The sequence below is a fragment of the Eumetopias jubatus genome, unplaced genomic scaffold (assembly GCF_037043125.1).
Source record: "Eumetopias jubatus isolate StellerSeaLion01/CBP00866 unplaced genomic scaffold, mEumJub1_p1.0 scaffold_13, whole genome shotgun sequence".
Classification (NCBI taxonomy): domain Eukaryota; kingdom Metazoa; phylum Chordata; class Mammalia; order Carnivora; family Otariidae; genus Eumetopias; species Eumetopias jubatus.
This window is the reverse complement of record NW_028274819.1, coordinates 105703137-105775225: the sequence shown is the minus strand read 5'-3', so window position 1 is coordinate 105775225 and position 72089 is coordinate 105703137.

Below are 72089 nucleotides of genomic sequence, written 5' to 3'. Positions count from 1 at the left end.
GGCCAACATTTACATATTAAGAGATTCTACCCAAAAATCTGGATTTCTGGATTCTCATGAAAAACTTGATGTGGCTACATTGGGCCTACTTTTCCACATGGCAACAATTGGCTGGGGCTGAGCTGCAGCTGCTCTTTGAGACAGCGTATGTCCCATCTGGTTAGCATAATCTCTATCCAGCTTACTTCTCCTATTTATGTAACTTGCCTCGTCTCTCTGGCTGTTTGGATTTTCAACACTAGTTTATAATCAAAGATCAAGAGAACTTCAGTTATTTAAGCTTCTGGTTCTACCAAGGTGAGAAAAACTACAATAAGAAAAGATGGCCTGAGTGTTAGTCTGGGTTCCTTCAGAAGTAGATCTTGAGATTAGGATTCAAGTGTAATTTATTTGGGAGGTGATCCCAGGAAACGCTGGCAGGTTAGTGGGGAAGTGTGTTGGAGAAAGGAAGCCATCCAATAAATAATGCGTTATCAGTTAAGTGACTGTTATGGTCAACTGGAGCTTAACCCTACTGGGGAATTCTAGAAGGCAGCGTGAAGTATGAGCTTCAGAATTACCCCAACCAAGACACAAGAGAGCAGTTCTTCCCATCAGTTATTTACCGATGATTGCTCCCAGAAGCAGCGTATCCTCAACATTTCCAGAAGCCATTCCTATGGGCAGATCATTCCTGGAGGTCAGAGAAAACCCCCAGACAAAGAGAGGCAGAGGCCAAAAGTTGGAAATTAGTGCCTCGGACACTGAAATGTAAGGCCTGAGAGGATATGTGCAGGACACCAACATCCTCAGCCACACCATGCTTCTGTGACTAACTCGAAGAGAGGGGACGGCCAGGCTTCTGTCTCACAGAATAAAGGAGGCACTTGGTATTTGCTAACCAAGCCACATAAAGTTTCTCTCCCTCATGAGAAAACCAAGCTACTCATCCTTTGAACCAAGTTCAGAAGTTCCCCCAAATTGGCCTCCACTTCCTGTTGCACATTCTGAGCTGCTGGGTAAAGGTGGGATAAACTGAACCACCCAAAGCAAGAGAGTTGTGAGGACATCAGGCTAGAGTATCTTTTGAATTTGACATGGGCTTTGGTCCTCTCAGTGTATATTTCTTCCAAAGCAAGGGCACTGAAGCACTTTCTGGAGTTAGCCCATGATTAGAATCCAGATGTGAGTAGGCCAGATTCATGTTTTTACTGTTCACAGTGGTGAGTCATAGAAGAATTGGATGTGACTCAAGCACGAGCCTGGAGCACGTGAATGCTTTAGTAATATCGCTGTTTCCTTTAGTGAGAATCCTCGTAATGTCCAAGCGTCATAATTTGTTTATGGTGACTTTGAACTAGCATGGCACAAAATTATAAATTATGTAATTATTTACATTGAGTTCCAATCACTAATTGATCCAGTCCTGCTGGTATGACAGCTGGTGGCCATCAGTTACCCAGTGGAAACTGACTGTAATCTCCTAAATGAAAGGGACAACATCAGTAGCACTTGAGCAGAATCTGTCCCTACATAGTAGGTGTTTGCTGGGTCATACTAAGTGCTCACCAACTGTATGTTCTCTCCACCTTTTTATTCCTTCATCCCTCTCTTCTTCCCTTCCTTTTTCCCCTCCCTCTTAGCCTCAGTTCATCAGTTAGAAGTGGGATGGGGCTGATAAAAGAATATTCTAGAAATTATAAAATAGATGTATAGAAAGATAAAGTAGGGTAGGATAGAGCTAATTCCTTAAACATTAGGAAGATATTTTATCTAGGTCCAGTATGTTTTCCTGAGCCAGGAGCAGACTTTTAATGGTGACAAACCAGGTTGAACATAATTCTACTTCAAGCCCAGAGAAGCCTTAGTATAGGGTATTGACTCTTGGCTTCTGAAAGTTTTTGTCAAATTGATTTGCTCATTGGGGAATTTTCCCTAATGTGATTTTAGTGGATTTAAACTAGAAAGTACAGAAAATTATTAAATACATGTAATTACATTCAGATTCATTTACTCAACAGCAACTCTAAAAAGTCAATCCACGTTGATGACATTGTTGATTATTATTATCTTGGATAATTACTCAGGAAGAGTGCACACATTTAGAAAAAGACCATGTGAAACACCTAGAACAGCAGTTCTCAAGTGGGTATGGAAGATGAGGTGCCACTGTGTATGTATATAGGTGTGTGTGTATATATCTGTGGTTGTGGTGAGAGAACATATCAGAGTCACCAGGACACACACACATGCACACACGGACATTCATACACACGCCATCACTATTCCTTCTGCCTCTCTCTCTCTAGATAAACCCAGTATTAAATTATGTGTCTCTGGGTGAGTCATGTTTTTCTCTGAAATGCATGAGGCATAAAGTCCCTCTTGGACAGAAGCCCAGCTTATCTATCTTCCTGAGGGACGACTTGCAGCTCTCAGTGAAGGCTGCTGGGGAGACTGGTACAGACACCTGGCCCTTCATTTAGGCACCCAAACTGTGAGATCATTTGACAACTCCAAAATATCCAAACTTTACAGTAGGAGCAAATCCTATGGCTTTTTTGATCATTCTTATCTAAATGGTCATTATAATCTCCGAGGACTAGAGAGTATAGTTTTCTCACAACTTTCAAAATTCATAGTATGTGGCCTCCAGGCACACAGCTATCAAAACACCCAAACACAGTCCTCTGGGCTTTATGATGTGTGTGTGTGTGTGTGTGTGTGTGTGTGTGTGTGTGTGTGTGAGAGAGAGGCAGTGTGTGTATGAGAGATAGTGTGTGTGAGAGAGACTGTGTGTGTCTATGAGAGAGAAACAGTGTGTAGATGTGAGATGGTATGTATGTAAGAGACAGTGTGTGTGTGTATGAGAGAGACAGTGTGTATATGTGAGACAGTGTGTGTGTAAGAGACTGTGTGTGAGAGAGAAGCAGTGTGTGTGAGAAACAGTGTGGGTATGAGAGAGAGGCAGTGTGTGTGTGTGAGAGAGGGTGTGTGTGTATGAGAGACTGTGTGTAAGAGACTGTGAGTGAGACAGTGTATGTATGTGAGATAGTGTGTGTGTGAGAGAGAGACAATGTGTATGTATAAGAGAGAGACAGTGTGTGTGTGTGTGTGAGAGAGGCAGTGTGTGTGTGTGAGAGAGTGTGTGAATGAGAGAAATAGGGTGTGTGAGTGTGTGTGATTGTGTGTGTCAGAAAGAGAAACAGTGTATGTGAGAGAGACAGTGTGTGTGTGTGAGTGTGTATGAGAGAGAGAGTGTGGGGGGGTGAAAGAGAGAGACGGAGAGAGAGAGAGAGAACATGGCCCCCTGCTGTGATCAGACTCCAGGCAGGAAATTTAGGGTTAACATTCCTACTGTCAGCAGTCACATAGGAGACGGGGCCTCAGTCGCAGCATTCCTGGGTTGTCGTCAGTCTGCCCCACGATTTCAGTGTGCCTTGGTGTCTGTTTCGTATTTAACTCTGCCCCACATACAACACCACATGAGACCTGTCGCGGTTTTGCTAGTAGAGGATGGTTAATATCTGAGGAGGGCGGGTACCCTTCCCAAGCACCCCCAGGAGAGGTGTGGACCTGCAAAGATAATGGTCAGTTTTGTGGAGAAAACCACACAGGCACAAACCCCAGAAACTGATTTTTAAACCCCAGACCCATAAGAGACCCTACGTTTTCCCATTAGCTGGCCTAGTCTGTTTCCCCTCATCAGCAAACATATGTCCTCGGCGGAAGCAGCCAAGCCTGCCAGAACTGGTTGCTATTTCTGTAAGAAGGCGGAGGGGGAGGGGAAAGGCAAGAAGATTTTTGCATTGCAGTCCTGTGCGGGGCTGTAAATGTCCATGGAAAGCTGTGGGCCCTCGTTGGCAGGAATGATACCATAAAGACAGCAGTGCCTCTCTGAGCCCATGCGTCTCTCACTGTGCCTTCTGTGTGATGCTTAGGTGCTGGGGTGGGCTCTGGGAGCAGAGAGACGTGGATTTGAACCCCAGCTCTGCAACACAGTACTGTATGACCTTGAGAGACAGTTGACTTCCATGTTCCAACTTCAGCCATCCACTCTGACCATCATCTTCTATCCTTCCAATTCCCTGCCTTGACCAACTCCGTCAACACTCTGACCCCCATCAGGACCATTGGTCCACTGATCCACAAGCATAAGTCCCTCACCACATTCGAAGCCTTTGTTCACTCATACCCAAGTCAAAATTCCATTGTCATTCAGTAATTGCTCCCTTGCATATATCTTTAATTTCCGTGCCCTCCCTCGCTCTGGGCGTCCTTGTTTGGCGAAGCCAGAGACCCAGTTCTATCCACCTCTCCACCTGCTCCTCACCTGTACCTGCACAGTTGGATGTGGTTGGAGAAAAACACATAATCTTACAGACTGGCCTCATTAAATGTGTGATTACCATCTTCAGCCAGGCCCTCGCTGCCACGTGGCAGCCGTCCTGCTCTGCCCTGCCACATTCCCTGTCCACTTCCCTGCCTGTGCCATGCTTTTCTTACTCTAGCACACCTCCTTTCCCATCTTCCCTCACAGTTACCCACCTTGCTTCCTGCTCTCCTGAGAAAAACAGAGGCATCAAAAGAGAGAACTGCCACAGCCTCCCACCTTTACACCACACCCATCTTCATGCTACCTCATTTCTGTTACTGCAGACAAGCTCTCTGCTCTCAGCTAAGCCAAGCTTGCCACTTTTTCTCTCCAGCATCATCATTTCCCTCTCTCTCTGAACCATTCCCATCCCAGCATGCTGCAACCTCATTTTACTACAAGCCCCCTTCGACCTCCCGTTTTCCTCTGGAGCCACAAGCCCCCACTTCTTTTGCAGCAAAGCTCTGTGAAATAGTAGTCTCTACCACGGTCACTATCTCCAAATAATTTATTCCTATTCCTTCTTGAACCCACTCCAATCAGGTATTCCCTCCAGTGAAAGCACTCTTACTAAGACCACCAGTAACTTCCGTGTTGCTAAATGCACTCAGTAGAAATTTACTGGATGAATTAATGAAACATTCTAAACCTCATTCTCTTTGTATGTAAAATGAGACCATAATATCTACTTTGTTGTGAGGATCACTTGGTACAGGCACTTAGCAGAGTGAGTGCCAAATTATATATTGAGCAAAGGGATTTTGCTACATTTTAAGAGGAAATATCTACGTGTAAAACATATGCAGCCTTCCTCAATGCTGGCCTTAAAATAAAGGTCTCGGTCATATAAGGTAACTACCCCTTGCTCTTATGGAAAAGTTTCTTCCAGTTCCTGTAAAGAGGAGGAATTGCTTTTTCCTTAGTTGGATATTAAATATTTCTATTCACTGATGCACTGAAAGGTGAGAATTAATACCATTTGTTAACAAGAGTATAGGGCTTCTCTCCAGACAGTGCAAGTTAGGTATCTGAGTAGAAGAGATATCAGCACACTGAGTTTGTTTATGAAATAGACCCCAGAATATGTGTGAAACTGTCTGAAAATAATTGGAACCTGAGAGAAAGAGCAAGAGCAAGCAATGCAAAAAAAGTAGCCAGGAACTGAACACTGGGCCTAGTTGGTTGGAGATATTGAAGAGATGGGTGGGCCATGCCAATCTCACAGGCAAGACGGTGAGCCAGGGGAGGATTCTAGTGGACTCAGAGTTTCTCTGCAAGATGCCCATCACTACCTTGCTGGAAGGAATAGACATACCTGAAACCTTTGAGGGCAATTTGACAAGGTGTATTAAAAAGGTTTGAAACAAACACGTCCTTTGCTCTAGTCACTCCATTTCTAGGAACTCATCCTAAGGGAATAATGATGGATGTGCCCAGACACTAAGCCACAAGGCACTTTCCTACAGCGCAGTCCACTGTATGGTTAGAAAAAAAGTCTAAATATCCACCAATAAGGAATTGGTTAAATAAGTTATTCTGATAGTATCATTCAGTGGAGGCATTAAAGAATATGCTGGAAGTTATACTTCTTGATGTTGAAATATGTTCACAATTTATTAAGTAAAATGATAAGCTCCAAAACAGTATGTAGAGGAGGAATTACATTTTTGTAAATTTATAGGGACAAAAATTGAAAAAATAAATAAAATATTAATAGTTGTGGGATTACTAGTGATTTCCATTTTCTTGTTTTTACTCACTCATATTTTGTAACTTTTCTACAAGTGTGCATTATTTATGTAATAGTAGTTAAATCCACAAAGCAAAGGTATCTCATCAGTTAGTATAGGATTCATCATCCCTTTTTGTCTTTCTCATGGCCCCTAATGGCCATATGCAAATAAGATATGAATAAGGAAGTATATATAAATTAATAAGCATACAGCAGGAGGGGAGTGATTAGAGATATTTTAGAAGAATGTCCATCCATTCATTCACCACATATTTATAACTGTGAACCATGTTCTGGGCACTGTATAATTATCCAGCCAAGAATGAGACAGTGTGACCCATGCGTTCATGTAATTTTTCATCTAATGAGGAAATCAGATATCATGCAAGTAATTATATAAGTATGAGCATTGTTACGGAAGAAAAATTCAGGTGTCGTAGGAGCACATAAAAGGATATAACCCAGACTGAGAGGTGTAAAATGCTTCTCTGGGTGAGTAATGTTTAAGCTAAGACCAGAAGGATGAATAAAAGTTGGCCACACATAGAGGGAGGAAGAGAATTTTTTTTAAAGATTTTATTTATTTCTTAGAGAGAGAAAGCATGAGCAGGGGAAACAGCAGGGGGAGAGGGAGAAGCAGACTCCTCGCTGAGCAGGGAGCCCCATGTGGGGCTGGATCCCAGGACCCTGGGATCATGACCTGAGCCAAAGGCAGATGCTTAACTGACTGAGCCACCCAGCCACCCCGGAGGAAGAGAATTTAAGGCAGAGGGAAGGAACAAAGCAAGCCCTCAATGAGAGACCAGCATGAGTGAAGGCGCTGAGTGCACAATAAAACAGAGTCCATCTGAGGCAGTGAGAGGAAACCAGAGCATTGAGAACACACAGGTAGGTGTGAGAGACAGGTGTGTCTCTAGGCAGAGAGTGTGTGGGATTTCAGCATGAGTGCAAGAGTGTACAGTGAAAGCTCTGGCAGGCCCCCTTGGGAAGCACAGTAGGAACTCAAGAGAATAGATGAACCAAATTTAAACCAGAATACCCTTTGGTATTGCAGACTTCTTGGGGCTGTTGGTCCTGCAAAATATTCTTTTATGATTACAACTCAACTACAGAGCTGGGCACTTGCTATGCACTGCCCGTGCATTCTCACTTGACCCCGTCCTTCATACTATGAGGTGAGTGCTCTGATCTTCATTTTATATATGAGGAAACTAAGGCTTGGAGACATTGATCTTCCTAAGACCAAAGGCAAGCAAATAGCAGAGGAGGAGTTCAAATCCAAGAAAGTCCATGCTGGCCCCTGAATGAAGTGAATGACAGAAGGAAATTTAGGAATGAATGTGAAGGGTCAGGATACAGATGCAGACATGCAAGACAAATTCCATTTCTTCCAAATCAAGTTGAATTGCTAGTCTTTGTCCCCCTGTGCTGGTACGAAACTAGAACTCAGCCTTCTCAAGGTTTCCTTTCCTTTCTGGGGTTGTGCTGTGGTTGTGAGGTTTCCTGCAATGCCCTGGTGCTGGGACATCCCCTCTGTCTGGGGTGGCATACAGAGTAATACCACTGCATACACTTACATGATACCAGTGCACCTGGGAAACTCCAGCAGCACTTTTCAGGAAGAATAAAATGACTTTTAGACCATGGGAACTTGAAACGTTCTTCACTTTACTATGTGGAACAGGTCATATCTCTACAGCTCCTACTCACAAACTCCAGGCCCAACTTTGCAGATCTAAGTCCATTAACATGCACATCAGAATGAGAGGGTCTTTCATTGACAAGACCCCTCTTCCTGTGATTACTGCTGCATCAGTTAATAGCGATGGTTTACCTCTGTTATGGTGGGAAAGAAAGATTCAGTGTCAGGCTATATTGCAGGGCATTTGGTGGGTCCATTCATCTGTTGTTTGTGAACCCAAGAAGCCCTTCCTCTTTGTGTGAGTTCATTACACATAGTCCTGAATACAAAGAAGGTAACTCCATAGGTGAGAGGTTCTGGGAGATAAAGATAATTTGGCAAATGTTACTGTTGTCAAAGTAAATATGTCATCAGGGCCCTCCGGTGAAGGAAATCACAGCATCAGACATCCAGACAAGCCAGCCTCAGAGAAGAGTGACATTTGCTTGCTCATTTGTTTATGTGCCTTACAGTGTAAAGGTGCGAGGAGTGCTGTGCTAAGTGCTCATGCCCATTCAGCTGAGGCTCCAGACAGCCTGTGATGCTCAGCACACAGTATGTGCTCAATAAATATGAGAAAAGGAATGGAGAATGAAGAAATGCTTGGCCCTGCTCACTGAGTAAGTTCAGCCTCAGCAGGATGTTTTGATGATATATGGGCTCCAGTAGGAAAGCATAAAGGAAATGACTATTTCCTACAGCCCAGGTAGAGATGGGACCACGCAGGACGGTGCCAGGATGGATGGGACATTAGACACATTTGGCTTTAACACTTCCTCGGAAAGAAACGTATCTGGACAGGCACAGACATGAACAAGTGCACTCTAAATTTCTCTCCAATGGCTCAGACCAATGGCACTGGGCTGGGATTGATTTTCAAAAAGCATGATGAAAATCATATATGTACCTGAATCCAGAAGATAACAAAAATGTTGGGTGTTTTTTCTTCAGCTTGGAATGAGACATCTCTGTTTGGCAACATCTTTTGTTCCATTTTTCTCAGATTCTGAGCATTCAAATGAGAGAGAATCTGAATTCACCACTAATAGGGTGATCTTGAACTGGGTATTTGGTCCCTCTTAGCCTCCATGTCTTGAGCTCAGAAGTAGAGAGAATGTTACCCAGCTTATAGAATTATTGTAGTGATAAATACGAGGTGTATAAAAGTACCTAAGCAGAGCTCCGGTCACAAGAGGGGTTCCTGATAAGCAGTAGTTACTCTGCTGAACAAGTAATAAAGAAATTAATTATTGCATTTCAGTCTTTTGAGTTGCTGCACTAAGTCTACTTGTGCTACAGACACAAGAGAGCACACCTAAGTCTGCCTTAGGGGACAAGAAGGGCCTCAGATAGGAGGTGACAAGTGAGCAGAGGACTGATACGGGAGCAGAGGGTGTCAAGTGGGAAAAGGCAAAGGGCATTTGGGCAGAGGGAGCATCACACAGGAGAGCCAGGCAACTTGAAAGTACCTTACAGGAATAGAAGGAAGTTTCATATGGCTGAGAAAAGAAAGGTGGTGGTGGGTGGTGAGGTTGGGAAGGGAGGCAGGGACATCCTGGGATATGTGGACAGATTGTGAGCCAGCCAGATCCATGACTAGAGGGAAAACTGGCAGATTGCCAAGGAGGGACTGGAGTGGGGAGAGGCTGGGAGATTTATTATAGTTATTTGATTTGATCACTAATAGCAATACAACTACCTTTTTAAAAATATATATATATATTTATTTATTTTAGAGAGGCAGAGAGAGAGGGAGAGAGTGAGAGAGAGTAGGCAGGGGGAGGTGCAGAGGGAGAGAATCTCAAGCAGACTCCCCATTGACCGTGGAGCCCGATGTGGGGCTTGATCCCAAGACCCTGAGATCATGACCTAAACTGAAACCAAGAGTCAGGTGCTTAACCGAGTGAGCCACTAGGCGCCCCAACAACACAACTACCTTTTATGGAGCTCCTGTAATCTGTCAGACAGAGCATTTAAAGAGCTTTCATGTATTATTCCAGACCTCCAACAAGTCTATAAAAAAGATTTAATTATCCCCAATTTGCAGTTGAGAAAGCTGAGGTATAGAGAGGTTAAGGACCTTGCCAGGTCACATGGATAATGATTTCTGCAGCTGTGATTTGAGCCCAGGTATGTGTCTGACTCCCAAACCTGTGCCATCTTGCTGCTCCTGGTCAATGACCAAGTGGGAAAAGGAGTCCTACTGGAACCCTGGGCCGGTGCTGGGGCCTCTGCTGCCCTTTTCAGAGCTCTAGTGACAACTGCCTATTTGCCTCTTTCTCACACGCATTTTTGGCTAGGGGAATGGCATTGTCCCCTCACTCTCTACCCACCCCCTGCCCCCTCCCATACTATATTTTGAGCCCAAAGGCTGTTCTTACTTAAACTACATCCCAATCCTGCCTCACTTCTTGGGTACTGTGCTTTTGCTGAGTCTTTTCTCAGTGTCCACAGTTTAGACTGTCCCGTCTCTGGGGACCCAGATGCTTGTTTCTCTACTCTTCCTGTCTGACCATCCTGAAATAATACTCAGGCTATACCCATTCCAGGCCAAAGATACGATTATTGTGTATTTAGTTCACTTCAAGTGTTGCATAGAAGAAAGGTCACAAAACTGAGAGTTAAAATATCTGAGTGCAAACCCCGGTCCTGCCACTTCCCAGTAGCTTACTGTGGGAAGATTCCAGAAACCCCCATGAATGTATTAATTAGAATACCTGAGAGCAAGCAACAGAAACCTACTCTACATAAACAAAAGAGGAGAATCCATTGAAAGGACACAGATAGCTTGCAGAATCAAACAGTCAAACAACCTGCCTTAGGAGGGACAGGAAGCAAGACCCCTCTGGGTATATCAGTAGTGTGGTGACTTACAGACCATCTCTCCAAGGCTGGCCAGTAGTTCCCCTTTTCTGTTTTGTGGTGGCCATCTGGATCCTAATTTCCATGGGGTTTCTTGCCTTGTGTCATATGCCCATGTCCCTTGATGTCCGTATGACTGACATCACACCAAAACCACATGACATGAGGAAGGAACATTTTCCCCAAAGAAAAGCAGAACATTCCTACCAGTGTAAAAAGGAAGGGAATCCGGACAAGCATGAGCAACCATTGTCCTCTACTCCAAGACTCAGATGCCATGTAAAAAGATCACTATTTTGAAGATTATATCAAATGTGAGCAACTCTTCTAGCTGTAAGACAATATAAAATGCAAAAGTTGATTTTTTTTCATACTTTAAAAATCAGTGCTAGATTTTAAGGGATTTCTGCCTTAAAATGTTAAAGTGTTTACTCTCTTTTCCTCTCCGAAGTCAATTAAAAACTACAAAAAGAGTGAGAAGCAGAGAAGAAAACGTCATCTTCAACAAAACTACGGGGGGGAAAAAGTCATCCATAAGTTCCCAGACAAAAACTCTTAAGAAAAAACCTTCCCAGGAAAACCACATACCTTTACAAGTCATGTGGAGGATACAGAATTCTCAAACAGTAGTTGGTACACAAAGGTCCATCCAATGACTGAGGACACAGATTTTCAATGCCAGCGGGTGTGAGAGGACCCCAGGAGCATCACCAAATCCATTCCGTGTTCCAGGCCGGCAGCCAGAACAGGGAAGGATGCACTGCACAGATGAGCCACCTGTGAAGACTAGACGTATGGCAGGCAGCGGAGAGAGAGCAAGTGACAGCAGGTTTGCAGCTCTTGATCAAAGTCAGCTCAAGCAAGATAAATCGCTACAGAGAACACCTGTTACACAAAAGGCTTCGTTGTACAGCTTTCTTACCTTATTCTTTCCTTAAAGGAACGACACCAAAAGCTGAATAGCTGTATTTGTAGGCAGAGGAGGCTGCATACTGAGCAGGCTTTGGGAGGCAAGGCACCTGAATTCACGCTGCCCATCAGCCCACCCCACACCGTTCTCTGGTCAGCGGTTCTCCCAGGTGGACTGGCGCCCATTCCGTGGTGAGTGATCATCAGAAACAAACCAGCGTGAGATCAATACTTAGATAACGGCGGGAAGAAGAAAAAGGAGGAGAAGCAGCAGCAGCTGATCAAATACAAATAGAGATGAAGAAATAGAATTATCCAAATCTTCCAAATCGAATTATCCCATCAAATGGGAAAATTTCAGAAAAGTACGTTTCCATTGGCATCAACTAAATAAATATAAGCTCTTGGGAAAAAAAATGCTGAAGAAAGAGGTAAAAGAGAATAAGAGATTATAGGACGAGAGAACCAGCTGATAAAGGGTTCAGAGGAGAAGCTGAAGGAAATGAAGCTATCAAAGAAATGAAATTCAGGTTCAAAATAGCAAAATCCTGCAATAGACACCAACTGAAAAACATAAAGACACAGAAAACAGACTTGAAACAAAAACATTCAAGTCCAAAATATTAACAAATCATGAGTTGAAAGCAATTAGAAAGTAAATTACTGGGATGTCAGCGGAAGACGGACTAAATAAAGAGATCCAATTCTTGAATTGGTTTTAGAGAAAAATGAGACAATAACATTAGAAGAAAAAAATATTCAAACATACCTAAGAAGAAAGTTTTCCTGAAGTAAAAGAAATCTGGAATCCATACAGATTAAAATGGTATATTGCATCTCAGAAAAAAATTTTATACAGAACAACAAAGTCTAAGATATGTTCCAATGAAGTTATCAGATTTCAAGAATAAAGAAGACATTTAGTAAAATCTAGCACCCCTTACCTCCTCCAAGAAAATTTATCTACATGGGAAAAGCAGTGGGTCCTCAATACCCAGTATTAGAAAGTAAGGAGTGGTCCAGCTTTCTTTCAAATGGAAAAACAGCAGATAGACTTTTTCAAATATGCCAGATTTTTTGGAATAAGCACTCATGCTTTCTTCTTTGTAAACTAGGTGTAACAATGTGGTGACTCCAAAAATAATATAGAAGAGTCAAAGTATAAAATGACAAAAAATATAGAAGAAAATATCTCGCTCATAATTTCTATTAAAAAGAAAAATTACCAGTGCATCTGGGTGGCTCATTCAGTTAAGCCCCCGACTCTTGATTTCAGCTCAGTTCATGATCTCAGAGTCGTGAGATTGAGCCCCATGTCAGGCTCTGCACTGGGCATAGAGCCTGCTTAAGATTGTCTCTCCCTCTACCTCTCCCCCTGCTTGTGCTCTCTCTCAAAAAGAAAAAAGGCAAAATATCTAGAAATAAACAAATATGCAAGACATGCAAAGAAAACCTGTAAGAAGAAGTCTTTGTTGAAAATCAAAAGAAGCTTTAAATAAATAAGTCATATTTTCTATAGGAATGCTTAATATTTTAAGGACATAATGCCCTCCTAAAGTAATGTATAACTATAGTTTAATCACAAATCAGAATACTAACAGGAGGGGGTTTTTTGAAACCTGCAAACTGACGCTAACTTTCATAAAGAAAAACTTAGCATGGGGAAATAGCCAGAAAATTCATTAAAAAGCACAATAAATTTTGGAGGATGGCTTTAAATTACTGTAATCTAGAAAATATGACACTGCCACAAGTGTAGATAAACAGATCAATGGGTGGAATAGTCTAGAAATAGACACAAATGCGTTTGTAAAGGAAATGCATTAATGGTGTTGAGATGACTGGCTGGCTATTTGGAAGACCTAAAGCTGAATTCCTACCTCACTTCTTTCACCAAAAATAAGTTTCTGATTGGTCAAAGATTTAAGCTTAGAAAACAAAACTGAGAAATAACTGGGGAAAATATAGAGAATATTTTAAAAATAATCCTGAGTAGTAACATTCTCACATAAAAAACAGAATCTATAAATGTCACTTGATACAAATTTTACACTTTATATAACAAAACCTCACCAACAAACTCAGAAGACAAATGACAAATTAGGGGACTATTTACAACACATATCTCTGACAAAGGGTGAATTTTCTTAATATCCAGAGTTTGACAAGAAAATTGACTTAAGGATAGGAAGAAGCAGTGTATACATATAAAAAGTAGAACAACAGCCCCTTGGGGCACCTGGCTGGCTCAGTGGGAAGAGCACGTGACTCTTGATCTCAGGGTCCTGAGTTCGAGTCCCACATTGTGGGTAGAGATTACTTAAATAAAACTTTAAAAAAACAGCCCTTAAAGCACAAAAGTTTGATTATGCTGCTCAGAGTTGAAGAAATTAATTTTTTATTCCAATGAGACACCATTTTCACCTATGGGATTGGACAATATTAAAGCATCAGATGGTACGTACTGTTAGCAAGGTTGTAAATGCACAGCATGCCCTGGTATGCTAGGTGGGAATGGGAGAGGGCAGTCTGGCAATATCGATGGTAGAAAATTGCAAGCATGAGCATGCTCTTTACAGTGCTCTTTTTAATAGCAAAACTTTGCAAACAGCCTAGATGTGCATTAAAAGGACATTGGCTAAAGTCTGATAAACACAGAAGAGTTTCATATGTCTGTCAAAAGAATAAGGTGCTGATAAGCAAGTATCTCCTACCTAGACTGATTGTTACATTTAAGAAAAGGAGATGCAGAACAGCATGTACAACATGAATGCAGTTGTGTACAACGAAAAGGGATGTCTAAGATATCCACTTTTATACTTAAATGCTTGCACATGCACAGAAGTCTCTGGAAGATTACAGAAGAAACTGTTGCTAGTGTTGATCTGTGGCGGGTGGGCTGGGGACATAGGACGGGAGAAAGACTCGCTTTTCAGTGGAGAGCCCTTTGCACTTAAAAAAAGTACCAAGTATGTGCAAGTGTCATTTTTATAATTTAAATAACTACTAAAAAAAAAGGAATAGAGTGGGAGGAAGTTTATTGTTCCGTGGAAAACAGTGTTTTATGTATGTTCCTACTAGTAGGTCATGCTAGCATCTTTTCTGCTCCCAGAGGGACATTGACAACATTCATTTTCATCTCAACAGATTCATTTGACAGCAACAGGGATTTTTCGAGACACTGACTGGGGATGGTCAGAGGAGGCCACACAGACAAAGGGAAGGAGTGAGGAAGACGTCTTACACTTAACTAAGTTATAAAAATTAGCACCTTGATTTTTTTTCTTCGTGAAATAACATGGGAAATAAATTCATAAATAGCATCAGGATTAAATACTTGAGGTTGCCATTAAAAGAGCAAGAGACCAATCTGAATGTACCTTCATCCTGAACCAAACTGTGCTAGGCTCTGGGGCAGAGAGGAGAATAAATCATATTCCCTCTCCGCAAGCCATTCTAAGGCTGGTAGGAAAGACAGGAAAGCGAACAAATAATTCACGAATGATTCAGTAAGTGTGATGGTGGGTGAACGCTGCTCACAGCATGAAATAGCGTGCTGAGTGGAATAAGGCTCCTTAGATCACCGTACGGGTGTGGGGGCGAGCTGTCCTCAACGGAAGCTGAAAGAAAGGGGCACACAGGCCCACAGTTTATTTTACTGACTAACCCGTGATCCCTGTCCTTAGAATTTCTTTCCAAGCACAGTATGTTCCATGAAGAAAAAAAAGAAAAAGTAATACCCCTTGTTCAGCAGGTTTTTTTGTTTTGTTTTGTTTTATTTTGTTTTTTCCGGAAGGAGAATCTCCTCTATATCCTTCACAAGAAATTTTAGAATAAGGTTCTGCCTGTACCAGAGCTTTTAAATCCGAGCATGCTACACCCAACATACAACTAACCAGAAAACGTAGGGACCAATATATATTTTTTTCATCTATCATTGATTGGCCAAGAGATCCCCTTTCCCCCATAAATAATGAGAGTTTAGGTTTACAGAACTCACATGTATGACCTACCATTTGATCCACACAAAACCTTTAAGTTGGGTGTTATCTGCGTTCTCTGTCTTACAGATAATTCAAGTAAGTGAAGGATTGAAGTACCTATGTTATTTCATTTGAACCACGAAAAACTCTATCAGGTAGTGTTGTTAATTATTTTCTTTCATAGACAAGGATATTTGCTAAGTGTTGGTTAAGGACAAGATTGGAGCCAAACTGCTTGGATTCAGTTCCTAGTTTTGCTACTTAGTGACCATCTGCCCTTGGGCAAATCGTATAATATTTACGTGCCTGAGCGTCTGCATCTATAAAAATGAGAGGATAGTACTTCATGAGGTTGTTGTATAGGTTAAGTGAGTCAATGTATGAAGCACTTGAGACAGTGCCTGGTACATAGGAATCGTTAAATTAGGAGGTCTCACTCCAAATCAAGAGATCTGTGTTGTTGATCTAGAGCTCTTTTCACTGTACTGTTGTTTCCTAGAGTGTGTTTGTGGAACACTATTAGGTTTTATGTGGGGAAAATCATCAAGGGAAGGGTCTTATTGTCAGATACGTTCGGAAACTACTGCGTTAAAGATGAACAGCTCTTTTCTCTGCAGTACTTTCCAGAGCATTTAAAATACTTACATCGACTAGAAATCTCTTCACAGGGTTTCCGCACCCAAATAATGGTGCTGGAACGTTTCCTTCCTCCCTCTCTTTGCCCCTCTGGCTGCTAAGACTGTTTGAAGATGGAGGATTTATAAGTGTCCTCGGCCTTTGAAAGGTGAGGGGCGTCCACAAGGGCAGTTTTACTGGGGCATGGCCATGTCCTGAAGCCTTGGCTGGCCTTTGGCTATTGGTGATCCCTAAGCTAAAGTCAGACAGCTACAGTTGGCAGGCTTGAGATTCTCAGAGACAAGATAAAAAGCCAACACGGCTCCTCCACCTGGTGAAGTGTGGTGTTCCCTACAACTGCAGGGAAGGATCAGCATTTCACGCTCAACTGCCCAAAGGCTGTGTTGCTTCCTGGGTGGTGCCATCTATGGTACTGACCCTCTCTGGCCCTGTGTGGATGGGAGGGACAGGGGGTGGCTGGATGTCTTGTTCTTCCTCTAGTCTGTCGCCAGTTCAAGTGACCTGAAGGATTGTAAACTTTACTAAGGGATGGAATGGGGGGAATATTTTGAATGCTATATGAAAGCAGAGCAAGCCTTGGTAGATGGGGGGGCGGGGAGGAGGGAGGGAAGCTTGAGAACTCAAAAATTTAAAACAATGCAATCAACATTTGTGCCATTCTTACAGTTGGCAAAGCACTTCCTTTGCATTCTTTCCTCTGAGTCTCTGAGCGCTGCCATGTTAGGTGCTGATGGCACCCGCTTTATAAAGGAGAAAACGAAGGTCTAGTCGGTAGCTAGTAATTGGCGGGTAGTAATCACCAGGGCTGGGATCCAAACCGGGCTCTGCCACACCGGAGTCATTGCTCTTTGCCCCACGCAGTGCTGCCGGGCATGAGAGCTGAGGGCCCCCAGAGGATAGCCGAGAAGGGCAAGAGTGGATGAGAAACCAAGAAACAAAAGTGGCAAAGGCAGCTTCTCTGCAGCGTTGCCCTAGGACAGGCTCCGAGTAGAGCTGCCAGCCCCCATATCTGACGAGACAAAACCTGCCAGCAGTGAAAATCCATCCTGCTGGGGAAATATAATTTCGAGCTGGAAATTGCATTTTATCTTTTCATCCCCTGAAGTTCAGACTTCAACTCCCCACAGTTGCCTTGATTAAAAAAAAAAAAAAAAAAAAAAAGATTCCAGCACCACCGCTCAATACGCAGTGATTTAGAAGTCCCCGTGCCTCCGTGCTAAAAATGGCCAGTGGACTTGACTTGTGTTGGCAGATGGGATAGGAGACTGCACCAGGTTTTGGGGCCCATTTCCATCATCTATTGTTATTGAAGAAGAAATAGATTTGTGCTCACATGCGGACAGTGGATAAGGCTAGTTGTTGTGGTAAGACACCCAGAGACTGGGAGACTCTTTATTAGTTGTTTCCTGGAACATAGTCTTTTCTAAATCTAAGGGCCAGGAAGACAATGAGATGTTCTAAGCTTCTGCCCAGAGAGCCACAGACCTAATCAGAGGGAGGGAGTAAGCTTTCAGGTCAGTCAGACGTGGGTTTCTGACCCTCCCTTTTTTCATTCACAAGCAGTGTGACCTTTGGCAAGTTATTTCTCTTCCCTGAGCTCTGATTTATGTACTTCCTAGGATTTTTTGTGAGGATCAAACAAAATAGCCTGTGTAATCAATAGTGGCTTAAACTTCTGTGCTCAATTATAGCTACTTTAATCAACCATCATAATTCAATAGGAAATGAGAGGTCTTGATTAGGGCAAATAGATCCAGTTGTCCAACCAAGAGATGTTCTGATCAGAAACACAGAAACTGATGAAGGTCAGAAGTGAGCAGGAGTTGAGATTGGCACCTAGGTTCATTAGTGTTCTCCTTCTATAAGCTTGAGAAGGAAAGGCCTGGGGAGCCAGGCCAGGGGTGGAGCTGGTGGGGGGTTGGTCTCTGATTCATAGCTGGCCACGTGCCAGCTCCAGGAGAGGAAACTGGTCAAGGAGACAGGCCAGACGATAATACCGTTTCTCTCCTGGGGCCTGCCAGAAACATGTCCTAGAACGCTGGCCGGCTGGGGGCCCAGAATACCTAGCAGGAGCCTGTTGCCAAGGATGTGAAAACTAGAAGCAAAACAAAGAGGCAGCCTGGGGAGGGGCTGCTGTAGAGTGGAGAAAACTCTGAACCTCATCCAGGAGCAGTCCGAGGGGAGGAGGTGACTGAGGGCCAGAGCTGTTTCCACTAAGAAACGCTGCCATGATCAGGCCTATTAAGTGATCACTGATATTATAAAACACCTCTGTGACCAGCCAGGGTTAGGAGTGTAGGAGTAGATGGAGGGGCTCATTCTCTACAATAATTTAGCTCCATAGAGACCTGGGCTTTGTAGCCTGGCCCCTTACAGAAACGATTTCTCTGAGTTACGGTCTAATGTTAATCTCAAGGCTCTTACTGAGAGTCTAAGAAATTGCCCTAGAAAGTCAACTTCCTATACTGTTCATTATGTCATTCAGTATTCTTAAAAAAAAAAAAATGCTTCATTTAACAAATTCCTTTTTGACAGGCACAGTAGAAAGGCCATAGATTTTTTGAGTAAAGAGACCTGGACCTGAACACTGGCTTTTGCATGTACTAGTGACACTCTGACCAATGATGCAGCTTTATTTCTTAAGTGGAGGTTAGTCTCACCTGCCTGGAGGGTGTTACAGGAATTACAGGTGCTATTTATTAGATGTTTTCCATGTGCAAGATACTCTGCTAGAGCCTTACAAGCATCTCTCTGAATTCTCACAGCAAACTGATGAATCGGGGATTATCATCACCCTTGTTCACAGATAAGGGATGATCTGCCCTAGATAGGAGGTAAATCGTCCAATATCCTGCAGCTGGTGGGGAGGTGGGGGGACAAAGGTGACGTCCATGAAAGTTCTTGGCATTTATGGAGTGGGTGCCTAACAGATGTTAGCCGCCTTGTTCTGCTTCTCTCAGAGAAATATTCCCTTTTTAATGATAGAAAGACTGAGTGCTAGTCTTTTGAAATGTTTTTCCTCCTTGGCTCATGAGAAATTCAATTTAATGTTCAAAACCAGTAACTGTTTCATGAATATTTTATCCCCCCAACTTGTTCATGGTTTTGAATTTCCTATTTTAAAAGCTCTGTGATAGACATGCTTACTGTAAGCCATACTACATTCCTTTGGAAACAGATAGGTTTTAAATCCAGGGTCCTTAGATGGGCAACTAGCTGTAGGATGGCCACAGTCCTGATTATTACATAGGTTATTTTTTTTAATTCAAATATATTAAAATGCCTGAATCCAAAGAAGTGTTGCCCTTTAAAAGGGAAACTTCTGGAGGCTAAGGAACAATTCAGTGATAAATAATTCAAAACACTCCAAAGACTCCTCTTTGGGCATGACCTTTAATATCTGTGGCATAATTTTTTCATCCTTAAAAATGATGGCAAATTCATGTTGAGGTTGAGGGGTTTAATTTTTGGAAACATAAGAGAGCTAAAACTATTGAGTAAGATGAGTGATTCAAAGCCAGATGACTAAAACACGAGACTGATTAGCTTTCGCATGGGGCTTATGAATTGGCTGTGAAAACTTTGTCAAGTCCTAACCAGGAGACACTTCAGAGGAATTTGCTTAGAAAGCCACTGAAGGTAATCACTCGGGAAGGAGGGACTGTGCTTGTGGCCGGAATGAGGACTTGGAGGGAGGGTGAAGGAGAGAGACCAGGAAGGCTCACGTGCCAGGCATTGGAAGATGGCCCAGTGTGGCCAGAGAGCATTTGAATTAGGCGTTTTGGAAGCCTGGAGAGGCTGATGCCAATAGCCACAGGGCTCCTGCCTCCTTGGTTAGTGTAGGTCAGATTGCTATGGAAAGAAACATTGGGAACTCTCATTTAAAGGGCCAAGCTTGGGTGAGAGCCATGAAAGAGGAAGAAAATTCAACAAAATGGCAGGAAACACAAAGAAAATGAGGAAGAATCTGAGGCTAATCTCAGGAGAGTCATTGGTCCCTGAGCTAAATGTCACAGCCTCTTCCTGCATCATGATTCTGAGACACTCAGGTTATCATGCCCACATCTAGTTGAGCAGGAATTTTCATTGTTCAAGTGACGTTTACGTTCCTGTTTCAGTGAGTCCTCATAAACCTCTTGTGAGGTGGGTGAGGTAGGTAATGTTATGGTACCCACTTAATAGTAAGAAGGCCAAGACTCAGATAGATTAGTTTACTAATTGCTCAAAGTCACTCAACTTTGGGGCGCCTGGTGGCTCAGTCGGTTAAGGGTCTGCCTTCAGCTTGGGTCATGACCCCCCGGTCCTGGGACCGAGCAGGGAGCCTGCTTTTCCCCCTCCCCTTCCCACCTGTGCTCTTGCTCTCTCAAATAAATGAATAAAATCTTTAAAAAAAAAAAGTCACTCAACTTAGTAGTGACTAGTCTGGCACTAGAACCTTGATCTGCTGTCCTCAACTTCTGAATTTAACTATTTGCTTTTCTATTGTCTTTATCAGCAGAGACATAGAAATTCTGAGCTATTTTCTTTTTTTTTTAAAGATTTTATTTATTTATTTGAGAGAGAGAGAGAATGAGAGATAGAAAGCACTAGAGGGAAGAGGGTCAGAGGGAGAAGCAGACTCCCCGCTGAGCAGGGAGCCCGATGTGGGACTCGATCCCAGGACTCCAGGATCATGACCTGAGCCGAAGGCAGTTGCTTAACCAACTGAGCCACCCAGGCGCCCTCTGAGCTATTTTCTACAAAGAAATGATCACAGTGACCTTAGCGGTTTTTATTAACATCTCAGAATGATATAAAATAGCTTTGCAAATTAGAGAAGCCTCTACCTGATAACTTGTGTCTAAAAACCCTGTTCATTTCACAAACATTGAATTGTCTGTTACCACCTTCCTCTTGAAGGAAGCTAAAGGGGCAAGATAACATTCCTGGTGATTGTAAGCTGCGCCTCCTTTTCATAGATACTCATAATCTCTGGTGAACAGCCAGTGATTCTGACTGAAACATACACCCATGTCAGAGACTCCATGAGTCATATTTGTCAGCCTGTCCTAGTGAATTCTAGCAAGATGCAGAGCAGCAGGTCACACTCCATCTCTCCTGACTCACCTTACTGCTCATCGCTGAGGAGGCCCAGCAATGTTTGAGCTCCGACAGCCTTGAAACTCAACACACGTGCTTTCACTGCTAAATCTGAGTTTGAGCCAAATCCCTCAAAATGCATGGAAAGGCTAAAGTGTATATTCCTAAAGGATGGGATTTCTCATGAATTTCTTTGCCTTCAGCATTGGTGTGATATCTGTAACATGGGTGGTGTTTAGGAAGACCTTGAAGTGGCTGAAGGAGGGGAAAGGGGACAGATAAAAGGAAGGAGGGAGGAAGGAGAGAGGGTCGAAGGACAGAGAAGAGGAAGGAGGGAGAGGAGGAAAGAAGGAGAGGGCGTTGGGAGGCAAACCCGCATCCCTTGCCCTGCTGGCCTGACCGAGCCTCAGTCTCAGTCCTGGACCTTCTGGCGAAGACATGCAGTCCCTCAGCAGCAATGTCAGCTCTAGCCTGCTCTCTTGTTTTCAGCCCTCAATGATTTTAATGAAGAACAGTTATAAAAATACACGGTTTGTGTTCATAAAAAACTGCCAAGAAACAGAGAAAAATGAAGACAGGGAGTTGATTCTACCCAGAGGCATTTTCACCAGTGATTCTTGGCTTGCTGTCTTCCTGTGAGCTATGCCCACCTCAGGAGATTTCATCTGGACAAACTAGAGATATGAAGAAAAGAGACGCCTACCAGGCCTCATGGAGACTGATTGCAAATTGAACTCTGTCTTCTGGGCCCATGTGTTCACTAAGGAGATGGTAGAGGTCACAGCTGTCCCAGGGACACACGTACCTTCTCTGTACCTTCTTCTACCAGTCTGCCCCCATGACTACGCTGACACAATCATTCGTAGCCAACCAGATCTTGGGAGGGGTTTTCCATGCCATGACTTCTGTAGGCTTTTGCCTCATGCTTTCATTTTGCAAGTATTTCTTGATTGTCTACCATGTGTCAGGCACTGGGCAATGTTATTGCCCATCCCTTTCTGCCCAGCAGGATCATGGGAGAAAGCACAAGTTTATGGCTATGGGGATGCCTCCAAAGGCCTTTTGCTCCTTTAGAACCTCCTGGGCTCCTTCTCAGGCACCTGTGGAGGGTAGCAGAATGCTTGAACCCACTGGGAGCAAGATCTGCAATGGCTCCTCATCTACTAACACACAAAGGTAGGCCTCCTTTGCCTGCCCTTCAAGCTGTACCAGACCAGCCCCGCCCTTGTGGCTCAAGTATGCCAAGTACCTCTTAGCCTTCCATACCTTCTTTCCTGTCAGGGTCACTGCAAGCCCATATGGTGTGTCTGTGCAAATTAGAAACAAGTATCTGTTCCTGAAGAGACTTTCCCTCCGTCAGATAGAAGATTGTTCAGAACATACTAATTTTGTTAGAACAAGACACTTATATACAAACTGTGCTCTCTGCAATGTGAACATGCCTCTTTAGCTTGGTCATCTTCATGCGCACGTGACTATGTGCAGTGGTGCTGTTGTCCTCCCACCCAAGTGGTTCCCTTTCTCGTCCCTTCTATACACTCTACCTGACTCACATCTCAAGCCCTCCACAGCTATTTCCAGAACCACTTATTCATACATCCCATAATTGTTATCTGGGCACTTACTACATGCCAGGCTCTATCCTCGGCACCAGGAATACAGCGGTAAACAAGATGGCCAAGGACACTGCTCTCATAGAGACAGACTATACCCAGGTGAAAACCAGTAAGTATAGAAATGGCAAGAAAATAAAAGAGTGATTGGCTAGCAAACCATAGGGGCACTTCTTACGATAGGATGGTTAGGAAAGTCACTCCAAAGAGCCGAAATTTGAGTGAAGAGAAGTCAGCCAAGCAATGATTTGGGGGTGAGTGTTAATGATATGAGGAACAGCAAGGACAAAGACTATAAGGCAGGTCTGTGTTTGGCATGTCCAAAGGCCAAGAAGGATGACCCCCATGGGCACAGTGGCAAGACTGGTAGGAAATAAAGTCAAAAGAAGTAGGGCAGAGCCTACGGCATATAAGGTCTTGTAGATGTGTTAAGGAGCTTGGATTTTATTCTAGGATTTTAAACAGCATGTAAAACAAGTGAGTTACATAATTTGATTTCAATGTTTCAGAAATCCCTCTGAATTGTAGGAGCTAGAATGGATCAGGAACACTAGTTGGGTGTGGGGCAGTTAGTCTAATGTCTGAGGCTTCCTTCCAACTCTGACATTCTGTGATTCTGCCTTACCAACTGGCCCCACTGTGCATATGGTTCTGTGCTCCTACTTGCAAATGGCAGGCTCCATTTTAAGCAGAAGAGGGATTAATTTGAGATTTTAGGTAATCCACAGATTTAAGGAAGTGGCTGGAGAAACAGCCATAAGACTGGGCTTCTGGGAGGACTGCCCCAAACCACCAGACAGGGCCGACTGGAAAAGGACACTGCAGAAGCTGTTCTGCTGAGCTCTAAATGCTGGAAACTCAGCTCATCTTCAGCCACTAGCAGTGAGGTCACTCCTGCATCAGAGCAGGGACCGTGCCATCCCTGCTGCTTCCTTTCCACCACCAGGAGCCTGGTGGCTTCAAGTAGGGATTGGTCTCCACCACGGGCTGAGTTGAAGCAGCTAGTCCTTTTTCCCAAGACTTTAGAAGGTCCTAGGGACCAGAGGTGGAAGGTCAGCCAGAGCCCGTATGAGAAAGCAGGAGTCCAAATACCATGATCAAGGCTGGATGCAAAGACCATAGGAACCAGAGGTATGGAACAAGTCTGGGGTCATAACCCTAAGTAATTGGGCTCAGAAGATGAGACAAATGGACAGAAAGCTAGGAAACTGAGGGAGAAGAAATAATTTAGTATTCATTTGCATAATGACTAATGATCAATGCTTATCTTCCCTATTAGACGACAAGCTCCATAAAGGCAGGGACTGTGCTATATTTATTTGCTTACCATAAAATCGCTGCAGAATGCAATATGACACTCTTGGGGTTTATTCAGAGTCAGTGTGAAAAACAGCCATATAAAGATAATTTCTATGCTTTTTTAGCATACAATTTCTTTTGTATTATATTTCTTAATATAAAAACTACCTGACAAATGCTCTTAAAATTTAGGGCCAGCTAATGACATCTTATTCCTTGATTTGAGTGGTGGCTTCAGGAGATATTTGCTTGTGTAAATTTGTTGAGTTGCATACTTATGACCTGAGCCTATGAGCCAGCAGATCTGACAATGCTAAAGATACCATGGTGCATAAGGATGCCTTTGGAGCCTCTGACACACTCCAGCAGGAGAATCACAGAACCCTACAGTTGTGGAGCAGAATCATCCTTTTGTGTCAGAGAGTTAGCTAATTCTGTCCGGCCACAGAGCCCTAGAGTATCTGGAATGACTCATCATGATCTCGGATTATCAGATCTACCATAAGGTTGAGTGAACACACTGGTAATATATCACACAATGGAAATGGTTAACTCAGAATTGGGCCTGGGCAGGTTTAATGAGCACAAGAAGTGTCTCGAGCAAGTAGGCCCATATTCCCATAGACCTACCTCTATGTAACTATGTCCTCACAGGGGTTCCCTATGACCAACTGTTCAAGGAGGAAAAATACTGGGGCTGATTTGCACATAAGTAGACTTATTATGTTGGTGTTAGCCAAAAGGGGACTACTGATGCATTTTAGCTACACTCAGAGGTGACTCTAACAGACAAGTAGCAAAGGCAAGTCCTATCAATGGGTAGAGATACAAGCAATACAGTTGGTCATTCACTTTGTATGGAGGGAGAAGTGGCCTGAGGTTGGGATATACATGGTAAATGACTTTGGTTGATTAGCATCTGGTAGGAGCAAGCTTGAAAGGTGGGAGATAAGGAATTCAGGGGAAGAAACCTGTGACTGGATCACTAGAAGTGAGTACAAAGCATGTAGACCTTTGTTGTCTCAAATTAATGCCCACCAGAGAGGAGACACTCAACAACCAATTGGACGGTCGGCCAAGACAGTTGTCCCGTAGATGTCAGCCACTGCAGTGCTTGCAAAGGGGGCAGTTATGGATGGAGGCTATGCCTGACAGCACAGACTCCTTCTTACCAAGGCTGATCTAGCTACTGTCACAGCTGAGTGCCCAAACTGCCAGTAGTATAGATTATACTAAACCCTCAACATGGCATCATCCCATGATGAAACCAGCCACTGGAGACAGGTGGATTATATCATAGCATTTTAACCTGCAGAGAGCAGTCATTCATCCTTAGGGAACTGATCATGCTACTCTGGCTATGGGTTCACACTGCCTGCCCCCAGTACCTCTGCCAGCACCACACTCAATGGCATAAGCCCTGATTTACCAGCATGGGATCTTGCACAATATCGCTTCAGACCGTGGGACCAAATTTTTAGCCAAGAAGGTCTAACAGTGGGCACATGATCCCATGATCTGGTTTTATTGCAGACCCCCCTCACCTGGACTCAGCTGACCTAGAAGGATGGAATGGCCTATTAAAGAGTTAGCTAAGGCACTGGCTCTAGGACAACTGTCCACGGTGTTTGAATGCTGTCCTCCAAGATGAAGTATACATATTGAACCACCAGCTGATACATGGTGCTGGGTACCTGACTGTGGAATGCACAATGCCCACATCCTGGGATCAAGGGGTGAATATAAGATTCGTTCCTCTCACCATCACTCCCAGGGACCCACTTAGGGCATTTTGGCTTTCTATTCCCACACACTTAGATTCTGCCAGAATAGATGTCTGGTTGTTGGCGTGGGTGGTGGGAAGGAACACTTCCACTAAGAGACTTTTAAAGATCCCAAGTTAAGATTCCTATCTGCTCTCTTTGGATTCTTCACACTGGTGGGTCAATGAGCAAAGAAAAGAGTATCGGTGAGAAGAACATGGACCCTGATGATCTTGAGAAGCTGGGATTCTACACAATGGGTACAGGGAACGCAAGAAATTCTTGGCAGATGAGGAAATTGACACTTAGGAAAGTTAAGTGACATTCTCAAGGTCTCCTGGCACAGCCGGAACTTGAACTCAAGTTCTGCTCCAAAGGCTTTCTCATGATATTACTCCTTCCTCTGTGATGGCCTGATATCCTCTGTGGCTCTTATGGACATGGATGATTTGCTAACCCCTGAAAACTAGTCATTTTCTTACACAGGCCCCATGTCAGGACACAGAGAACTCAGAAAATGTTTGCCATGACCCTGTGCATAGTAGTCCTTCACTGTGCGTAAGCCAGTTCAGCATAGCTGTTTACAATTATTAGGCTATGGAAGTTTGAAATCAGGTAACAATCAGAAGGGCCAATGCTGAAGAACTTAGTTGATTCATGGAGTTCATTTGTCCTGATGCATCAGCCCATTTTCACAAGCACCACCACCTCCCAACTTTAAGTGAAAAATCAAAAAAGAGAAGTTTGCTTTGGTCAATGGCCCAATTTATGCGTTAAGGTCCACATAGTCTGGAATACCTGTTTAACTAGGAAACTGAACTGCCTTGGCCTATACTTTTTAAAAACCAGAGAAGCATGGGGAATCAAAATGTTTATCTGATCTTGTTATAATGAGAAAAATATGCTTTGGAACCAAAAACAAGTTTGTAAAATACTGACTCAGAGAAAGGAGGAAGAACAAGAAATATGCAAACACCATTTGGTGATGCTATTTCCAAGCATATAACCTTAGAAACAACATTCAGCTTAACAGTATTCATCAAGTGCCAACTACTTGGTAGTTGATTGGGTAGAGATTGAGCTAGACCCCAAGATGATTGAGACAGGACCTCTGCTCTCAGCATGATCCTGCAGTGACTCCACCCCTTCCCCCTACTCCTACATCTCACTGAAGCCAATAGCTACTTCTTCCTCTAGGCCCTCTTATATCCTTATATATTTCCATTTATGCCTCAATTATTTCTCATTTGGCCATCTGGAGTCAGCCTTTTTTTTTTTTTTTTTTTTTTTTTTTTACAAGACTAAGGTGCCCTTTCCTCTTGATTCGAATTTACAAAAACTGTGTATTATGTATTACCTGTGCCATTGTATTTACTCCCCAAACTTTCTCTGACTTTCCACTTGATCGCCTCTCATCATGACCACTTATTCCTAAACCCGAATGCGCCACACCCCTGTCCGATTGCACCCTCTTCTTCTCCTTTCCACCATCTCTATGAACCTAAAACAAATGTGCTCCGATGTGACTTTGTTTTCTTATTCCATTTGCAACACCAGCTCTTTCCTTGTGCACTACCAAAGTTTGGAATTACTGCATATCCCACATCTTGTAGACTTCTTTTCTCTGCTTCAGAGCCTCCACCCTGCAGTTAAGAAGGAAGAATTTACTGGGGCGCCTGGGTGGCTCAGTTTGTTAAGCTCCCAACTCTTGATTTCAGCTCACGTCACGATCTCAGGGTTGTGAGATTGAGCACCACATAGGGCTCCATATTGGGCATGGAACCTGCTTAAGATTCTCTCTCCCTCTGCCCTTCCCCTCCCTCTCTCTCTCCCTCTCTGAAAAAGAAAAGGGGGAGAGAGGAATTATTCATCATCTGAATCTGAGAGAGACTTCTCTCTCCATCTGGCCCTTCCCCTTGCCAGTTGATTTGAAAAGTAAATACCTCCAAGCAAAACCAAACCATTTTAAGGGCAGGATCCAGCCAAGGGGTAGCACCTATTCATCAGTCCTGTCCCTAAAACCAGGCATGTAACTCACAGGACACAGGCTATCCTTCTCTCTGTTGTATCATCTCTGTATTCCCCCAGCCCGCACCTACCACTGGCTACAAAGAGATTGCAGCAGCAGAACAGAATTTCTTAGGATGTGCTCACACCCAGTCTTCAAGAAAGCCAAGACCTTCGAAATTCTTCCCACATAGCTCTGGGAAGGCACAGCCAGTGCTTTGGCGGGCACATGCCTGCCCCTGTCCTTCCCCACTTTTCTCTCCTGCTCTGGGTCACAGTAGCAATGACTTCGGTTGCTGCCAGTGGGAAAGGGGCAGCTGTGCTCATGGCTTCAGTGAGCCCAGTCAGGGCCTCGGCCACGGCCACCAGCTGTGCAGGAGGGCCTCTGTGCCAAAGGCCCTGGCGCTCCATCCTTGACCATGGAAGATGCTGCTGCTGATGCCAGCAGAGGGAGCTGATTCTCATCAATGTCCGCCCCGCATCTGCTAACCATCCATTCTCCAACATTCCCCAACTCACACCAACAAGAGTGCCATTTCCTATTTCTGCCAGCACTGTTCTACTGATGCCTCAGGCTCTCAGTAGCTCATGAAAATACTAGAAAACCAATCCTTTTCATTTTTATTTGTTTGTGATTGCTGCCCCCTAAACCTAAACACTCAGATATGATTCCCATAGTTGGTGGATCACTGGACAAATGGTTGATAAGCACTTGAATTTAGAATCACGCTTTCCCTTCTGCACCTACCCAGCATGTCCCTTAGCTATACGCTTGCTGCTCAGCACTCCCTTCCTTAGAGTGAGTTCCCCCTCTCATGTGGACAGACCTTCAGCAGGCTCGTCCTGCCAGTCCTACCAATATGTCTAAAGGGAAAAGTCCATTAAAAAGTGCAGGAGAAAACCGAGGACTGAATGAGTAACCAACAATCAGAGCATTGGTCCAGAAGAAGCTCCCCAATACCACCTTCCACATGCAGAAGACCTAACACTGTGATTCTCAACTGATGAGCTGCTGCAGAAGAAAAGAAATCAGAAAAGTCACTAATGAGAATTCTGTTTATTCTCCCAGCCATTTGTTTCTTCTGAATGAGAGCTTTATCCCTTAATTACAGCTCTTAGTAATTGTCCATGACTGACAATTTACTGTTGCACAATTTCTTAGAATTCACTCTCTCATGATTGTAAACAGTCACTATTTCCACAGAATCTAAGTTCTTGATCCTACACAGGGGATTATTTAAAATTAATGACTGACCTTCACAGCAGCACCACAAGCTCAAGTCCACAGACCTACTTCATGCCCATTCTCTCAGGTAGACATTTGCAGGAGGGACAAACCCCCATGTGATGTACAAATCTTTAAGAGTTCTGTAATTCCTCCATGATGCTCATCTACCAGGCTCATTCGAATACTGCATTCTCTTTTTCCTAGGAAAATTGAATTTCCCCTAAACATTCTTTCATAAGCTGTATGTCTTTCTTTCCAAGGGCCCTGTTGCTTATGTAAACCATTCACTTTTCTTTGGTCAAGCTGTGGTAAAACAAGAGATGTCTGTTTCTAATTGCTTTCTTACTCTTGGCTTTGAACTTCACACGCTTTCAGCCGAAGCTCTCCTTAAATCCCTTTTTTTCCCTGGGCATGTAGCATTGCTAATGCAAACCATGGTCAGACCCCTGGGCCACATTTTATCTGCATGGGAATATCTTGATCAGAGATTGCAGTTCTTATATCCTGCTTGGATATTATTTGATTTGATTCTATTAGATCAAGTTCATGGTAGACTGTCTTCTCTTTCTATGCTACACTGATTTTATTACGTTTTTTATATGCCAGTGGTTCTCAACACCACCACACTTAACCTTTCCTCTGAGAACATCCTTTCAGTAATTTGTCATAAATTGCACGCTGAACTGAGCTTGGGTATAGTCAGTCCCGCTTTCTCTTTATCACAGTTTCTTCCCCAGTCTGCAGATATCCAAATCACAAAGACAAATAAGCAGGGGGAAAAGCATAAAACTAGGAATTAGGAGTCTTGTATAAATATTGTTTATGAGGAAGAATTTAGGGTAAATTCAGTTTTCCTAAAAAATTCCATTTGAATGTATTATGTGTGAGAACTCAGGAAGTTTTATGTTTCAGTCACTTAACTAGCCATGTCTTTGAGCAGGCTCTTAATTTCTGTGTGCTTCATCTCTGTTCTGTGCAAATTCAGAATAGTATTTTCTGTCCTATGATCTCATAGGAGGTATAATTTTATGAGATGACTACATGAGATTATTTCAAAATATATAGAATAGAACTCACCTGTAATTTGATAATATGGTCTTTAGAAGAGCAGAAATAACATCTCTAGAAAAATAAGTAATTATCTCTTTAAATTATGTCCCCTTAACTCTCAGGGTTGGCCTGCCGATAAACAGAATAGACAGTTTCTGTGTGGTGAAATTCCAAGAGATTTGGAAAACATCTTTAACCCCAAAAATGCCTTTGCTGCCTGTTCCTGATGTTTGAAATACAATCATTCACCAAGGACACATTTGTTAGAGATGAGGCTGGCCAAGAGAAGCTTCTGAAGGAGGAGCAAGCTGACATGGGTTCAAATCTATGGTGTAATTAAAAACTTTTTTAATTTAAATTTTATTTAATTTTATTTAATTTTTATTTTAATTTGGCAGTGGGGTGGTTTGGATGTTAGGGAGTGGGCTGACCCTTGCTTGGTATACCAGTCTTCTAAAGGCATCGGGCTCCCTGCTCGGCGGGAAGCCTGCCTCTTCCTCTCCCACCCCCCCCTGCTTGTGTTCCCTCTCTCGCTGTGTCTCTCTCTGTCAAATAAAGAAAAAAAAAATTAAATAAAAGGATGTATTTCTTGGCTTTCTCCTAGCAGTTTCTCACCTGTCAGTCCATCAGTTCATTATAAAAATGGCAGAAAAATGTGGTAAAGCAGCATTGACCTCCCGTGATCATAGCTGACCACTGACGACAGTGAGTGTCCCTACCCTGTATAGGGAACTGCTGTTTGAGTCTGTGGACTGGGATATTCAAAGCCCTCTTGCTAAGATCACTTTGAATCACAGGATTTCAGAAACAGGTGATTTGAGAGTCTCTAATCAAGGTAATTCAAATATCCATAGAGGCTAGATAGGTAACATGACTATGTGAATCAGGCTGGTATGAGTAATAGAGAGTGGTGGGGTCTGTGGCAAACTGAGAAGAGAACGTGGGTGCTCCACTGCCATTTAAATTCAAATCTAATTAAAAGTTGTGTTGATCCAACCAAACATGTCCACAGAGTGACCATAGTTGGCCCCCAGGCTGCCGGTCTGTGACTTCTGACCCAACCTGCTTGTCAAAAAGTGAACTGTGGATACAGTTACAGTCACGTGAGCCTAGAAGGCATGAGTTACAGCGGCCCAGCCTGACTGTTATAAGTTGCAACTTCTCCCCTGCCAAGTGAACCCCGCTGGTTCCCGGGACACATCACAGCTTTGTGTCTTCAGTCACTACGAGCCGTCTGCTCTGCCCTTTCCCTTCCTCTCCTGCTCTGTCCCCTCCTGTGCTGCTGATCTGAATGCTACGAAGAGACGCCCTGCAACGAGCACTGATGGTGCCTGTATGGAAACACCAGGGTCCATTCCGAAGGTGTCTCAGCGGTGCCCTTAGTGCCACGGCTCCCCGGGCTGCAGAGAAGGGAGACTCACCCCCGTCTGTTTCGGGGCTGCCCTTCGGCACCTGAACTCCAAAGCCACTGTGAGTGAGCCCCGAAGAGCTGAAGGCCTCTTGTGAAAACAGCTCCTATGGCTTCCTTTCTCTGCGCTCATCTCTCAGGCACAACTCGAGGATAAACACACAAACACCATCCATCTCTGTCAGAAAGAGCTGGGGCACAGGCACTGTGCACACCGCGCCAAAAAACATTTTTCCCCACCCACCCCACCGCCAAATAAACAAAAGGAAATCTGCAAAGGCATTGCTCTGACTAAGACATACAGAGGAGTTTACATTAACTAAAAGAACCCAGCCTCTCTGTTTAAAGCCTCAGCATTAAGAAAACTGTCAAGTCAGTGCAGTGAATCAGGACTTGGTTTATATTTGTGCAGCTAAAGGGCCTGTTGCGTTGATTCTGCCTGAGCAAAGGAATAGGCTTCCCTGAGAAGTACAGAGTCTAACCTTTAGCAAGACAATCGACGTCTTGCAGCTTTCAACTGAAGTGTTTCAGCCTCTACCCATAGTACCTGCAAAAAATCTTGGGGCCGAGTTTCTGTCACCATATTTTGGTATATATCCATGACGATTTTGAGACTTCAAGAGACGGCAAAGAAAACTCACAGAACGGAAGAAAACATTTGTAAATGCTATATCTGATAAGGGACCTGTATTCAGAATACGTAAGGAACTCTTGCAACTCAGTGATAAAAAGATAAATGACCTAATTTAAAAGTGGGCAAAGGATCAGAATAGACATTATTTCAAGCAAAGTATTCGAATGGCCAGTAAGCACAAGATGCTCCCTGCCATTAGTCATCAGGGAAGTGCAAATAAAATGCATAATAAGGTACCGCTTCATTCCCATTAGGATGGCTACAGTGAGAAAGACAGTAACAGGTATCAATCAGGGAGGATGTGGAGAAATCAATCCTCTTACACACTGCTGGTGGAAATGTCAACTGGTACAATCTATTTCCAAAACAGTTTGTCCATTCTTCAAAATGTTAAACACAGAGTTACCATATGACCAACAATTCCACTCCTAGGTATTTCACCCAAGAGAAATGAAAACCTATGCCACATAAGAACTTGGGCATGAAGATTCATAGAAGCATTTTTCATAATAGCCCAAAGTGGAAACAACCTAAATGTCTATCAACTAATGAATGAATATAGAAAATGAGTTCTATCCATACAATGAAATGTTATTCAGTAATAAAAAGGACTGAAATACTGACACATACCATGGATGTGGGTGTTCCGTGGATGAACCTTGGAAACAGTGTGCGAAGTAAAAGTAGCCACTCACAAAAGATCACATATTTTATGATTCCAGTAATATGACATATGTAGAATAGGAAGAAGAGAGAGTGATTGCTAATGGATATGGGGTTTCTTTTGGGGGTGATGGTTGTACAATCCTGTGAATATGCTACAAGTCACTGAATAGTACACCTAAAATGGGGGAGTTGTATGACATGTGAATTATATCTGAAAATGCTGCTTAAAATGTATTTTTTTAAAAATGGAGAATGTGATGTGCGCACAACTCAAAAGCACAGAGTACTTAGTGGCATAACCAGGTTGGCTGCTCCCAATTCCTGTTTGTAAATAACTAGTAAGATCTGTAGTAGAATTGGTATAGATATAAATAGGAATTGAGATACAGACATAGACATGGGTTTCAAAAATCATTATTATTATTACTATTATTACTATCATCTATATTGAAATGGTTTGACTCAAAAAACATTGCAAAAAGAGTACAGAGAACTCACATATACCCTTCTCCCAGCTTCCTCCAATGGTAATATCTTATATAACTATAGTATGTTAAAGGCACACGTTTTAAATCCTACTGCTCTTCCCCTGTTCTTTATAACACGGTTTTTGTTTGTTTTGTTTTTTTTTTTGTGACTGAGAATCTACCATCTGTTTTGTCCCTACCTTTAAGTTTGCCAAAACAGGGCAGTACCTCCTTCACTACCAATACCACAAACTCAACACTGCTTGAAATTCCTGAGTTTGTCTCTGATGCCCATAAAAGGTAAGTTGTGCCACGATATCACCCCAGCCTCCTTGGAAATGGCCTTCCGGAAGACACAGGCCTGTGGCCAGATGCACCACAGGCTGCAGGGCACAGTCTCAGGCTGAGGGGCCCAAGCCAGAGAGGGGCTCCTGGGCCCACCACTGACATCTGAGCTGGGAGCCTTAAGAAATAAGGGGGAGAGAAAGCAAGTGTGAATAAGGGTGTGAAAAGCTGCACTTGCACATGTATCCCAAAGGTGGGAAGTGAAAAATGAAGCTGATGAAATGTCAAGTAAAGAAATAGTAAGTCAAAGCAATGGATGGGCCATGGCCGCCAAACTAGATCTTGGTAGCAAGCAGGGACAGGATGCAACCTTCAAATGGCTGAATGCAAACATGAGAACAATAAGAAAAGCACTGGCTCTGTGTCAAGGGTAACAGCCAACCAATTCTAACTGCAAAGCAACATGCATAAAATGCAAGGAAATACTGAGTCACTCAAGTTGCTTTGAATAGGAGAATACAAACTATGAGTGGCTTCCTCCAAGGGAATTTGCAGGGTTCTCTTGCCAAGCTTTCCTGAGGCCACTGCCATGCCATCATCTTATAGAAGTCTTTAAGGTTCAGCTAAAACTCAGACAACCTAACACATTGGCCAAACCAGTCTTTCAAGTCAAACGAACGTGTGCCCCACCTGTTCCAGCTGCACTGTCTTGAACTAGTTACTTACCCCCTAGGAGCCTCAGTTTTCTCATCTGTAAAATGAGAGTACTAGCAAAAATTAAGAATAGCACCTAAGTAATAGTAGCACAACAAAGTGGTTGTGAAGATATGTGAGAATAAGCATAGAGAGCACTCAGCGCAGTACTAGCTAAAAAAATGTACCCAGTAAGGAGTGGCTGTAATTAATTCGGGAGCATTGCTTGTCCATGAAGAAACTAGACAAGGCATGGTCTTAGAGGACCTCAGTTCCTCCAGGTGAGGATTCCCAGGACCCCCTATGAACTCACCTTGATCGCTCTCTTACTGTGTCATTGAGACAAGAGGAGTGCACCAGGCTTAGCAGCCTTTCCCTCTCCACTGATATGTCCCCGTCTATTTCTGGGTGATAAATGGCAGTTAAAAGAGTCTTTAAAGACATTGCAAGTCTAACAGCCTAGATGAGGACTGCTGCGATCCAGAGAAAACAGAGGCCACTTCCCTTATGGCCACCCCATCCGCCTTGGAAGCAGCCACGAGGAGAGGTCTGGGAATGCTGTGTAGGTGACATTTCATGTGGCCGGAGGAGAGAGGTCCTGCGAACCAGTCTGAGAAGCACAGAGACTTCAGCTTCAAACCAGAGAATGGAAAGAGCAGAGGCTTGACTTTTAGTTATGCGGTCCCTCTGTCCCTCTGTGCTATTGTCTCATTTCTGTGTACCCTTCACAGAAAGTAAACTCCTCAATTCCATTTATATGAAATATCTGGAAGAGGTAACTCCATAGAGACAGAGGCAGATTTGTGGCTGCCGCAGGGCAGGAAAGAGTGGGGAATGGGGAGAAGTGTCTAATGGTACATGATTGTATTCTGAGGTGCTAGAAATATTTTAGAACTAGCTAGAGGTGTTTGCACAATATTGTGAATGTACCAAGTGCCACTGGATTGTTCACTCTAAAATGGTTAATTTTATGTTATGTGAATTTCACCTCCATAAATTAAAAAACAAAACAACTCCCTGGGAAGATGTCTCTGATGTTCTGCTCTAATTGTTTGTCTCTCACTTTCTCTGGGCCTCACGCCGACCAGGTTTTCACCTCCACTATTCCACCTGATTGCTGTTGTTAATGTCATTGTGACCTCGAGGATGCTAGATCCCAAGGTTATTTGTAGCTGCATGTGGCTGCAAGGGAAGTTGGAAAGTCCTCTTTATTCTAGGCAGCTACATCTCCAATAAAATCTGCCTGTTAGCAAACCGAAGGGGGGAATGGACAATAAAAGAAAACTAGCAGTCTCTGCTAGTCTTTTTAAGGGTAAACCGTTTAAACCCTAGAAACAGAATGTATAGCCTCCAAATTTGGTGGGGGAAGTTGGAGGGAGAAGCATATTTAAAAGAAAAAAAAAAACTAGACTAATTCAATAGAAGATGGGAAAGAAAAAGACAAGGAAAACTTTTGATAGATAGGAAACACAAAGAGTGCAGAAACAATTCAAATATGTAAATAATCACAATACTATGAATAAATAAATTCGCTAAAATGCATGGATTCTATCAAATAATTGGTCCATTTCATCTAAATTATGAAATTTGCAGGCAAAGAATTGTTCATTATATTCCATTATCATTTTAATGTCCATGGGATCAAGAGTGATGGCCCCTCTTCCATTTCTGATATTAGTAATTTGCATCTTGTCTTTTCTTAGCCTGGCTAGAAGCTTATCAATTTCATTGATCTTTTCAAAGAAGTAGCCTTTGGTTTCATTGATTTTATTGTTTTTCTGTTCTCTGTTTTATTGATTTCTGCTCTGATTTTTATTATTTCTTTTTCTTTTCTTTCTTTTCTTTTTGCCTACTTTTTATTTAATTCTTTTTTCCAGTTTCCTAAAATGGAACCTTAAATTATTGATTTTTCTAACATATGTATTCAGTGCTATAAATTTCCCTCTCAGTACTGCCTTTGCTGAATCCTACAAACTTTGATGTTGTATTTTCATTGAATTAAAAATATTTTCTAATTTCTCTGAAACTTCTTTCTTTGACTCATGTATTATTTAATTGTGTGTTGCTTAATGTCCGTATTTGAGGGCTTGCCAGCTCTCTTTCTGTTATTCTATTCTTTTAAATTTGTTAAGGTGTGTTTTTATAGCTTGAAATTTGGTCTATCTTGGTGAATGTTTCATGTAAACTTAAGAATTCGAATTCTGCTGTTGAATGAAACGATCTATAAATGTTAATTAGATTCAGTCACTTGGTACCGCTGTTCAACTATATCCTTACTGACTTTCTGACTGCTGTGTCTGTCAATTACTGATAGAGTGGGATTGGTGTCTAACTATACATTTGTTTATTTCTCCTTGTAAAGGTTTATCAGTTTTTACCTCACATATTTTGATGTCCTGTTGTTAAGTGCATACACACTAAGGATTATAATGTGTTCTTGGACAATTTACCCCTTTGTCATTCTGTAGTGCCCCTCTTTCTCCCTGATGATTTTCCTTTTTCTGAAGTCTGCTTTAAAGACAGAGGTCTTTATATTAGAGACAAAATCAAGATAAAGTTCTTTGCTATTTACTAAAGAATCAACTAAAGAAAATTTTACACAGAAAGACCGAAAAGGCAAATGGTAAAAAGGCAAAACGAACCAAAAAGATCTGGTATGGTGATATTAAATATCAGATAAAATAGAATTTAAAGTATAATTCAATAAAATTAACAAAATTAACAACTTTAATTAACAAAATATAATTTAGTCTAAATAAAGGATACTATATAATAATAAATATGACACTCCACCGAAAGATATAGCAAGCATAAATATTTATGCACCTACCAACTTAACCATAAAATACCTAACATAAAAACTGACCTGATTACAAGGAGAAATTAATAAATTTACAAGCATAGTGGAAGATTTTAATACACTCCTCTAGAAGGAGCAAGCAGGCACCAAAGTTGTAAGAATATATAAATATGAACAATATAATTAACAGATTTAATCTCAAGGATGGATATATACATCCCTGTGCTTACAAATAAAGAGCATGTTTCTATTTTTTAAAAAAGACACGAATCAGTTACAAAAAATGACCATGCACTAGTACTTGTTTTTCTGCTCAGAGAATATTAGACTCTAAACTGCTGGTTCTATGATTCCACAATATCTGCTCTTAAATAGGAACAGGTAGTATCATTGCAGGAGTACAAATGAAGTTAGTCAAATTTAAGCCTCCAAAGCTGCTCATAGATGTTGTCTGAAGGGAACACAGACTCAGAAATGAAGCCTCCAAAAGAATTATCAACCTTTTCTGAAGAATTAGTATAATTAAAACATGTTCTCTGATAATGTAATTAAGTAAGGAACATTAAGTATGTTTTTAAGCCATAACATTTCATAAAAAAACAACACAAATCACAGTTCTTCTCACCATTCTCAGGAAGTAAGTCTTTAAGTCACTTTGATCCACAAGAATAGTCCTTTTAACAATCTAAATATCCATTCCGGGGTCATAACCATTTAACTCCATATTCTTATCCACTTTAAAACGTTTCCCCTTCTCTAGCTTAAGTCAGGAAATTGCCGAAGGAGCGGGGAAGAGCTGACGTCTCTCTCGTTCCACACCTTGCTCTCCTCCGTCTCTGCTTCCCTCCAGCTCGCCTCTGGGCGTGCAGGGCTGGAGGTGGGGAGCAACGAGTGAAGAGTTGGGACCGAAGAGGCAGGACACCTCCTCTCGACTACACAGACCTAACCTGAAGGTGGTTATGGCAGATGCCCAGCTAACGACTTCCCCCTGGGGACATTGTGTGGGCTCCTCAGATATGGCCCCAGTGGGGTCCTTGGAATGCAGCATCCCCAGCAAAGAATCTCGAGCTCTCAGCAAGAAAGTCACTGACTCTTCTCAGTCAGATGCTATGATTCCTCTTTCCTGGGCATCAGTGCCCCCCACCCTGAGGTCACATGGCTCCTCCACAGTCCTCTTGGGTGGGATTCAAAAGAGCCCACGGTCTTCCCTCTCCGTCAGGAACCAGATCTGGTCCCTGAGAAGTGCTCACTCATCCTCACTGCACTGAGGGAGGAAGGACCCCTAGTGCCACTGTTGCTCTCGGTGTGGCTGCCTCAGTCTGATCCAGCCACCGCCCTCCCGCTAGTCTCATGCCCTAAACGTAGCAGGCATATTTCAAGGCGCTTGAGTTCTTCTTTCAGGGCACCCTCTCTCTGGCTTGAAGAGACAGAAGCAGAGTCCCTCTTGTTCTCCACTCCCAGAGGTGGGGTGGGTTCGGACGGGTGGAATGCATGGTTCTCTGACATCTCTACACGGACATCTTCTATTGTGTTGGCCTTGGACTTGACCCCTCTAAATGGATGATGGACAAAGCGTACCCAGATGAGTTATATGCCGCTCTCTTTGAAAGTCTTGCATAAGCGGTCTAAACACCGTTTTGGAATCTGGGGCACTTGACCTTTTTGCTCTGAGCCTTTGAAGCCAGAAGGAAGGCCATCTTAATAGCCTGTTACATGACCATCATTATTATTAAGCAATGGGACAAATAAATCTAGAAGGGAATCTTTGCCTTAATGAGTCTCCACTTCCAGAAACACATATCACACAGCTGCAAGGTATTCTCAGGTTTACTCACCTTAACTCCAAGGCAATCCTGTTATGGGAGTACCAGGAAGTCATAGCAGCAGGGAAGGGAGATCATTTGGAGGCAAGAGAAGATCTAGTCTTTTCATCTTTCCTCAAGTCAAAGCCCATAATTTTGAACAATTGGTTGGCATTGTGAGTTTACAAACTGCTTTCTTCTTCTTTTTTTTTTTTCATTTTATACCCACAGTGACCCCTCTGAGTCTGTTATTATCCCAATTTCCTTCGAAGAAGTAGTATATTGAAACTCAGAAAACTTAATTCTTATTTGAAGTTACACACCCGAAAATAAATAAATAAATAACGTTACACAGCTGGTTCATAGCACAGGAGAACTTGAACTCCTGCCCTCTCTCCGGGAAAGGACACTCTAGGCTGCATGCATAGAAGGCCCACACAGTTTTAGTTTCTTCTTACCAACAAGTTGACATGAAGTAGATTTTCAGAGAGCAAATTCCAAAAGAGCAGGCTGAATACTCCTGCTAATAAAACCTATCATTCAAATCAAGAAGTTCCACTAGGTAATCACATATATATTTGGAACTGTATATTGTAGAGTCTCTTAGATATATGGTTTTCTAGGAATACATTTGTCATGTCTAGTGTCCTAGCTTGTTTCTGAGACTGGAGATAAGTCTCAGAAAATATTGGTCTAATAAGGAAGAAGCAGTAAGCAAAACGCTCCAGATAGGGAGTGCTCCAAGTTGGGTTGGACACAAGTTTTGATTAGTTTGTGATTTATCACATGTTATAAAATATTTTCCCTGAATTTCATGGCCCCAGAGTCTTGTGACTACTTACGGCAATCTCCTTCCTGGCTAGAGCAGTTTGGAACAAGTAAGTGACCTCACCTGAGAGTGAGGGAAGGAATGCAGGATGGCATCACTAGTGTGGGATGAGACCGCCCGGCTCCCTAATGTGTCCCTAATAAATTATTTTGTCAGAGGACGCATTCATGTGATGTGTAAGGCAGGCATCCGGACTATTGCTGCTAGCCTATTCAGCCTGGAGCTTTTACTGATCGTCAGGTGAGTGACAACCAGGAACCCTTAGCCGAAGCAACAGAGCTTCTAGCTGTCTTACCATGATCGCGCTTCTGTGTTTTATCAGAAAAGAAATCAATTTTTTGTATCTAATTTAATTCCAATTAGAGGAAGGGAATTCTATGAATTTATGTGGGGAAAAAAAACCACTTTTTTAAAGTTTTAGCTGCCCAGACCGCAGTCATTTATAAAACACCTCTAAGTAAAAATAAATGAGAGGTAGTTTGATCTCACAGGTATTCAGGGAGTTGATGCAGGCCCAGCATACATGAGCTGGAAGCGATTAACTGAACTGCTCAGAAAAGGGAATTTCAAGTACTGAGCATCACAGAAACAGCCTGAGATTAAGCAACTGGGACTGTACCAAGGTTCAGGAGCCTTTCTCTCTGTGCATCAGTTGTCCCATCTGCAAAATGGGACTACCATGGAGATGAAAAAGCACGGGAATCAATCAGCTGTTTCATAAGGTTTCCTCAAAAGGTTACAGTTATGATTCCATGAAATTCCCTGACTGAATCGAGGGAGAGAAAGGGGAAGGTATCCGGATCTTGTAAGAAGCAGTGGTGTAGTGGGGGAATAGCTCATAGGAGGGCTGCCTGGGTATGATGGCGGCGCAGCCACTCTCTGGACCTGTGATGTGGTCAGAGAGATCACTTAACTCTCCTCTGCCTCGGGTTTAGCATCTGTAAAGCCTCACAGCGTTGTTATAAAGACCAAAAGAGTTCACGCATACAGTGTTAGAACAGAGCGTGGCACAAAATAAGTGCTTAGCAAGTATGAGCTGCTATCACTCTTCTTTCTCATTGATACAGGTGTACACAGATACTCTTAAACCGTGGGAACATACTCAAGATGGCGGCAGAAAGAAGGCCCAGGCAGCATAGTGGTATATCTGGACTATAAAAGTGAATTTCAGTTATATCTAAATATTTAGTTTAGCAAAAATCAGGATTTGATGCCCTATGACACACGGAAACTGTGTGTGCATTATCTTGGGTGTTCTTGAAATACTGCAGGGTAGAGAGTAAGACAAGTATTACTCTGCTCATTTTGCAGACAAGGAAAGTGAAGTTAGAATAAGTCATCCAAACTCACGTGGTAAGCAACCGTTTCACGCCCACGTCCATCGAAGCTCCAAAGAGCAGGGTCATTGCTCAGATCTGCTGCCTACCCCGTCTTCTCTGTAGGCCTGTGCAGGGCCAGGCACTCTGCAGGATGCTGGTCTCTCTCCAGCGCCTCTATGCCCACAGCCCTGCAGGGTGGGCATTACCATCTCTGCTTCTCTCTCAGAGGGCAAAACCAAGCCTTCTCCTTGACACTGCAATGTGCTCACCAGCGACAGTGAGGTGGGAAGCATCTGACATTTTTCAGAGTAGGAGTTGAGATGACATTGCTGAAACACACTCAGATATATTTATTTCCAACCACTCCAACTGGCACTCTAGCACCTCCTTTTGAATAATGAGCCTCATTCAAGCTGGAAGGATGACTCATAGCCTGTCAATGCTAACTGGTGAGGCTTGCTGACTGCAGCCTGAGGCCCCTGGAGACGGTCCAAGGACCCTCTCTCCTTAGTGCCAAGGGGACACCCACCTCCCCTCCCCACATGAATGTGTCTCAGGGCTTAGATAAGTACCCCCCCCCCCCCACTTCCAGCCACCACCCTGCTCGGCCTCAAGAAGGCAACGCGAGAGAGATGCACACACAGCCTAATTACCCTAACTAATGGCCTTTCACAGCACAAGAGACCGTGAAATCTTTACCTAGGGGTGAGCGCCCAGGCTTGCATGTTTATTTTTAATTATAACATCTCATAAAGTTACAAGAAGTTGGAATTTGCCTTGCTGTGACATTTAGGAATCCCAAATCCCCTTGTATTCTGTTTGTTTTGGGTGAGTCTTCTCATTAGGCATGTTCCCCAGCGGAGCTGACCATTTGTGGTCATCACACATGTCTTGTTTGCTTGGCTGCCGCGAGAGGCAGCCGGATGCAATCTCTGGTTGTCTGTGTCTGTTTGGAAGATTCGGAGGCAATGGGCATTATGGCGGAAACAGTGAGCGCTGCTCTCGACCTGCTTGTGAACTTGTGTGGTCCTTGTACTTCCCCGGATCTTTCGGATGTGCTTTTGAGGTGATGGCTAAAATGGATGATTTCTAAAGATGTTGAGATAATCTAATCTATTCTGTGGCTCTAGAAACATCCACACCTGGGACTTGCCAAGGGGAGGCTATTCTGTTTAAAATCCTGCAGAGAGAAATACTCCCCAGCCCCTCTCTCCCTGGCCTTTCACAGTTAAGACATTCCTAGAGTTGACAAGCTTTCTCATAATCAAGGTTCTTTCTTAAACATTCTCTTGTTAACACCCTTTCCACAGCATTATCTGTGGTTTTCATAAAGTCTGAGCCTATTTGTTATCATCAACCTATCCTTCTGGGTTTTCTTCTCCTACAGCTCTCCCCACGTTAGCTTTCTCCTAGCCTGGAGTCAGCTTCATTACTTGCTCATACATCCAGAAGATACTTAAGCCTTGTTTCTCTTAAGAGGCTGCGCTGTGCTGAGGTAAATGGAACATTTCTCAAAGAGTGTTCCTTGGAACACCAGTGACCATGAATATGAAGAAGTAAGTGCTCTGAGAAAGAGCTCCATGGTGAGATACACTTTGGAAGTGCTGGGCTGAATAGAATAAAAGAACCATCTCTAGCCTAAGAAGCTGAGATCCCCTTCTTTGCCTGTTCAAGCTGTAGGATCAGGAAACCAGTGACAGGAGAACTGCCTGTCCCTGCATAGTTACCTTACCTTACACATAAGAGAGGAAAGTGAAAGACATTTTCTTCATCTCCCTGCCTTGGCCAGACCCCATCTCATGCAGGGGACATCGCGGAGGAGTGGACACAATCAAAGACTTTGGAGGTAAACCAATTCCCAGCCTTGCGTTTTCTCTTTGTGTGATATGAGGTGAATTCTCCCTCCACGTTCTGTAACCTTATCAATGGACTAAAGCTAAAAATACTTGCCTCGCAGGGTTTTGGTGAAGAATAACTGAGAAAAAAAAACAGGAATAAAGAACCTAGGATCACTCAGACAACTCCAATACGATCAGAACTGAAATCTAAGCCCCCTAATGACCAACCAGGTCTCCTTTCCCCACTTGAAGATGCGGTTGACTCCGCCCATCTCATCAGAGTCCCTACCGTCCTCACTTCCTACACAGAGGTGGCGTCCAGACCAGCCAGACAGGCCCATTTGAGGGATGCAAAGCCTAACTTTGGATGGCATTGATGGCCAGTCCTTAACACAAGGAGGAAATTCTGTGGCTGGGTATCTTGTCGTTAGACCCACAGCCCGTAGAGACTCTGAAAGTGGAAGATGGCGGTGTGCTCTAGAGAGTGGAAAGGAAGTGCTCCCATTCCTGATGTTGGCAAACAGAGCTGCAGCGGCCATCCTGGCTCCGGGAGAGACTGGGTGTCCTCTAGGGACCAGTCAACACTCATTCACCCACTCTAGTCTTTAAACGAGACGGAAACTGGCAGTCCTCAAACTTGTTTTACTTGGCTTCCTTAGTGGTTTTGAAAATTCATGTGAGTTGCCAGGAGTTTAAAGTTTAGAGAATACATATAAAAATTCAGGTCTACGGTGTTTGGTTTTTTGTTTGTTTGTTGTCGTTTTTGTTTTCATTTTTAACCTAAGTATTCCTACATAGCAGCAATTGCCCAGGGTAGCTGCAGCCCCTTAAGAGACGGCCAGGAGTTCTGTTCTCCCACCTTCACCTTTCCCTCCCATTATACCTTATCTTCTGAATGTGTGCCTCAGTGGATTTTCCAGGTACCAGAATTTGAGCCCAATTCATTTAACAAAGGCTGTACCAGGTACTGTGCTAAATGCTAGAGGTACAAAACAGACTAATGAGGGAGGAAGATACGCAGACAGCAGTCATAGCCACTAGGCGCTCTAACATTTACATTCAAGGGGCTATGGAAATCCAGAGGTGGGGAGGGCTGAGGGCCTAACAATAGTAACACCTCTGATTTATTGCGTGCTTACTATATGCCCAGCACTTGGCCTGCCCGAGGAGTCAGGGATGCTTCTCAGAAAGTTTTCCCCTCAAGAATAAGAAAATTGTCAGCTGGAGAAAAACATTTCAGACAGAACTGCATTATCCAAAGGCTTGTGAACAAGCCAGGAGAGTTCAGTGAACAAGTGAAAATTCTTATGTGCCTGTTGCCTGAGCTGTACAAGGGGCCGGGGTGTGGGAAGGGCCGTAAACTTCATCTGGGGCTTGAGGGGACCCGAATTCTATCCCACAGCCAAAGGGAAGGCATCTGAATTTTAACGGGCTCCTCCACAGTCTTTCCTGAGTGCCGGCTTAGAGAAAGGTATAGGGTCAAGAGTCCTGAAAAGGAGGGACAGGGTATGGAGTCTCCACTCTTTCTGGACCTTTGGGCAGGGGGCTGCTGGGGTGCATTAGCCTAGGGTGGTCCCCACTACCCTCCACCCAACCCTCCTGTAGGATATGTTCAGGGAATTCAAAGTGACATATAGATTAGTCCAAGTCCAAGATAATGAGGAAGGTAAAGCTGGTGCCAAGCATACTGACAATGCTTTTGAAACCCAAGTGTGATTCTGTTGGTCATCGCCCTCTCCCCCAGAAGAGAGGTCTGAGTCTTCCTTAACACCTATGAACAGACATCTTTCCTCTCAAAGCCAGGCACAAATACCTTTCATGAACATGTGCTTTCATTGTTGCTCCGTCCAGCGTCTCTATTTTTCGTTAAATCTTCCTTCCTTTGTGAATCATTTCTTTTTTGGCAACATCCGTTTACACTAATATGCAGAGGGGTCACAGGGCAGGTCTGGGGCCACTCTGCCATGCAGATTATTTAGAAGAAGCAACACGAGAGTCCTTTGGGAAATTCTCACATGGAACTAAATCAGAAAGTAATATCCTGTTTTGTCTGCACTCTGCACTAGTCCTCGTGTGTCCTGTAGTGGAATCCTGGAGTTTCTCCCCGTTGGCTGAAAGATAAACAAACCACTGGCTCCCAGCCGTACCCTAGAGCCGTTCTAAGGAATTACACTGAAAACAAAGTTTCATCAAAACCAAACCAAAAGATGGAAACAAAATCTTAACTGAAAGTTCTCACTAGCTGTTGATTTCAATTCTTGGAGCAGAAATTTCGATTTTTTTTCATGAAGGACAAACCTTTATATCAAGATTAGTTGACTCCCAAACTTTTCATTTTAAGAAGGTCCCCTTTTCAATGTCGAATAATTTCAAGAACTCTTCAGAATACTGTCAGTATCAAGCAGTTGAGGAAAAAAATACAACAAAAATCCACTACTAATTCAGTAAGAGTTTTTAGAGGAATTTTCATTTTATTGATCATAACCGTGCTTTTACCTGCCCATTGAAAGATAGCGACATGCATGGACGAGAGGCGTTGCTCTTCTGTTCCATCTCGAGGGTGGGCAGCAGTTACTTGGAGAGCGTACTGATTACGGAGGCCTTTGCAAGAATTCTTTCCTGCACTCCATCCCCAGTGGGAGTCATCCACCGGCCGATTGAAAATCACGGAGACTGAGATTAAACAGCAAGCATTCAGTGTTTTGTGTTTCTTTTAGGTTTGTTTTTTGTTTTGCCAAAGAACAGAATTCATTATGATATCTGTGGAAAATGACTGGTGTTTGGTGGAGGTCCTATACACTGTGCTCTCTGTCTGCCTCCCTGCTGTTTGAATTATCCAAACAGCTAATTATTTAACTCAAGTAGAGACACAGTAATGAGGCTGGAAAGGGCAACCCAGGTCATTAATGTCCCCAAATTCCATAAAGAAGGTAGCAAAAAACTGACATTCATTATTTTATCATGGGTTGATGTGCATTTTATGTCAGATAAGTGAGGCAAAAATAAGAACTCTGGCTTCAAGGGTGTGCGACACAAGAGGTTGGAGGTGTTTTGAGCTGTGGAGGCACAGAGACCTAAGTGAGAAAGACTCCCTGGGGGTCACAGATGAAGTGTCACCAGAGTTCAGAGAATGGGAGATGGCCCTCCTCGCCGGGGGGGGCGGGGGGGGGGGCTTTCTGAGCAGGTTTACAAAGGAAGCAGTGTTTGAGTTGGGACTTGAAATATGAAGAAACTGGACAATTCTTTTTTTTAAGATTTTATTTATTCATTAAAGAGGGAGAGAGCACAAGCAGGGCAGGTGGGGAAGGGAAGAGGGAGAGGGAGAAACAGGGAGCCTGACATGGGGCTCGATCCCAGATGACCTGAGCTGAAGGCAGACACTTTACCAGTTGAGCCACCCAGGTGCCCCCTGGACAGTTCTTTAAATCTTAAATTATAATTCTTTAAATTTAAAATTTAAATTCTTTAAATATTTTGTGGCTTGAGTCCAGAAGTTGGAGTTTTGGGGAAATAGTCACTTAGCTTTCACTTAATCAGGAAAGGCTTTTCAGGAGAGGATGGGGAAGGAATCTTTGAAAGGAGATAAAAGGCATACCCCTTTTACCAGCCAAAGTAATTAATAAGCTTCCAGATCGTATGGGCTAGTCACAGAGATTCAAGTTCTAGTAAATCTGAATGTATGACTTTCCTGTTAGGGGCTGAGTTGTGCCCCTTCAAATTCATATGCTGAAGTCCTAACCCTCTGTATTTCAGAGTGTGACTGTATTTGGAGACAGGGTCTTTCAAGAGGTAATTTAAGGTAAAATCAGGTCGTACGGCTGGGCCCTCATCCAAGGTGATCGGTATCTTTATGACAGACACAGAGGGAAGCCACGGGAGAACATGGGGACAAAACATTCATCTACAAACCAAGGGGAGAGTCCTCAGAAGAAACCAGCCCTGCTGACACCTTGATCTTGGGCTTCTAGCCTCCAGGACTATGAAACAAGTCTCTGTGGTTGAAACCCCCCAGGCTGTGACATTTTGTTATGGTGGCCCGAGGAGACTAACACATTCCCTGTTTTACAGCTGACTGATCTTAGGCTTATAACGCGTTTTTGACTACATATCCTTATGCCAAAGCCACTGGCATTTTTACACCAAGCACTTCTCTGGCTGCATCTTTCACAATCCGTTCCTGCTTTCCACTCCCACCAGCAGCTCTCCCAACTCTCACACTTCACACACTCACTCACAGCACGCAGCCCCTTGGACAGTCCTGCACTCACGAGGTTCATTACCTGATGCCTTTGTATTTATCTTCTCTGCCTGGAATGTCCTTGTGCTCTCTTGTTTATTTGGAGAGTTCCCTTTAATCCTTCAAAACTCAGCTCTGAATCATGACCTTTGAGTAGGCTTCTTCCCTGGCCTCTTCTGCCCAATATTTAATAACTCCCTCTGCTGTATTCTGAACACAAGTACTTATTGCACTTACGGTGGTAGTTTACTTTCCCAAATACTGAGCTCTTCTATGGACTGTGTCTGACTCATCTCTGTAGGCCCAGCACCTAGCACAGACCCTGGTACACATCAAACACTTAATAGATGCTTATTGAATCGAACAAGTAATTGGATCGGTTGTCATCAAATAAATTCACATTTTTACAAGCATTGTATGTGCAGCAAACTCTGAAGTTGGAACATGAACATGGATCTTTTCACTGGAAATTACATTGATACAGCATGTAACTACTTACCAGACACTTTTACTATTATCAAATATATATGGCAGGTACTGAAAGTGACCTTAGATCCTGGATCAAGCATCTTCATTTCTAAGGGAGAAAATTTAATTGAAGAAATTTATCCAAAGTCCCATAGCCAGTCAAGCGGGAGATGCAGAACCAGAGCACAGATGCTCTGACACCTGACCCAGTGCTCTCCCACTTATCCAGATGCTCATCGTGGTTTCAGGCCTAGATCAGATCTCAGCTCCTTCGTGGAGCTCTTTCTGATTGCTCCACTTCATGCTAATGCCCCCTTCTCTGAAGTTACCATTAGTCAGACCTATGTTGGCTCTAGATCTTGCTCCCTCAAGTTCCGTAGGTCTCTTTTCAGCACAAGTTCTAAAGTCCAGAAGACTTAGATCAAAATCCCAGGTCTTTATCCTCCAACACACACACACACACACACACACACACACACACACACACACACACACACTCTTGCATACTGACCTAGAATCAACTGAGGTGCAGACTTCCATGAAAAGAGATTTCTGGGATGATGATCTCTCCATTCTGTCAACCTAATCCTGAACTAGTTCTTCCTCCAGATGGGTAAATACAGGTTTTAATATGCCTCCTTCTGACGGAGCACAAGGTCCAACGTTCTCAAAAGTAGAGTCAGTTGGAAAGAATACTTAAGTGCTCCTGGAAATTTATGCCCTTCGGGTCCATCTCTCCACTTAAAAGTGGAGCAGCTAGCCGAGGCTTTTCTCCTCCATGCCTCTAGGCAGGTAGGTGTCCCATATTGGGAATTGATTCACGGGGGCAGTTCAAGTGGGCAACCTCCTGTTTTTCCCACTCCATCAACAAAACGACAACATAATCTCCCACCCAGGAGACTTTCTGGATCACCTCATCCTCGAGGAACACTGAACAACACTGCCCTTGGCAGGGGAGGTGAGGCATCCATGTCATCTTGGCCCACCGCTTTCTGAAAGAAGGAGTGAGAACTTGCAGGACCAATTCTATCTTCAGGCAAGATTTCTTATAAAAATCTATGTTCAGAGAAAGAAAGTATGATTAATCAGTCCACCATAACATAAGCAATAAGAATTTTGCAGGGGCAGTTCAACAACTAGATATATTTGTTTTCCAAGAACTGTATTTAGTATAGCCAGAAATAAATGTGAAAGTAGCTTGAAGTTTACATAGATAAATTGTCATTGCTTTTAAATAAACAAATATTAATTCTCTCATTCTCCCCCTAACATCTTGAGTGGAGGACAGGGATGGTTACTGATGTTTCCTTCATACCTTTAGCATACACACACTTTACAGTAGGCATTTGGCCCTCAAAAACCATCTGTTGGACAAAAAAAAAAGGGAATGAATTGATCAATGAATTTTGTTAAGTTGCTCTTCTATCATCTCTCTTTATCTAATTTCATATTCATCATAAAACAATTTCCTAAGTTGCTAGATCAACTGTTCTGCAATGCAGCACTTAGCATTTCCCTGGTGGATCCATGAGCAATACCAGTCTACTAATTCTGATTTTCCCAGTCTTTAGCTTTGCTTCTGAGTGTGTTTGATGGTTGACACTACCAAGCTGTTTTAAGACTGCTGGCTTTAGGGGCACATTTGTGGCTCAGTCAGCTAAGCGTCAGACTCTTGGTTTCAGCTCAGGTCATGATCTCAGGGTCCTGAGATTGAGCCCCCGTGTGGGGCTCCATGCTCAGCGGGGAGTCTGCTTGGGATTCTTTCCCTCTGCCCCTCCCCCAGCTTGCGTACTCTGTCTCACTCTCTCTCTCTCAAATAAATAAATCTTAAAAAAAAAAAGACTGCTAGGTATTACTGCAGTGATAATAATGATAAGAGTTAGCATGAATAGTCTCTGATGCTGTCTGCCAGACACAATGCTAGCCATTTTACATCTAGCATTTTACTTAATTTTCCATAAGCTCTAGAAGGGAGGTGCTCTTATTTTCTCCTTTTTAATCTTAAGGACAAAGATGTTAAATTACTGGCTAGCAAGTAAATAAGCCCTCCCTTGAACTCAGAGATCTTGTGTTCTCTTTGATTCTAGAGTTTAAACTGTTGTTCATTGTGTTATACCCATCTCAGTAATGGCAAAATATAGGTTCACAGGACATAATGTCCTAGGCATATGAGTTATATGCTGTGTAGATTCACCTTCAAAAGCCCTACACTTTCTGTGTAATTATTTAATAGCACTTATGGCCTTTGGCCAAGCCACTTACATTTCTTTGCCTACACGCCATTCCGATGCATAGTCCATGCTCATTTATTAGGATGAATGTAATCCTGCCCTATAAACCTCAGTGATGCATTAACTTACACTCTTGAGTTCTTCAGTATGGATCACCAGCTTGTCTAATCCTAAGAACTCTATCTTTGAAAAAGAATTGCCAAACCGCATTACCAAGGATATCTTCTGGTCTAAAGCCATTATTCATTCATTCTGGAAAATATTCAAGAAATTTAAACCAAGACTTTGTAGGAAAGAAATGAATTGATATGTGTCTCTTATGGGCATCATCCATTATAATGTGGTGAGTTTCTTTATTACATTCTTATTTGATCCCACACCAAGTAAGAAGTTCCAGATAAGCTTCCAGGTGTCATGGAAAGAAAGCATTACAAAAACTTTCTGGTGTTTGTTGTTGTTGTTGTTGTTGTTTTAACTTTTCCCTCAGCATGAGGTGCCTTCACATACAGCAGACAGTGTTTTTAGCTTCATTGTTATTGTATAGCATTGTTTTCATCACTGATCAATTATCATTTCTCTGAAAGTGCTAAGTTCTAGAATTTAGAGAACTATTAATTTTGAAGAGAGCAGTGACAAATCATAGATGACATCAGTTGTTTTCCGTTTTCTCCAGCCAATTTTTCTTTGCTAAGAGACAACTACTACCAGTCGAGGAGTCTACATATCCTGTCACTTTCCCAGATGAAATTAATTCCTGGTCTAGAAGCTGATGGATGATAAAATGTCCTAAAAAGGACATTTTTTTCAAAAGGACATTTAAAAAAAAACAGATTTAAAAAAATAAAGGAACTGGAGGCGCACCTGGGTGGCTCAGTCAGCTCAGTGTCTGCCTTCAGCTCAGGTCATGATCTCAGGGTCCTGAGATCGAGCCCCGCATCGGGCTCCCTGCTCAGCGGGGAGTCTGCTTCTCCCTCTCCCTCCATCCCTCCCCCCACTCGTGTTTTCTCTCTGTCTTTCTCTCTCAAATAAATAAATAAATCTTAAAAAAAAAAAAAGGAACTGGAATGTCAGCAAAGCAGAACAATTTGTTTGTGATCACTGAGAACTGACTGCCACGAAACAAGGGGAATTGAATATTGGAGTACGATGTTTCAAAAATGCACAGAAACCCCAGCTCTTCTGAGAGTGCTAAGATTGAATCTCACAGATCAAATAAATTTTTCTAGAAATGCTTGAGTATAAGAGAGAATTATGATTAATGTTAAAGTAGCATAAAATTAGCACTGTCATTTCTGCCTAGATTAATTCTGTCTTAAATGCATTGTTGTATAAGATCCAGGAAACTGCCTGCCCAGACAGTATCCACATGCGGCTGAGGCCTGAGCCTGGATCCCTGGGTGATTACTTGCCCTCTTTCCAGCACTGGAGGGGGGCAGGGCCTGGACCGGGACAGAGGCTGCCCAGCCATGCAGGGCCTGGGGTGGCAAGTCCATCCTGCAGACACAGGAGAGACAGGCCAACAGAGACCCTGCTGGGGGATTGACAACCCCAGCCCTTTGCAAATGCATGCTGGTGGAAGACCTCAGCCATCTTTCCATTTCTCTCCTTCCTCTCTGAAATCCCTTTATTGAACTGTTACTGTTCATCCTCTAGATAAAAAGGCAAGATGCACAAAATTAAGGAACATGGGGAAAATGACACACATTCTAGAATTTTATACAGTTCTGTAGTTTTAATTTCTCAACTTCCATTTTCAAAGCATGCTCAGTAACCTCTTTCATATCATTTCATAGACTAGTCATTAGATATTAGGTCCATAACTGCTGGGAGGCAATTCTCCATGGGTCTCTTGCATGTCTGCGCATCTTGCAAGCAGAGGCATTGACTATCCTTTGTTATTTCCGGGCCACCTTTTAAAGGGTATGTGTCCAGCAAACAGCCTTGGAAAAATGTCTTCCTCCAGAGCAAAGGGCAGGCATGCTTACTGCTCATTAAAATAGATACCGCTTTAAAAAAATAAAATAAAATAAAATAGATACTGCTCATGAAGAAAAAAATTGTAACTGTGTGGTAACCAATGTTAACTAGTTGAAGCGATCGTTTCCCAATATATACAAATATCAACTCATTACATTGTATTCCTGGAACTAATATGTTGTATGTCAATTATATGTCAATTTTTTTAAGTGTGAAAAAACTAAATCATTGAGAAGATTAGTTGAGAAGACCCTCCGTAGTTCCACAGGACCCTAGTGAAGTGCAGTCATGGGAGCCTGGGAGGGAACATAAGGTTAGGGGCTTTTCTCTGAGCCTACATTTTGCAGATTTTAATTATTCATGTGTGATATCTTTAAAGCACTTGTATTATTAAAAAAACAACAAGACATGGGCTCCCTGAACCTCAGGTCCCTCCCCATAAGGAAACCTATGTGCACAGGCATCTGTTTGGTCCCATCTGCGTGGCCCCCTTGCGACTTGAGCCGGGGGAACGGATGCATATGCTTAGCTGCTCCTGCCTCTTGCTGCGCCGTCGCTCACCCCTCACCCCGCACTGCTCGTTGGGCCCTTGCTGGGCCGCACTTTCCACCTCCTACCAGCATCCAGGAAACCGGCAGGCTGACTCGATAGCGTAAAATCTCAGACCTTTCACAGTTCTTAGCAACAGCCTGGCGGCTGGGATGCAGAAGCTGCTGGATAAATGGTGGCCTCCGCGCATCGGCTGCCCTCCCGCATGCCCTGGTGGGGGCTGGTGTTTCTGGGGTCTACTTCCCAGCCAGCCTCCCAGCGTGGTTCTTTCCTCTCCTCCCTGCCCTGCAAGCTGGTCCTTGGGGTCTTTTTAGTTAAGGAAGACATCTGCTTTGATCCCTCAAGTTTTGTCCACTTTGCAGGATCTCTTGCCCTCCTACAGGCCTCTGAGGCTTCGCCTATTGGGAGTCCTATCATTATGTGTAGTACCAACCATGTCTGGTCCCCGAAGAGTCTCTCCTCTGGTTTCCAGCTTCTCTGCCCTCCGTGTGGCCCTCCTCCATGTGCCCCCAGATGCAGGAGGAACATTTCAGTTAGCCAGGCCCTCAGTGCCTCCACAGGGGTGAGCATTCCTGCCTACGACGCAGAGGCTGTGCTCCCCAGGCTACGGCTTGCGATAAACATGGTCCCTTACTTTCTTTGTCCTTTGTATTATTTGCTGACTGATATGTCTTTCCCACTGGCCCATAAGCGATTTGGAGAGCAGGATGTCACACTCCTTTATACATACCCCTTACAGCCTAGTGCTTTTACAAATAATAGTCACTAATGAAAATGAGTTTTAATCTTACCTATAGAATTAGTGCAGGCATATAAAATCGTGACTATCTGTGACCTTCGCGAGGAAAAGAGGAGGGCCATTCTGTCATGTGGGCCTTTTTGTCTCCCTTGCCCATTCTCACATTGCTGTTGGGATCGTACCTCCCCTGCTCACACACTCCTTTGGCAAGAGCTAGAGAAGATGGCTTTGTGGCCGAGGTGCTATTCCGAAGATGACTCGGAAGCAGGAGTGGCGTCACCAGATGAGCGGGTTGGGAACTCTGAGAGGCCCCGGAGGAAGCCCATGGTCGGTAGAGGAAAGTGGTGAATCGAGGATGTTGGGGGCGGGGTGGGGGGAGCGGCAGGGAAGAGCTCTCGGACACACCACGCAAGGGCGTGCGGACAACAGGACAGACTTTAAGTAACGAGGAAAGCTCCAGGCTCGTGTTCAGTTCTTGTGGGACGAGGGCAACGGGCATGGAGTGACTGCAGCACCAGGAAGACCTCACTTAATCTAGCTTTGAGAAAGTTTCTCCAGGGCTTCTCAGGGCAGAAGAGTGACCTTGGTGGGAGAGGGTCCCCCCTTCCCCCACCCTTGGTCTTCCAAGTAGGTTCACCAGGCCAACCAAGCCCAAACCCTGCTGTTCCCCACTTTCTCTCCAAGAGAGTGTCAGGATGCAAGAGCCTAAGTAGGGCCCCGGGAGAAGAGCTGCTCCTTCCGCTGCACTGCTTTCCACATGTTGGAGATGAAGCTGCGGGGCGTGCACAGCATCTTCATCGTATTTTCTGATGTGCCTGGCACAAATGCCAAAGACAGCTACAAGTAATTGCTCTCCAAGCTCCAGTGAACTAGAACATCTTCATTTAAATCATGCATAGCCTGGAATTCTTTTTTTTAAAGGAGAGAAAGATGACTTTATGTGGAGTTGCTAGGCAGCCAGGCGCTCGGGGAGCTCAGCCATACATGCAGCTTTGCAGAATCTCAGCAGGAAGGCACAGTGTCCTCTTCAAAAAGCTCTCCTTATGCAACACTCACAAGCTTCCACCACATCCAAAAATGTAAGCTCCTCTTGTTTTTAACTACCCACCATTCCCACACCCCATTAATCAGAGATAAACCAGAAGATGATTTGTGTTACCAGCTCTCTTGTGCCACTGAGGGGCTTGATGCAGCCTAATCTTTGGGCAGAACTCTGGTCAAAGTACTGGAAGAAATGACCTTTTAAAGCGTTTCACTTCTTGCCTTACATGAACATGGAGAAATTTTTGGAAAATGCAGAGAAGCATGAAGCAATTAATAATAAAAGAAAAATATGATAATCTCACAACTCAAAAAAACCAGTGGTAATTATGGTGGTGTTTCCTTCTACAAAGATATGTAACAAAACTGGCATCACTAAATACTCAGGATTTAACACAATGCCTAAAAAAAATAGTTGGCACTTGCACCCAACAAATGATTTTAATGAGTGATTTTATGTCAGTTTTTTCAATGAATATTATATATAGGAGTATTTTCAAAGTATTAAAAATATTTAATGTTTGGTTAATATTTTGTCATATATATGTATTGTAAATCATCTACTTTCATCTTGTCTACTCTTATTAGGCATTTAATTTTTTCCTAAATTTTAGCTAGTTTAAACAATGCTGTTATGAAAAGCCTTTACATAATTCTTTGCCCATTTTTTAGATTTCTTTAGAACAGATTCCTAAAAGTAGAGTTATTTGACCAAAAGTTATGGATTCTATTTAATTTCTTAATAGTTAATCATCAAGATGCTTTCAAAGACACTGGTAATAACTTATATTTCCATCACAGGTTATGATCATTCCTGTCTCACTGCACTTTAATTAGCATATTAATTAGTATATTGCCATTTTTTATCTGTCAATTTCGTTGACATTTTATTTTATAAAGATACAATTTGTGGTTGGAAATCGATCTTATTTTGACTTGATATTAAATATTTTTTTACATTTTGTGGCCATTTACATTGATTTCTTTGTGAATGGTGAATTAATAGCCTTCATGGACTCTTTCCCTCCGAGGAAGGGGACCATGCAAAGGCATGGACATCAGGAGGCAGGGGTTACGGGGCCATCTTCAAGCCTGTCTGTCACAATCAGCTCAAAGTCAGCTTGAGATTTACTTGAGGCTTTAGGAGTCCTTGAGTAGTCTAGCTCAAGGGATAAATGTACTGACATCTAAAAAGCCAAGAGGAAGGATTTCTTTTTAGAGCCTTGTCATGTGCTTGGTGCTCCTCATTCCACCACCCTTACGGCTGGAGCAGGGACAGAAAGGGATTTTTCACCTTCCACCAAGTGAGAGTGAGAACTCCAGGCACAGCACTCCGAGAACTTGACACATGTCCCCTGGCTTTTGGGGAGCGCAGGTTCTGAGAAATGAATCCCACCAATCATATGGGGGCCACGGGGAGGTGTCCTGGCTCCTGCCTGAGACAACCGCTTAGAGAGGCGATGGAAGGGGTCGAAAGGGTGGCCACCAGATGCCCAGGGGCTGAGAAAGAATTAGAAGTGGCTTGCAGAGGAAGACCATGGTGTATGCTAAGAACCTCCCACCTGAGAGCTCCCCATGAAAGAGACAATCAGCACTGGAGACGGAGAGTCAGCATAGCTGGCTGGTCATCATCCCGGCCAGCCAGCAAGACCAGTCCTGACTTGATCTCTCCTCCATCGCCCTCTTTGACCCCAGCAGAGCCAGAGCATGGGGTAAATCAAGGAGTAGAGGAGCAAGATCCCTAAACAGCCCGGAAGCCTATGGCTTTCCTCTCTTCTATTACTATAACTCTCTGGGCCTGGCTGAGAGAGAAGAGAGGATACAATTTTAATTGAACACTACATTGGACATTGTAATCACTAAATGAGAGTGCTCTTACCATTAAAGTAACCAAAATGCATTTTTAAAAATCCAAAGGTAGCTAGAAACTTCTAAAACCTTCCCATGTTTTCATCCAAGGAATGGAAAAGAAACGGTCCTCAAGGCCAGGGGTCAAAGGTCAACAGTGGGGAAGAATAAAGTTATTTTCGGCCTGTGCTCTATCAAGTTGAACTCGGTCAAATATGTGGCAAAAGGAGGACCCCAGGCATTTCTCTCCCCTTTAAAAAAACACGTCTGTAGCTATTCTAATCTGTTTCTTCTTCTAGACTAAATTTCTTAGAAAATTCCTAATTAGGGTTTTTATTAGAGTAGGCCAGGACTTTCAATTTAGAGAGAATTTACTTCTCTACAAGATATGTGTTACCATCTGGAATATTGTACCTCTCCTTTTATTCAATTATTTTTGGAACCCAGTAAAATCTAATATTAGTCATCCTCATCACGTCCTACACAATTATTATTGGCTTTAATCCTGTGAATTTTATGATTTGTTTTTATTGATGTTTCTGTTGTTGCTACTACTGATGCAGTGTTTTTCCTCTCATATCTTAAAACTGCTGATTGAGTTTTAAATTAAATATAGCAATTTGTACATTTAAATTGTGACCAACCACTTTACTAATTTTTCATTAATTTTAAGAATGCTTTAGTTGATTATTTTGTACTTCATGGGTTTGTAGTTAAACTGTCTGCAAATAATGGTAGATATGTCTTCTCACATTATAGCTTTTGTTTCTGCTTTGCATTTTACTGCATTGTCAAAAAAATAGAAAAACATTATCAATGGTGATATGAATCAGATAGGTCTTGTTCTTTATTTTTTTTTTTAATTTTTTATTGTTATGTTAATCACCATATATTACATCATTAGTTTTTGGTGCAGTGTTCCATGATTCATTGTTTGTTCATAACACCCAGTGCTCCATGCAGAACGTGCCCTCCTCAATACCCATCACCAGGCTAACCCATCCCCCTACCCCCCTCCCCTCTAGAACCCTCAGTTTGTTTTTCAGAGTCCATCATCTCTCATGGTTCGTCTCCCCCTCTGACATACTCCCCTTTTCTTCCTCTCCTGTTATCTTCTTCTTTTTCTTTTTTCTTAAAATATGTTGTGTTATTTGTTTCAGAAGTACAGATCTGTGATTCAACAGTCTTGCACAATTCACAGCGCTCACCATAGCACATACCCTCCCCAATATCTATCACCCAGCCACCCCATCCCTCCCACCCCCAACCACTCCAGTAACACTCAGTTTCTTTCCTCAGATTAAGAATTCCTCATATCAGTGAGGTCATGTGATACATGTCTTTCTCTGATTGACTTATTTCACTCAGCATAACACCCTCCAGTTCCATCCACGTCGTTGCAAATGGCAAGATCTCATTCCTTTTGATGGCTGCATAATATTCCATTGTGTATATATACCACCTCTTCTTTATCCATTCATCTGTCGATGGGCATCTTGGCTCTTTCCACAGTTTGGCTATTGTGGACATTGCTGCTATAAACATTGGGGTGCACGTACCCCTTCGGGTCCCTACATTTGTATCTTTGTGGTAAATACCCAGTAGTGCAATTGCTGGATCGAACGGTAGCTCTAATTTCAACTGTTTGAGGAATCTCCATACTGTTTTCCAGAGGGGTTGCACCAGCTTGCATTCCCACCAACAGTGTAGGAGGTTTCCCCTTTCTCCGCATCCCCGCCAACATCTGTCGTTCCCTGACTTGTTAATTTTAGCCATTCTGACGGGTGTGAGGTGGTATCTCATTGAGGTTTTGATTTGGATTTCCCTGATGCCAAGCGATGTTGAGCACTTTTTCATGTGCCTGTTGGCCATTTGGATGTCTTCTTTGGAGAAATGTCTGTTCATGTCTTCTGCCCATTTCTTGATTGGATTATTTGTTCTTTGGGTGTTGAGTTTGATAAGTTCTTTATAGATTTTGGATACTAGCCCTTTATCTGATATGTCATTTGCGAATATTTTCTCCCATTCTGTCGGTTGTCTTTTGGTTTTGTGGACTGTTTCTTTTGCTGTGCAGAAGCTTTTTATCTTGATGAAATCCCAATAGTTCATTTTTGCCCTGGCTTCCCGTGCCTTTGGCGATGTTTCTAGGAAGAAGTTGCTGCGGCTAAGGTCAAAAAGGTTGCTACCTGTGTTCTCCTTTAGGATTTGGATGGACTCCTGTCTCACGTTTAGGTCTTTCAACCATTTGGAGTCTATTTTTGTGTGTGGTGTAAGGAAATGGTCCAGTTTCATTCTTCTGCATGTGGCTGTCCAATTTTCCCAACACCATTTGTTGAAGAGACTGTCTTTTTGCCATTGGACATTCTTTCCTGCTTTGTCAAAAATAAGTTGACCATAGAGTTGAGGGTCCATTTCTGGGCTCTCAATTCTGTTCCATTGATCTATGTGTCTGTTTTTGTGCCAGTACCATACTGTCTTGATGATGACAGCTTTGTAATAGAGCTGGAAGTCCGGAATTGTGATGCCGCCAGCTTTGCTTTTCTTTTTCAGTATTCCTCTGGCTATTCTGGGTCTCTTCTGGTTCCATACAAATTTTAGGATTATTTGTTCCATTTCTTTGAAAAAAGTGGATGGTATTTTGATGGGGATTGCATTGAATGTGTAGATTGCTCTAGGTAGCATTGACATCTTCACAATGTTGATTCTCCCAATCCATGAGCATGGAACGTTTTTCCATTTCTTTGCGTCTTCTTCAATTTCTTTCCTGAGTATTTTATAGTTTTCTGAGTACAGATCCTTTGCCTCTTTGGTTAGATTTATTCCTAGGTATCTAATGGTTTTGGGTGCAATTGTAAATGGGGTAGACTCCTTGATTTGTCTCTCTTCTGTCTTGTTGTTGGTGTATAGGAATGCCACTGATTTCTGTGCATTGATTTTATATCCCGCTACTTTACTGAATTCCTGTATGAGTTCTAGCAGTTTTGGGGTGGAGTCTTTTGGGTTTTCCACATACAGTATCATATCATCTGCAAAGAGTGAGAGTTTGACTTCCTCTTTGCCGATTTGGATGCCTTTGATTTCTTTTTGTTGTCTGATTGCTGTGGCTAGGACTTCTAATACTATGTTGAATAGCAGTGGTGAGAGTGGACATCCCTGCCGCGTTCCTGACCTTAGGGGAAAAGCTCTCAGCCTTTCCCCATTGAGAATGATATTCGCTGTAGGTTTTTCATAGATGGCTTTTATGATATTGAGGTAGGTACCCTCTATCCCTATACTCTGAAGAGTTTTGATCAAGAAAGGATGTTGTACTTTGTCAAATGCTTTTTCTGCATCTATTGAGAGGATCATATGATTCTTGTTCTTTCTTTTGTTAATGTATTGTATCACGTTGATTGATTTGCGGATGTTGAACCAGCCTTGCAGCCCAGGAATAAATCCCACTTGGTCGTGGTGAATAATCCTTTTAATGTACTGTTGGATCCTATTGGCTAGTATTTTGGTGAGAATTTTTGCATCCATGTTCATCAAGGATATTGGTCTGTAATTCTCTTTTTTGATGGGGTCTTTGTCTGGTTTTGGGATCAAGGTAATGCTGGCCTCATAAAATGAGTTTGGAAGTTTCCCTTCCATTTCTATTTTTTGGAACAGTTTCAGGAGAATAGGTATTAATTCTTCTTGAAATGTCTGATAGAATTCCCCTGGGAAGCCATCTGGCCCTGGGCTTTTGTTTCTTGGGAGATTTTTGATGACTGTTTCAATTTCCTTAGTGGTTATAGGTCTGTTCAGGTTTTCTATTTCTTCCTGGTTCAATTTTGGTAGTTGATACATCTCTAGGAATGCACCCATTTCTTCCAGGTTATCTAATTTGTTGGCATAGAGTTGCTCATAATATGTTCTTATAATTGTTTGTATTTCTTTGGTGTTGCTTGTGATCTCTCCTCTTTCATTCATGATTTTGTTGATTTGGGTCATTTCTCTTTTCTTTTTGATCAGTCTGGCCAGGGGTTTATCAATCTTGTTAATTCTTTCAAAGAACCAGCTCCTAGTTTCATTGATCTGTTCTACTGTTCTTTTGGTTTCTAGTTCATTGATTTCTGCTCTGATCTTTATGATTTCTCTTCTCCTGCTGGGTTTAGGCTTTCTTTGCTGTTCTTTCTCCAGCTCCTTTAGGTGTAGGGTTAGGTTGTGTATTTGAGACCTTTCTTGTTTCTTGAGAAAGGCTTGTATTGCTATATACTTTCCTCTCAGGACTGCCTTTGCTGTATCCCAAAGATTTTGAACACTTGTGTTTTCATTTTCATTGGTTTCCATGAATTTTTTTAATTCTTCTTTAATTTCTTGGTTGACCCATTCATTCTTTAGTAGGATGCTCTTTAGCCTCCATGTATTTGAGTTCTTTCCGACTTTCCTCTTGTGGTTGAGTTCTAGTTTCAAAGCATTGTGGTCTGAAAATATGCAGGGAATGATCCCAATCTTTTGGTACCAGTTGAGACCTGATTTGTGACCTAGGATGTGATCAATTCTGGAGAATGTTCCATGGGCACTAGAGAAGAATGTGTATTCCGTTGCTTTGGGATGGAATGTTCTGAATATGTCTGTGAAGTCCATTTGGTCCAGTGTGTCATTTAAAGTCTTTATTTCCTTGTTGATCTTTTGCTTAGATGATCTGTCCATTTCAGTCAGGGGGGTGTTAAAGTCCCCCACTATTATTGTATTGTTGTCAATGTGTTTCTTTGCTTTTGTTATTAATTGCCTTATATAATTGGCTGCTCCCATGTTCGGGGCATAGATATTTACAATTGTTAGATCTTCTTGTTGGATAGACCCTTTAAGTAGGATATAGTGTCCTTCCTCATCTCTTATTACAGTCTTTGTTTTAAAATCTAGTTTGTCTGATATAAGGATTGCCACCCCAGCTTTCTTTTGGTGTCCATTAGCATGGTAAATGGTTTTCCACCCCCTCACTTTCAATCTGGGGGTGTCTTTGGGTGTAAAATGAGTCTCTTGCAGACAGCATATTGATGGGTCTTGTTTTTTAATCCAATCTGATAGCCTGTGTCTTTTGATTGGGGCATTTAGCCCATTTACATTCAGGGTAACTATTGAAAGGTATGAATTTAGTGCCATTGTATTACCTGTAAGGTGACTGTTAACTGTCTGTTGTCTGTGTTCGTTTCTGCTCTTTGCTGTTTTTAGGTTCTCTCTTTGCTTAGAGGACCCCTCTCAATATTTCTTGGAGGGCTGGTTTCGTGTTTGCAAATTCCTTTAGTTTTTGTTTGTTCTGGAAGCTTTTTATCTCTCCTTCTATTTTCAATGATAGCCTAGCTGGATATAGTATTCTTGGCTGCATATTTTTCTCGTTTAGTGCTCTGAAGATATCTTGCCAGTCCTTTCTGGCCTGCCAGGTCTCTGTGGATAGGTCTGTTGCCAATCTAATGTTTCTACCATTGTAGGTTACATATCTCTTCTCCCGAGCTGCTTTCAGGATTTTCTCTTTGTCTCTGAGACTCGTAAGTTTTACTATTAGATGTCGGGGTGTTGACCTATTTTTATTGATTTTGAGAGGGGTTCTCTGTGCCTCCTGGATTTTAATGCCTGTTTCCTTCCTCACATTAGGGAAGTTCTCTGCTATAATTTGCTCCAATATACCTTCTGCCCCTCTCTCTCTCTCTTCTTCTTCTGGGATCCCAATTATTCTAATGTTGTTTCGTCTTATCGTATCACTTATCTCTCGAATTCTGCCCTCGTGATCCTGTAGTTGTTTCTCTCTCTTTTTCTCAGCCTCTTTATTTTCCATCATTTTGTCTTCTATATCACTGATTCTCTCTTCTGCCTCATTTATCCTAGCATTTAGTGCCCCCATTTTTGATTGCACCTCATCAATAGCCTTTTTGATTTCGATTTGGTTAGATTTTAGTTCTTTTATTTCTCCAGAAAGGGTTTCTCTAATAACTTCCATGCTTTTTTCAAGCCCAGCTAGTATCTTTAAAGTCATGATTCTGAACTCTAGGTCCGACATCGTACTAATGTCCGTATTGAGTAGGTCCCTGGCTGACGGTACTACCTCTTGTTCTTTTTGCTGAGGTGATTTCTTTCGTCTTGTCATTTTGTCCAGAGGAGAATAGATGAATGAGAGAACAAAAGGCTAACAGGTTTACAACGTCCCCAGCAAATATACTGTATACAAATCAGAAAAGACCTGAAACCAGGGGAAAAGAAAGGGAAAGAAAGAAAAAAGAAAGAGAAAAAGAAAAAAAAAAAGAAAAAAAAGATAAAAACAAAAACAAAACAATTCAGAAAAGGCAGAATATGATCAAATATGATCAGGCTAGTGCATAGATCAGTGCCACACACTAGATTTTGGGCGTATTTTGGTCTGTTAGAAAAAAGTGCCTCCTAAAATTTTAAAGGAAGAAAGACATATGTACAAAATAAGGGTTGATACAATGAAGGGATGGAAGATGACTGTAAAGATGAAAATTATAAAAGATTTTATAAAAGGACTTGGTAAGATAAGTTGTTTGAAAAAAGAAAGAAGATTTAAGGAAAAAAAAAAAAAGGAAAAAGGGAGAGAATGTGATCAGGCAGGAGACTAGAACAAAGCCATACACTAGTGGTTTAGGGTATATTTTGATCTGTTAGAAGAAACTGTACCTCAAAATTTTAAAGAGAGAACAACTTATATATATATGCCAAAAACAAGGATAACTACTATGAAGGGATAAAATATGACTCTAAAAATGAAAAAAAAAAAAAATAAAAAATGTTTTTTTTTTAAAAAAAGGGATTTATAAGATGTTGGTTGAAAAAGGGAAAAAGAAAAATAAAAAAAAGTCAACAAAAATTAACTTTGATGAAATAATGAATCATGGTAAAAAAAAAAAAAAAAAAAGAAGCCATGAATCTATGTGCAGTATTCCCCTAGCGCTGGAGTTCTCCTATTCTCCTTGATCGGTAAACTTGGTCTTGGCTTGCTGGCTGTTCGTGCTGATCTTCTGGGGGAGGGGCCTGTTGCCGTGGTTCCCAAATGTCTTTGCCGGAGGCGGAATTGCCCCGCCCTTGTCGGTCCGGGCTAAGGAAGCTGCTCCAGTTTGCTCTCAGGAGCTTTTGTTCCCTGCAAGCTCTCGGTACAGCTTTGGAGGCCCAGGGCGAAAATGGCGGCCTCCCAGTCTCCGCCCGGAGGAGCCGAGAACTCGGGGCCCCGCTCCTCAGTGCGCCCCCAGAGAAAAGCAGTCACTTCCGTGTCCCCGGTCTCCGGCCGCACTCCGTGCTCACCCGGCCTGTGATCGAGCGTTTCTATCTCTGGCACCCGACCCCGCTCGGAGTCTCCAAACCCAGCAGATCCCTGCGGTGCGTTCCCGCACCGCTCCTCCCCGGGAAGGAAGGGGAGTCTCCCCGGATCTGCTGCTTGTGGGGTCCCTGCTGGGGGAGCAGTGCCCCGACTGGGCCGCAGATCACAGTTTGTGGCAACCCAGAGCTGAGAGCCCGCGACTCTGCTCCGTCTCTGCAGCCGGCTTCCCCGCTCCGATACCTGGGAGCTCTGGCGCACTCAGGCACCCCCGGTCTCTCTGTGACCCCGAGGGTCCTGAGACCACACTGTCCCGCGAGGGATCTACCCCCCGCTTAGCCACTGCAGCGACGTCCCTCCGCGGAGCCGATTTCTAAAAGGTCCGATTTTGTGCTCCGCGGCTCTAGCACTTGCCAGAAGCGGCCGGCGGAGGCCCCTCCCCCGCCGTCTATCCTCCCGAATATCGCCTCGGATTCACTTCTCCGCACGTGCTACCTTCCAGAAAGTGGTCGCTTCTCTGTTCAGAGAGTTGTTGCTACTCTCCTGTTCGATCTCCTGTTGAGTTCGTAGGTGTTCAGAATGGTTTGATCCCTATTCAGCTGAATTCCTGAGACCAGACAAAATCTAGGTCTCCTTCTCCTCCGCCATCTTGCTCCGCCGGTCTTGTTCTTTATTTTAACTGGAATTTTTTCTAGTGTTTTAACCTTGAGAATGATGTCGGCTATTGTCCTTAGAAAGACTTCCTTTGTGTGTTAAGGAAGTAAAATGTTATTCCTAGTTTTATAAAAATTAGGTCAAGAATGGCTATCTAAACTTTTTTGTCAAAGGCCTTCAGTTAAAGTTATTTAAAGGCCTCCAGTGAAAGGCCTTTTAACACCCAAAATAGCAGCTCTTTCCAGTGTTTAAACACTCTGGTTTATGCATAATTTAAACTTCATATTATAAATTCAGTCTATATGCTTCTGTTTTGCCTGAAATAAAGATTCAAAACATTGTCGGCTTTTATAGATTTTTAAGGCCCACATAGAACTAATAAATTGACCAACAGGACTCCTAATCGCTGGAGTTGTATATACATTCATTTTTCAGAATAGGAGAAATGATAGATTTTTTTTTTAAATTCCATAGTCATATTAATAGCGGCTAACATTTTCAGCACTTGGGGGCATTTATGAAAGAATACGGTACCAAGAGGAGCCCATGTATGTTCACTGAGAATAACACATATCAAATTAGCCAACTTACTTTTTTATAAAGTTCTAAAATGAGAAATACTTGGTAGACAGAGTGAAATCTGGGTTTCATAAATTCATTTACTTAGTAAAGCCTCTCTTGATGTTCTTCTTGGTAAAATGCGAAAATATGGATTGTAGTATAGCTTTGCAGCTATTTGAAATTGGAGTCTAAATAGGGGTTCTGTGCTCCTAAGAGGAATTATCAGGAGATTCTCTTAATCCTTCCCTTTCAATATTTTTATCAGTTATTGGGATGAAGGTATAGGAGGCGAAGCGTGCCAAACTCCAAAATGTGACAAAGCTGCAGAAGAGAAGAAATCGAATGGCCAAAAACAAATAAATAAATGAATAACTTACATGATCTTAAGAACTTGAAACATAAGGTGTAAATCTAAAGAAAAAACAAACCTTAGAAAAATGAGTATGCACAAGTGACCAGCAGAGATGAGTATCACACAAGTACTGGAGGTTGAAACGACTGACTTGCTTGTTTACACCAACAGCATCAACAGCAAACATTTTTTTTTAAAGATTTGTTTATTTGAGAGAGAGAGCATGGGGCAGACAGAGGGAGAGGGAGAGAGAGAGAATCTCACCAGCAGACTCTGCGCTGAGCAGGGAACCCAACAAGGGGCGGGGTCCCAGGACCCTGAGACCAGGACCCGAGCCGAAACCAAGAGCTGGACGCTCGACCCACTGCGGCACACGGGCGCCCCTCAACAGCAAACATTTCTGAGTGCCTTCAAATGTGAGGCTTCTGGTCAACATAGAGTGGCTTGATATGGTCCCGGGCTGGCTCCCAGGAAGCAGACGGTGGAGTTTAGACACCAGGATGGGTATCAGGAGTGCCCTTGGAATCAACACCTGTGGAAGGTCAGGGAAGGAAGCAGGAGTAGGCAAAGGGAAAAGCCTAACTGATGAAGGCCCAGTAACTGCCTTGGCCAAGCTCATGAGGAGTGTCAAAACCAGAACGGCTCTGCAGAAGTGTCCCAAGTTGGCGCAAGATGGCCCAGCCTCTGTACTCCCACATTAATCAACCCTTGGATGTGGGCCGCCCAGGAGAAGGGGCACGACCTTGGACAAGGCGGCTCTCTGCAGCTGAGGCAAACCCTGAAGGGGCTGACAGCTGAAGACTATCTACAGACAGTGCTGCCGGCAGCTGGGTCAACAAATCCTTTGGGGAAGGGGTTTCTGGGCCATGAATCACAGTGTCCACCACAGTGGGAAACCCCAGGGCCTGCTCCAAGCCCGTAAGAAACACTGGGGAGAATGTATTTTTTTTTTTTTAATGCTTTTAATACATGGTGAAACATAAAAAAGCAAGAAAGGGTGCCAAAAGTGAAGGAACTGACAGGCAAATCCTAAGAACCAGATACATGCCTTAGGGGGACATGGTTTTAAGCTCACCAAGGAGGGAATTAGAGCGTTAGTCTCTATTCCCAGTCATCAACCAGAAAGGAGAACTGCCAACTCATCTCTTGAAGGTGTGGTCCAAATCTGTACTATCCTCAAGGTGAAAGAACCCTAAAAGGATATATTAACGTAAAAATTAATCTAAAAATGATCTGTGCATAAATTAAAAACACCCTGTGGATGTCCCCACCCTCAGCATACCTGAGGCTCCAGTGGTAAACAGCGCCAGCCAGAGGATGCGCTCGCATGCACAATGAAGGCCATACAGGTAAAAACCTTCAAATGCCAGGATCTACAAACTTAGAGCATTCTGAAAGAGACTTCAAGATACATATGCTTAAAAAAAAAAAAAAAACCAACAAAATCCAAAAAGCAGATCAACTGGAGAAAATAACAAAAAGAAATTCTAGAAATTGTGAGTACAGACACTGAATTTTTTTTAAAGTTCAACTGATGACCCACTCACCACACCGTTAAAGAGAAAAAGGATTAAATTGGAAAACTGATATGCACAGATCACCTGGAATGCAGCCCAGAAGGATAAGAAATGGAAAAATATGAAACTGTCTACTCTGTTCAATTATTAAATACCTAGTATGTGCCAGGTGTTGTGCTAGACATGGGGAATACAATAGTGAACCAGAAAGAGTCACAATGACTCAGGAGATTTATGTCGGTGTCACCAAAACATGCTCTACACTTTTCTAATCTATGACCCTTACAAAATAAAGTGAAGAAAGTAAATGATAAATAGCAAGAAAAGCTCTCTGGTAATGTGGTCTGGGGCGCTGACAATCTAATGAGGAAGAATTTGTCCCTCTCTCCTTTTTTACTGGTTAACCAGGTCTGCAACAATGTACTCCTTTCTGTACCCCAGAGTTTAAAGCTGGATGTTGACAAATTTCGGAGAGTCCAGACTCAAGAGACAAAAATATTGAGCAGCCTAGAACATACATCATCTAAGAAAAAGCTGAAGCATTCTTAGCCAGGAAGAAGAGCATACATAGGTGCAAAACCCTCCACGACATTCCAACCCCAAAGTATGATTCAGTTTAAGGCTTCCGTGGCAGAAATGAACCATTTACCGCTTTCTTTCCTCCAGTTCCACAGCTAAACTACAGTCCCAGCTTTTCCTGTGGGTTGGTGAGGTCACGTGACCAAGTTCTAGCCAGTAGACTGCAACAAGAAGCACCCCGCGCTACTTCTAAGCCTGGACCGGGAAAGCCTCACGCGTGCCTGTGCCCTCTTTCACTGTGTGTGGACGAGGTGCAGAACACGGGGGCCTTGGAAACCAGTGTTCAAGGTCGGGAAGCCACAGTATGGAAGGAGCCGTGGTCCCCCCGAGTAACTGCATGCAGGAAAGCTTCCCCCTGATTAGGCGTGTTTATTTCCAACCTGACATGATTAAGAAATGCACTCTTAGCCCACTTGAGCATTAGGCATTCTGCTTTTATTTATTTTTTCTAATACTAGCTCCCATTACCTTAACTAATACAGTTTCTTTAAATAGAGTTCCCATCCAATTTTCATTCCCAATTCCTGCTTGATTCGTTCTAATGGAATTCTATTTATGGCAGTTCTGTGTCCCCTAGGGAAGCACTCTTGCAGGGAGAGAGCTTTGCCCCTGCCTTGAATTCTTTTTGTCACAGAGCTTGGTGTATCATCTTGTCACTGCCCCAAATTCTCTCAAGAAGAGGGAAGTTTTTACTTATTCTTCTCCTCCAGAAATTAACTCAGACGTCTGCTCCTCAACCAAACTGAGTGACTTGAACCCTGGGACTCTTTCATGTTCATGTGCATATCCTTAAGCCCTATCACAATGCTAGGCATGTGGCAGGTAATTGTCGATTAAATCAATAATCAAACAGTAGAGGAGCATCACAGATGTGCAGCTATATCTGTGATCTCTGGTTCTTAATGAGAAAATGAAACAGAGAATTATCTAACAAAAAGAACACAGAGAGCTATGTCTGCAAACCTATAGAAAACTATATCAGTGCAGATTACACACATCAATGTGTATGTTTGTATACAGAAGAAAACAGGTTGATTTCAAATCAGTTATTTCTGTGTATAAAACCAACAGCCTCTTTTTGTTGTTGTTCTTTTTACACGATCAAGGAAACCTGAATGGGTAGCTATTTTTAAAATACACTCAAGTCTCCCCCAAGCAAATGGTCTCCCGCTAAATTAGTAAATGAGTAATGGTAATGAGAGTACTCTGAGAATAGCACGTGTCAGAAAACTGTAGCGCTCACGAACACGAAACCAGCAACCAAGGCTTTTAGGAAATCTTCCTCTGCTATTGCACAAGCATGTCTATCCAGCTCAAGGCCAAATATCTAATAGACCCCTGATTTTTATGAACAGAAGTAAAAATTTAGACAATGCTCAAGGGCAATGCCTTCCTACCTTTCTCTGGGATCTGTGCTGGGAACAGAAATAAAAGAATGAGAAGAAATATGGTGTGTCCCTTGTTGTTTTGAGAGACAAAGAGAAAAAGGCAGTGCTTGCTAAGTAAAAAGGGTCTAATCATGGTGTCAGTCAGTGCTGTAGAAACCTAAACCCACTCCTCTTTGGGCCTCCTGCCCCTGTCCTCCTGTATCCTCCTGAACTCCCATGTCTGCCTTCTCCTTTCAGAAGATTCGGGGGCGCCTGGGTGGCTCAGATGGTTAAGCGTCTGCCTTCGGCTCAGGTCATGATCCCAGGGTCCTGGGATCGAGTCCTGCATTGGTCTCCCTGCTCCTTGGGAGCCTGCTTCTCCCTCTGCTTCTCCCTCTCTCTCTCTCTCCTCCTCTGTCTCTCATGAATAAATAAATAAAATCTTTAAAAAAAAAAAAAAAAAGATTCGTAAGCACAGGAGTCATTGTTTACTACACATTTGATCCCAGGGACCTGGTGCCATCTGAGGCTTTAGTAAATGTTTATCAAATAATCTTGGATTTTCCTAAAAGCATTAAGCCACTTGTGATAAACTCTCCCGTGGTTAAGAGTAGACTTGCAAGAACACAGCACAAAAATAATCAATAGCCACACACCCTCTCTTCTGACTAGAATGTCAATTCCACAAAAACAGGAAGCTGGTCTTACTCATGGCAGTAACCCCAACATGCATCCCATAGGTATTTGTGGAGTAAATGCCTGGCCTCACTCGTAACCCTTTGAGTAACATAGCTTTATCATGATGAATCCTTGACATTATCACTCCCCCAATTCACTTTGTTTGCTCAGAATTTGCTGGCTTCCTGCACTCAGTTCACTATCTATAGATGCTGTAGCGATGACTGCAAATTGCACAACGTAGAACACTCTTCGTTATCACGCGGCTCCGTGGGTCCCATGTCCAGGTGGGCTCAGAGCCTCTGCTGAAATCACTGTGTCAGCCAGGCTGGAGGCTCATTCAGGTTGTTGGCAGAATCCAGTCCCACGTGGTAGTAAGACTGCGTCCCCATTTCCTTGCTGGTTGTTGACCAAGGATCACACTCAGCTTCTAAAGCCACCCACATTCCCTGGCTCATAAACCCTTCCATCTTCAGAGTCAGCAATGACGAGTCCTTCTCACACCTCGAATTTCTTTGGGCTCCCCATCTGCCTCATGTCTCCTGCCTTCTTCTTTTGCCACATCTTTGCCTTACTCCTCTCCTTCTAAGGGTTCATGTGGTTACAGTGGGCCTCTCGTGATGGCCTGTCTTAATCCATGTGGGCTGCTATAGTAAAATCACCCTAGACTGAGAGGCCCAAACAACAAATATTCATTTCTTACATTTCTGGAGGCTGGAAAACTCAAGATCAAGGCCCCAGGAGATGCTGGGTCTAGGTGGACCTGCTTCTTAGTTCACAGACAACAGTCTTCTTGCTGTGTCCCCACAGAGCAGAAAGGGGTCTCTTTCATAAGGGCTCAGATACCATCATAAGGCTCCATTCTTGTGACCTCATCACCTCCCAAAGGGCTCCCTCTAACACCATCACTCTGAGCAGTAGGATTTCAAAATGTGAATTTGGGGGAGCACAGACATTCAGTTCATAACACTCCCCATTTTAAGGTCAGGGACCTTAAGGATTAGGAATCTTAATTCCATCTGCAAAATCCCTTCACAACAGTACTGAGATTAGTGTTTGAATAACTGTGTAATGGGAATTCGGGAGGACTTCTTTAGAACTCTATGACACTGGGAGTGAGCAAGCAAAGAAAATGCAGGGGCGCCTGGCTGGCTCAGTCATTAGAACGTGTGACTCTTTGATCTCAGGGATATGAGTTCGAGCCCCATGTTGGACGTAGAGATTACTTCAAAGAAAAAAAAAAAAAGAAAATGCCACAGACAGAAGCCAGTCTGTATGTAACCTCATCTCAGAAGCAACTTCTCATTTCTTCTGTCATTTTCTGTTTGTTAGAAGCAAGTCAATGAGCCCAGCTCCTGCTCAATGGGAAGGGACACACAGACCTTGAGTACTAGTAAGCAGGGATCCCTGGGGACTGTCTTAGAGGCTGCCTACCACAGGAGGGGAAAGTAATTACACTTTATTATGACACAGCTATTAAGAGCACTTGTATAATCATAATAATGTAAATACCAAACATACTAGATGATGTAAATAAAATTATCAACATCATAGCAAGAGGAAAAGGTTATACAGTAGATAAATGTGTTTGGTGAGAGTGGAGGGACGAGAGAGAGCCAAATCCTCATAGTCAATCATGAGGAGTCAATATAAAATAGGTTTCAATGGCAGATCAAGACAAAGCACTAAGTCTGTTTAAAGATAAGAAGGTGCAATGCCAAATAATCAGGTGAAAGAAGTGAAAGTGCTGCTGGGACGGTGAATGTGAGCATGAGGAGCTGCTCACCGAGAAGCCTTATAGGCCCCCTTGACTCTACACCGTGTGTGCATATCACTTTGACTGAAAGAACGGGGACCTGGGAGGGCGACAACAAAAAATGAGCACACAAATAATTATGAAATCATTTGCATCCAGTGAAAACAATGTAATGCATCACTAGCCAAGATGGAAAATCTTGGGCCCAAGCAACACTAAACAGGTGCAGAGAATGAAAAGACACACTGTTCAGCTCGGTGGAGTACCAGATGTCTGTGCAACTGCACGCTGAAGCCAGCCTGCCCCACCCTTGAGGCCCGTGACAAGTGGCCAAAAAAGCCAGCCCGGAACCTGCCTCTGTTTGCAACCACCCTTGTTTTCTGGTCTGGCTTAGCTGCTGCCTGAGGCTTGATTTTATTTCTAGATATCAGCCCCGCTTTTGACCTTTGGAATTATTTTTATGTTAATTTTACAGCTTTGGGTTATTGGAGAGACACTTAAGTCTGTTCCTGAGCCAAGCCCATTGCCACTGTAAGACCTTGCTCTTCTGCAGAAATGTAGTCCGACCACATCACCTTCTGCCTGCCTCCGCCTTGGGATTCATGTCTCATCCAAATGTTTCCTTCTCAGAGGCTTTCCCTGTGGCAGAGCGCAGCCGCGCTAAAGGTGCGCCCTGCCACAGCTCCCATCCGTGCTGTTCAGCTCTCCCCATCTCGTTTTATTCATAGCATTTGTCAGAATGTGAAATGACCTTGTTCGCTTACTTGTACATCTTTATTTTATTTCCCATGGCATCCCTGAAGCCCACAACAAGTATCTGGTATCTATTAGTCACCCAATAGATAATTGTTGACTGGAAAAATGGATTGTGTAGTACATTCATTAGTATTTTCTGCAATAATGCGGCATAACAAATTATCCTAAAATTCAATGTCTTAAAACAATGAGCATTTCTTTCTTGCCCATGGATTCATGGGTTTGCTTGAGTTCAGCTGATCTTGGATGAGCTTGGCTGGGCTTGGCTCCAAGCTGGGGGTTGTGCACCACGTGCTTCCTCATCCTTCTTGGACTTGAGGCTACCTAGGTCATATTCTTCTCTCAGTACACCACTGGAAAACAAGAAGGTGAGCAAAATGATGCCATGCTTCTTGACGCTTTGGCTGCAATTGGCACACTATTACTTCTGGGCACATTGCACTGGTCACAGCCAGTCCCATGAGCAACCCAACATCAATGAGGTTGGAAAGTAGACTCTGGCCACTATTATTCGGGATTATGACACTGAATTAAAAACAAATATACAGATGGGA